The sequence below is a fragment of the Heteronotia binoei genome, chromosome 13, assembly GCF_032191835.1.
Source record: "Heteronotia binoei isolate CCM8104 ecotype False Entrance Well chromosome 13, APGP_CSIRO_Hbin_v1, whole genome shotgun sequence".
NCBI classification, from domain to species: domain Eukaryota; kingdom Metazoa; phylum Chordata; class Lepidosauria; order Squamata; family Gekkonidae; genus Heteronotia; species Heteronotia binoei.
The window spans coordinates 47,542,031-47,613,022 of NC_083235.1; the positions used below are offsets into that span (position 1 = coordinate 47,542,031).

The 70,992-nt window shown below is 43.3% G+C and overlaps 3 protein-coding genes across 6 annotated transcripts; 1 reads left to right on the top strand and 2 right to left on the bottom strand.

Annotated features, from left to right (window-relative positions):
- Window positions 1–635: 635 nt before the first annotated feature.
- Window positions 636–20,686, bottom strand: NACA (nascent polypeptide associated complex subunit alpha). Of its 3 annotated transcripts, XM_060253438.1 has the most exons (9): window positions 20,455–20,628; window positions 18,046–18,117; window positions 14,850–14,981; window positions 6,614–6,699; window positions 5,193–5,270; window positions 4,206–4,352; window positions 3,740–3,868; window positions 2,447–2,569; window positions 636–756 (listed from the first exon to the last, which is right to left on the bottom strand). In XM_060253438.1, exons 2-9 carry the CDS (start codon window positions 18,113–18,115, stop codon window positions 742–744), a joined length of 780 nt encoding a protein of 259 aa, XP_060109421.1. In that variant the 5' UTR covers window positions 18,116–18,117; window positions 20,455–20,628; the 3' UTR covers window positions 636–741. The 3 variants fall into 3 exon arrangements, with proteins under 3 accessions (XP_060109421.1, XP_060109422.1, XP_060109419.1); XM_060253439.1 differs by lacking the exon at window positions 14,850–14,981 and having other exon boundaries at window positions 20,455–20,686; XM_060253436.1 differs by lacking the exons at window positions 14,850–14,981; window positions 18,046–18,117; window positions 20,455–20,628 and adding an exon at window positions 8,741–11,381.
- Window positions 20,687–25,769: 5,083 nt separating this feature from the next.
- On the bottom strand, window positions 25,770–44,416 carry PRIM1 (DNA primase subunit 1). Its single transcript, XM_060253444.1, has 13 exons — window positions 44,297–44,416; window positions 43,930–44,087; window positions 42,713–42,819; window positions 42,263–42,336; window positions 40,518–40,654; window positions 39,078–39,136; window positions 38,441–38,550; window positions 37,341–37,447; window positions 36,444–36,540; window positions 34,889–34,958; window positions 30,487–30,578; window positions 28,885–28,983; window positions 25,770–26,741 (listed from the first exon to the last, which is right to left on the bottom strand). The coding sequence occupies exons 1-13, from the start codon at window positions 44,397–44,399 to the stop codon at window positions 26,722–26,724; spliced, it is 1,233 nt and encodes a 410-aa protein (XP_060109427.1). The 5' UTR covers window positions 44,400–44,416; the 3' UTR covers window positions 25,770–26,721.
- Window positions 44,417–48,044: 3,628 nt separating this feature from the next.
- HSD17B6 (hydroxysteroid 17-beta dehydrogenase 6) lies at window positions 48,045–61,649 on the top strand. Of its 2 annotated transcripts, none has more exons than XM_060253441.1 (5): window positions 48,045–48,189; window positions 52,915–53,232; window positions 54,203–54,461; window positions 60,125–60,288; window positions 61,116–61,649. In XM_060253441.1, exons 2-5 carry the CDS (start codon window positions 52,920–52,922, stop codon window positions 61,334–61,336), a joined length of 957 nt encoding a protein of 318 aa, XP_060109424.1. In that variant the 5' UTR covers window positions 48,045–48,189; window positions 52,915–52,919; the 3' UTR covers window positions 61,337–61,649. The 2 variants fall into 2 exon arrangements, with proteins under 2 accessions (XP_060109424.1, XP_060109425.1); XM_060253442.1 differs by having other exon boundaries at window positions 48,091–48,189; window positions 54,248–54,461.
- The last annotated feature ends 9,343 nt before the right edge of the window (window positions 61,650–70,992 follow it).

Below are 70,992 nucleotides of genomic sequence, written 5' to 3' on the forward strand. Positions count from 1 at the left end.
ATGTTTCTTTCAGTGTCTTTTCCATTAAAAATTACCACACTCAGCTGCTTTCCTCTATAAATATTTTAGGTCTCTCCATCAGATAATTCTGTACATTAGATTTAAAAGAAAACAGACAAAATGTACACTGTAGTGCGAAGCTGTTAGTTACGGAATTCTGTCTATAAATTCTGAATGTATACTAATATCAATGATGAGAAGCAACAGCAGGAGTCCAAATATGAGGTAGCTCTAGTGAAAGGGATTTATGCCAACCAAACCTTCTGAACCAGTAGCAAACATTACTGGCTAATTTAAACTGAAGGACAAATTGTTCCTCATAAAGCACTACCAAATTTATGTGTGTATGTGCGTGTAAGAGAGAGAGAAAGAGAGAGCATTTCTGTACTACAAGCACTAGCACTGAATCTACAACAGCTTTAGCTTTTCAGAGTGAGAAACAAAACTGCCATAGACACATTGCCTATAAAAAAGCAGGTTAACAGGCTTTCAACGAATTAACAGCAAGCTTTTTGGTAAACAGTCAAACGCACTGAAAGAATGTCACACCTGGAATAGCAACAAAAGTAAAACTTTTAGGTTATTGGTATCCAACTTCTTGTTGGGGGTGGGGGGGGAGGAGAAAGCTTGGACCCTTTTAAACCACAACTTTTATTAATTGATAGAAATAGTACAAATTTTGAATTTAACAGCAATTTAACTTTCATCTGAAACACCAAAAAGGTTCCCTTTCCTGTGTGGTTACATCGTCAATTCCTGGAAAGAAAGAAAAAAAGAAGTGTTAGAAAGGTTCCCTGTTTGTCCCTATGTAGTTGTTAGGATCTGAAAGTTCACAGGGCTTTTCCAGTGTGCAGCCTGTTTACCTATCCAGCACAGGCAAATGACCTTGAGGGCTACTGTTATGTCTCCTTGTGATTTCAGAAGAAAGCAAAAAGATAGCGCCTTGTTTCCAAGTTGTCTAGGATACAAGATTGAGCATGGATACAGTGATGGATACAGCCCAAAGGAAATAAAAGAAGTTTGAAACAGTTAAACTATCACAAATCTTCCTGTCCCCAAGGACCCCAGGAACTGTAGTTCTGTAGGGAGACTTACAAAAGACAGTAGTGCTAGAAGTTGACAGCAGCAGGAAAAGAGGAAGACCCACCATGAGATGGGTTGACTCAACAAAAGAAGTCATGGCCCTCAGTTTTCAAGTCCTGAGAATGGCTGTTAATGATAGAACATTTGTTCATAGGGTTGCTATAACTCAGAAGTGACTTGACAGCACTTAACACACAAGGAGACTTGCTATCTCCAGCAAGACATCTCACAGCTTCTTTGCAAATCAAAGTCATGGGGAGTTAAAACTGCAGAACACACATGGCCTTGACCTCATTTTGCCTTACCTTCTAGAACAATGTTGAGCACCTCTACCAGAAGCCTTAAGTGCATATTTACTGATGTTGCATCTTTTAACCCCCATCCCCCAAACACCATACACAAACACCACTGGAAAAGACAACATGCCTGTCTAAAAGTGAATGAATCTGGCAAAAAGGCAAGGCTTAGTTAGCCAAAACAATGTTCTGGCACTGAATCAGTGCAATTATGCTTTTTAAGCAATATTTTCCCATGTATTAAAATGTAATGCTGGAAACAGTACATTTTCTTTTCTTTTGGTATTTGTATATTTTGTGTGTGTGCGCGCGCGCACCTGGAAGTCATGTTGGCCTCTGGCGACTGACCCCTATTGGGAGTCTGGAGGATATTCAAAGAGGCAGCTGAATAGAGCCTGCCCTGTCTTCTCAACTGGGTATTCTAAAGGAGGTTTGCCATCCAAGTACTAACCACAGTCAACCCTGCTTAGCTTTCAAGATCTGACAAGATCAGGCTTGCCTGGTCTATCCAGGTCAGGGTGAAGCTGCACATGTAAGTGTTCAGAAGTAGTTAAGTGACTTAACTAGCTTATTTTCTCTTCTGTCTTCCTTGTCACAATATTGCGGCTTTCCATGTTTAAGGAAAAGGAAAGGAAAGGTCCCCTGTGCAAGCACCAGTCGTTTCCGACTCTGGGGTGACGTTGCTTTCACGTTTTCACGGCAGACTTTTTATGGGGTGGTTTGCCATTGCCTTCCCCAGTCTTTTACACTTTCCCCCCAGCAAGCTGGGTACTCATTTTACCGACCTCGGAAGGATGGAAGGCTGAGTCAACTTTGGACTGGCTACCTGAATGCAGCTTCCACCGGAATTGAACTCAGGTCATGAGCAGAGAGTTCAGACCACAGTACTGCAGTACTGCTGCTTTACCACTCTGCACCACGAGACAAATGGAAGACAAAATAAGTATTTTCCAAGGAGCTGATTATTGTTTGAAATGATCAAGTAAAATGCCCCTTCTGCATGTATTCGCTGGATCCAGGTATACTGGTTGAGAAAAAACACCACCACCACTTAATTGGGAACTTACCATAATAGCATTTACGATATCATTACTGTTATTCTTCAGGGCGCGGACAGCTTTTGCTCGGGAAACATTTGCTTGCGACATAACTAACTCTATGTCCTTCACCTCAACACCAGTCTCGTCAACCTGGATGAGAAGAGAATGATTATTTCTCAGGTCAGCTGTTCAAAGAAGTGGCATGGACTTAAATTCTCATTCAACCTGCAGATTTCCCGTAGGTGTAATGAATGGTCAAGGAAACCAAGATTATTGCTCTACACAAATTGATAAACTTGGAAAGGTCTCCTGCTGTCATTCAGTCCTCTATTTGCTAAGACAAAAATCACAGCAGCACTTTGTGACCTTACTGTAACACTTTTTTTTTTGGTGGGGGAGAGATAAGCTGGAGCAGTGGTGTGTAGTATTAAATAAGAGGCATAAGCAGAAATCAGAGGAATATTTCACTAATATTTGAAAACTACAGCTACAGATATAGCTGAATAAAAGTGCTCCAGCAATAAATAGATATTCCCTTACGCTTCACAATAAATTTTGCATTAGCAGATATGCATGCTCTGCAGCTTGAGCTGTTTTACATTCCTAAAAGTTGCAGGACAGCACGCATACTTTCTTTACATGCTCAAAGTTCAAATACAACACCTTGGCTTGGCCTCTACAGATACTGGGGGCTGCTTATTCCTATTTACCAGAATGACAAAGAAATGGCCTGTCTACAGTGAAATGTACAAAGTTACCTGTAAAATGCAAACTTGGAATGGTTACTTCTGACAGTTGTTCCCTTCTATTAGCCTGCTGTATGCAAGTTCATTCCACAGAGGATAAGATTTTCCAAGCCCCAGTACAATCACACGACACTAAATAATGCGTTTTGCGACTGGATTTTTGCTATTCTTACACAGTAAAAACCCAGTTGCAAAATGCATGATTTAGTTAGTGTGAATACATCCACAGTCACTAGTATTTTGTCAGGCATGTATGGCTAGTAATGAAATGGATCCCTGTACTGAAAATACACCCACTGAATGTCTCACTTCCCCTTCATTCTGTGCATAACACGAGACAACAGCTGGCTCCCTTATTTCTAACACACACAGCACTCTGTACAATGATTCGGGAGTGACTGAGGGTGTTCACCTGGGACCATCCATACTTCCCCCCAATTCCAATTGAAAAGACCAAACAGCTGCAAGGACCAGCAGGACACTGAACATTCAAACAGGACACTGGGACACTGACAAGAAAGACTGTCAGTTGCAAGCATGGATTAAGAGATCACAGACAAGGTGTGCAGCATACCTCCTCTTCTTCACTCTCCTCTTGTACAGTGGGGGTCTGTGTATTTTCCTGAATGTTTGAAACAGCTTCTCCTTGCACTTTGAATTTCTCAGCAGCAGCCAGTTGTGCTTGCTGTGACAGATCTTCAATCTGATAGGGCCAGATGAGAAGAGACATGAGAGGCTGCATAGCTAACCTTTACACCATGAGAAGTAATGAACAAGGCAAACAGAGAGAAGTGTCCATTAGAAATACTACAACTGCAGCTATTTCAGCAAGATAACCTCCAGCCATCAGTAAAGTTTCAGAATCCAGTCACTTGCCCATCCCTTATATCATATACCTCCTTGCAGCAAGAAAGCAGCCTTAGTGCAGTTGTTGTCTTTCTCAAGCAGCAACCAAAGGTTTGGCTGGAAAGCAAAGCTACCCTGTTGCTGCAAAAAGACAGCTAAGGTTATCTTGCCAGGCCTCCCTGGCCTCAGCTCACCTTTGCTTCACCAAAGACTATATAGGTATCTGATGCAGGACTTTTGTATACATCTGGCTTGGTGATGACAAACAGGATGTTCTTGGATTTCCGGATCGTAACTCTGGTTACACCTGTGACCTGACGAAGGCCAAGCTTGGACATTGCCTTTAAAAACAAAAGGAAGAAGATACACCACTAAATTCAGTTCTCAAGAGTGCATGCAAGGTATTACTCCTGGATGTAAGCAAACCTCCAGGCAAAACCAGCATTTTTTGTACTTGACTAATGCAGAGGCCTTTCCTGAGAGGGAAGCAGCAATGAGTCTGCTTCTAGGTAGGTTACTGACACTGGGTTCATAACACTTTAGCTTCTCCAGTAAAATTAAGATGCTTGTGTAGAACCAAACTATTAGTTTTGCTGGAACCTTATACATTAATGTATGATCTTTGCCATCTTTTAAATGATTTTAAGCAATTTGTTCTGATAATTTATTTTTAATGGTTTTGTAAAATCTCCTGTAAAACCTGCCCTGAGCCCATTTATGGGGAGAGCAAGATATAAATCAATCAAACAAACAAAGCACAGTCTGACTTGTCTGACTTTAGCCAACAAACATTTTCAATGATCATAAATTTATCTTGTTTTGTATTTTTATGACACAGATTTGGAAAGCTTCCCTGTTGTCTCCAACTTTTTTTGAGGAAAAAAAGGGGGGGAGACTGCAGATTGAGTCCTGGCTTTGCCAAGGACACTTGGTTATTCCTTTAATTGCTTCTGTAAAATGAAGATGCTGTTTCAAAAAGAATAAACAGACATAGGACCTCTGATCCATCTTCAAAAAGTCTTGCTGACTGAATATATAGGAACAAGCCTTCCGAACCTGATGAAAGTTTCTTTGTGCAACATGCCTGAAAGAGTTAAAACTAAGAATGTCTGAGAACAAATGGCTTGAGTAGCCACAGCCAGCAGGGATCCTGTTGATTGGCCTCTTCCATTAACCCTTACCTTCCTGGCTTTCTTTTCACTCCGGCTCTGTTTTGCTTTGCTAACTGGTTCTTCATCTATTTCAGCTGCTGCTGCAAGCTGCCGGAAGAGAAACACAATGGAATTAAAGGAAAGCATAACTGAAAGGAACAACAAATACATCTCCATCTGTGAAGATGTCCTATGTCTCTCAAGTAGAAATGAGAGGACAGATTTATATTTGAAGGCTTAGGAGTACACATGTGTGGAGCACTCCAGATCCAAGCTACTTCTAGACCCAAACAGGGAAAACAGCATTTGAAGAGATCGCTCCAGTCTGTGTTCCAGCACAACCTCAAGGATCCATTGAGAACATTCTGGAAGTATATTATTTATTCTCCAGGCTAGGTCTGTAAGAATATGCACAGACAAGTGTGGCTCTCTAACTTTGGAATTAGCTTCCTTTGGCAACTTCCCAAGCCTAAAGCCTTCTGGAAGCAATGTAAAGTGTTTTTAAAAAGTATTTTTATTGAAACTAATTGGTGGTCAGGGGGAGGATATTTATCATAATTTAATCTACCTAAGCCTTCTGAATGAATGGATTAATATAACTGTCCCAAGTGCATCTCATTCTAGTCTTGTATTTCCATTCCCTGGTGTCTTCACCAACAACCTTTCTGTAAATTGGCAATATAAAATCGCAATTCCTCCCAATCCTGTGTAATTAAATGTTAATGAAAACAAGCACAAATGTAACAATCATTCAGTTTGTTCTTTGTAACCCTACACTTGGGATTTTCAGATCTCTACTTACCTACCTAGCTACTGTCAGTACACAGAGATCCTAGGAATTTGTGTGTCAATGTACACGTTCCCCAGAAAGTACTTCAATCGGAATGCAAAATCTGTTATCGAACCCCAGGCCAAGGGAGGCAAGACTTAAAACAACTCATGAAAGAGCCTTCTCAGTCGCCACCCCTTATTGGTGGAACCAACTCCCAGAGGATATCAGAGCTTTGCAGGACCTTGCCCAGTTCCGCAAAGCCTATAAAACCACACTATTCCAGCTTGTGTTTGGCAGATAAGTATTAACTAGAATCAACTGAAATGACTGCCATCGCCAAAGGCATTAGATCTGAATAGGTGTTTTTACGAACACTGAATACCACCTATGTATTTATTTAAAATCGTTCACTGTATTGAAATTAGCACCCGATTGTTATTTTAACTTAATGTTTTAATGTTGTTTATTATGTACTGTGAGCCGCCCTGCTTCGGTGGAGAGGGCAGGATATAAATTGAATAAACCTAACCTTAACAATATTCATATGCAAATGGTAAAAATCCCACAGAGTATGAAACATCCTAGCAGAGATTATTTGGAACTGGTTAAGTCTGTTCCAAGATCCCAGTGCCCATTATACACTGCAATTTGCTTTCTGTCTTGTCCCCAAGCCTTTCACCTGTGCCTGCTGTGTTGTGGCCTGTGTGGAGTCTTGTTCTTCAAGTTCCGGCACTGATTCATCGCTGTCAGATTCTGTCCCAGATCCTACAGAAAAAAACATGCATAATTTTTTTCCAACTTGGTTTTTGTCAGGAGTGGCAGGCAGGTCCAGGCAAAACATGCAGGGCTTCATCACACTTGGTCACATAGTATTTTTTGCTCCTTTTCTATAGCAGCGCATGTTAAAAACTGGTATCAAACCACACTACTAAAGAACTTTAATTTTTCCAAGATAGGTAATAAAGCAACACATAAACACACAAAAAAGAACACAACCTACACACAAGCAAGGAGCTCTGGTGTTGCAGGGCTTCTTAAAATGGTGGCTATTTGAAAAAAAAAAAACAAGGGAAAGTCTGGTGACCTGTGCTTATTCAGCTCGGTCTGCTAAAATGTGTTATATATCCCAAGATTGAGACCAATGAAATCAGATCACTATTTCTCTGAGGCTGTCAAACTGACAGACACAGCCTGAACATCATTAGACATGTGATGGTGGGCTAAGAGAAGGGCATAGGCAGAAGTGAAGAATTTCAAAGCAGCCTTTTTGTTGCATTTGTTTTGAGTTCCAGTTAACTAGCCCAGTGGGAAGGTGGTCATGTTACGGAAGACTAATGCGTAGGAGTATAGCACTGGGGGACAAAGTTTATAAACACCCAGGAAGAGAAAGCCTTGCACTCACAAGATTAAGACTTCGCCTCTGCACTGAACAGGCAGTTCAGCAATAAAAAGAGTGGCAACTATACTCCAGCTCAATGCAGATCACTGCCAGAGATCTAAACCATGGCCTGGCAAGCAGTAACAGAAGATTGTGCATCCTTGTTTTGCTTCCCCCTCCACAGTGGTTTGCAATATCCCTGATTTCCCATGCTATACAAATAGGGCAAACTATGGGTAGCACTAATCCGGACTCCCTCCAAATCAGGTTTTGCACAGTCATTTAGAGATAACTGTGATTAACATGTGATAGCTCCATTTCAAGTTCCTAGAGCTAAGTACATACCTGAGTTTTTTCAGAGAGAACCCTCCAAGACCAACCCTCCCACTTGCTCATTACAGGGCTAGCATCTCTGGATGCAGCCTATATCAACCTATTTCTTGCTGGCTTACTACTGGTTTTTTATTTACTGTAATGTCAAGCTATTGTTATGAAGGTGAGAGAACACGCACACATGACTAACTACAAAGAGATGAAAATAAAGGAGGTGACAGAGGACAAACTACATTCCTGGGAAAAGTGCAGTCGACTGTTTTCTTTCATTTGCAAAAAAAAAAAAAGCCCCTACATTTCCCAACAGTTGTATGTGTGTCAGACTATTTTACCAGGGGACTGGTGACTCAACAAACAAACAAACCCCAAAACACAAACTTGTTTCTGATCTTTGGTGGATGCCCAAGCACAATACTCAGCATGCATTCTGTTCAATGTGAATTTAACAAAAAAGCTCCCACTGAGGTCAAGAGACACTCCTGAATCTCAAGTGCAATTACAGACAAAGCTAAGACTGGAAGAGGGATGTTAATGTTCAATAGCAATCTATTATCCCAGCACCAGAGCAAAGTGTTACATCATAAACGCAGAAGGCTAAATGGCACGGCATGCTATGTCTACAAACATTACACTCCAAACAGCCAAGAAACAGAATCTACTGGCTATCCAATCACAAAACAAGCACAAGGATTGGAGAGAGGCGGCCAAGAAGACAGCAGGTGCCACAGAGGATTGTGATTAGTTTCTAGGTTAGCACTATTCCAGTCAAGGTAATGCTGACATCATATTCTCTAGAAGACACTTACACCACGATCAGTCTACGTATGTATCGACTTTCTCATTTGTGGCACACACTCCAAATTCATAAATATCATCCCCTGAGCACAAAGCAGCCTTGAACTAGCTTTGCTCATGACTGGTTAGAGCTCAGCCAGGACCTCTGTGGGTTACTTTTACTTCTATGCACTACTTTTCTAGGCTAACAAAGCAGAGGACATGAGAGGGGACTCAAAGCCCCCTTCCCACACAGAGAGGTTAGTATTCAGTGAGCAATCTGTGATATCCATGCACACAGCAAATGGAGGAGGCAAATACCCTTGTCATTCTTCAGGGCAGGCTGTTTGGCAGGAGGAGGAGAAGGAGCAGCAGTAGTAGTAGTAGTAGCAGCAGCAGCAGCTGGGGCCTCAGCAAGGGCCACAGCTGGCTTGGGAGAGAAATCCACCAGGACGGGCTGCAGAGGTGGCTCCCCAGCAGGTGCCTCTGGAGGGATCAAAGGTGGTAGATCGTCGTCTTCGATGACAGAAGAGGCAGGGGTGGAGGGTTTGTCTGGCACTTCAGGTGCTAGACCAGATGGGGGTGAAACTGGTGGTGATTTAGGAAGTGCAGAGGACAGTGTTAGCTTTTTCACAGGGAAAACAGGTGCAGGTGAAGCAGGCTGGGGGAGATTATTTGCTGCTGGGGCAGAAACAGGGATGTCAGCAGATGCAGGAGTTTTCTGTGGGTGCACCACACTCCCAACAGAGGAAGCAGGAGAAGCCTGGGACACATCTGAGGCTGAAGCAGCAGAGCTGGCAGGGATAGCTTGTGGTTTGGTAGCAGAGACAGGTTCAGGAGTCACTGGAATAAGAGGAGGAGGAGTAGATGGGCCAGCAGATGATGCAGTGGGGATCACAGGGGGAGCTTTGGCCACAGGGGTAAGAGGAGAGGTAACAGGTGAGGACACCAGGCCAGCAGCTGAGATAACAGGTGGGGATGAAGGAGGGGCAGGGGTTGCAGAAGAAGCCACAGAAACAGGAGCCCTTGGGCCAGCAGCAGAAGCTGCAGGGGCCACAGGATCAGATATCATAGAGGGCACAGTACCACTACTAGCAGGCACTACTGGGACCACCCGTGCAGATGTCAGAGAGTCAGCGGTGGGTACCAGAGGAGGAGACACAGTGAGAGAAGTTGGTGTAACAGGAGTAACTGAAGAGATTACAGGCTGAGAAGCAGGAGGGGCCACAGGACCTGAAGCAGGTGCCAAAGGAGAAGATGGCTTAGGAATAGGCCCAGATGGGGCCACAGGGTCACAAGCTGCAACCACAGAACTGTAACTCGGTGCTGCTTTTGCTTCAGGGCCAGAAATAGGTGACATGAGAGAAGTAAGTTTCACTTCAGGGGCTGGTGGGGTAATAGCAGACCCTGCTGGGGCCAGAGGTCCAGAAAAAGGTACCAAAGGAGATGCAGGATTTATAGGTGGCACAGCAGGGGCTAGTGGTTTAGGAGCAAGCTCAGAGGTGGCCACAGGGCTAAAAGGTACCACAGGAGTAGAAGCAGGCACTGTTTTTGCCAGGGGAGAAGTAGGCTTCACAGGAGGCACTGCAGATGCTGGTGGTACAGGAGCAGGTCCTGCTAGAGCTGCTGGGGCAGAAGTTGCCAAGGGAGAAGCAGGCTTCACCAATGACACTGAAGGTGCCACTAGTGCAGAATCAGGTCCTGCAGCAACTTCAGAAGGAGTTACAGGGTCAGGAGCCACTGCCATAGGCTGGGAAGTTGGTGCCACAGGCCTAGAAGGAAGCACTACTGGTGGGGCTACCTGGCCAGATGTAGCTGTCAAAGTTCTAGAAGCAGGTCCTGCTGGGGCCAAAGGAGCAGTTACAGGGCCAGAAATAGTTGCTATAGGTGAGGAAACAGGTGACAGAGGACCAGAAAGAAGCACTGCTGGAGCTGCAATGCCAGACACAGGGACTGAAGGAGCAGGGCCAGCCAATGACAGAGGGCAGGGAGCAGGTGGTATTGGTTGGGAAGAAGATAGCATGGTGGTAACCACTGGGCAAGATGTCACAGGGGACACGCCAACTGCCACTGGTTTGGATGCAGACACTCCTGGGACCACAGTAGGTGCTTCGGAAGCAGCAGAGGCCAATGGAGGAGCACCAAGTTGGAAAACAGGTGCCACAGAACTAGAAGAGGGCACTACCATAGCTACGGGGTCAGAAGTAGTTGCTGGAGGAGAAGCAAGTTTCATAGGTGTCGATAGTTTCACAGCAGGATGCACTTCTGAGGCCAAGGGGCAGGATGCAGGTACCACAGGCAGCTGTATAGGTGCTACAGGGTTGGAAGTGGTCACTGCAAGGGGAAGAGTAGAAATAAATGAGCTAGCAGAACTCATGGGTGTGGCTGCAGAAGCATCTGAAAGGGTCAAAGGAAAAACAGGTTGTCGCTTTTGGTTTTGAGATGTAGCATCCTGGGGAACAGGAAAAGACACGCTAAGTGAAACAGGAGCCACTGGGCCAGGAATGGTTGCTGCTGGAGCAACTGAAGATGGAGAAGGGCTTTCAGGGCCAATAACAGAAAGTGCTGTTGCAGGTGAAGAAACAGGAACAATTGGGGGAAGAGATGGCACTGTGACTGGGACCACAGAATGAGAAGCTGGAGCAGAAGATAGACCAGGAGTGACATGAGAACTGATAGGGACTTTGGCAGGAGGAGCAGGAAAAGGATTTAGAGTGACAGGGAGAACAGCGGGAGCCAAAGGAGGAGAAACGGGAGCCACTGGGAGAATGAAAGGAGCTGCAACAGGAGAATGTGCTGATGTCTGAGAAACTGGTGCAGCAGAAGGCATCTGGTTAATCAGAGACGGAGTCTTGGGAGGATCTAGAGTTGTGGATGGAGTGGGTGGGGTTGTAGGAAGGGCAGTGGAAGAAGCAACAGCTGCTGAAGAAGGGAAGGAGGCTGTCATTACAGGGCTTACAGGGGAGGTTAGATAAGCTGAGCCAGGAGCTTCAGGCTGAATGTCTGCAGAAGAAGCCAGAGGCCCCAGTGATGCAGAAATAGCTAGATCTGTAGTATTCAAGGAAGCAGAGGGAGCTGGATCACCAGGTGGTAAGGAAGGGCCATGAATATCTGGCACTGGGGAGGCAGAGGAAGGAGTAGCTGCTAAGGAGAAAAACTTTCCAGGTGAGGCAGGTGTCAGTGGAGTATTGAAAGGGCAGATCCCAGTAAGGGGAGGGTTAGCTTCATGGGATGAAGAGGAAGGGTGAGAAGGACTAGAAATGGAGGAGCTGGAAACAGCAGCAGCTAAAGGAGAGAAAAAGTGAATCAATGATGAAAAGAAAAACATGGGGAAGAAAAAATGAGTTATCTAGAGCTACCTACATGGAAACACAATTCAGTGACCTGTGGGGTACCAAATGCTGCGCCTGCTGCCAAAAACTCCCTCATCCACACTCTTCAGACACTGCCAATATTTCACAAAAGATATGTGTAGGATCAAGCCATTTGAAGCATGTCATTGGCTTGTAACCCCTTTCAGGTATAACCCTACTCCAGCTGGATCTATTGGTATAAACTCAATCGACTTATCCAGTTTAACATGTACTATCAATATATGCATTGATTACAGTTCAAGAAACAAATTACAGCTTCTAGGCTGGTGGCATTTAACCTGTCATCTTGTTTCTAAGTGCAAGTGGTTTTGACAAGTTCTTACATAAGTTTGATTTGGGAGAAAAAAAAACAAGAGTTTGAAAACATGGACTGACATTCCTGTTGGAAGAACATCCATATACCTCTAATTTAGATATGGTCTAACTCAGATATGTAACCCAATACATATCAGGTGGGACTCAATTCTCATCAAGTTTTGCCATGTCAAGGCTTAGATCTTGGATTCTCACAAGTCTCACACATTTCCACAAGGGATATGGGAGCACTGATTCCCTAAAACTTGGGAAATTCATCTTCGGGAGCACAAAATGCCACCACCCTGGAAAAGCAGTGCAAGGTATCATAAGATTCTTTCTCCGTAGCCTAGAACAAACATTTGCAACACAAAGGCCAACCTATCCATATTGCTTTTCCTATATTAACAAATGCTGTCCTTGCCATTCTCTTTTGTTTCAAAGTTTTTTTATTTTAAGTAACACAGAAATAAAGAAAATAGTAAATAAGAAATAGATCTCTCTTTCTCTCTCTCTATATATACACACACATACATACACATCTCCCCCTCTACAATTACAATTTCAAAGCAGCTCATACCTAAAACTAACTTCACTTATTATCATAATATTACAGATCAAGTCCAGTCTATTAATTAAGTCCATTAATTTCTCTTAAACACCATTATTTCCTTGATTCTATTATCATTATAATAATTTTTTCTGCCATTACATCAATGGCTGACCTTGCCATTCTCAAGGAGAAGTTATTATTCTGCAGAGTAATTTGCATTATGGAAAGTCTGACTTTTTAAAAATCTACCAATGTCCACCCCACCCTTCTGAACCTTATGGTTAATGTAACTGTATTAACATACCACAGCAAAATATTGTTAGTGTCACACACACTGAGGCAAATACCTGGTGCTTGAATGGGAGGCTGAGAAAAACAGGCTGTGAGTGCTTCAGAAGCACCAGCAGAAAGGGAGGGAACAGCAGGGACTAAATGATCAAGAGCAATACATTAGAGCAGACCAACGGTACAAGGAATAGTACATCTCGAAGGACCTATTCTTTTGGCTTGATCAAAGCAACAAGTTAGGTCTACTGAAAGCTGCAGGTGCTGAATTAATCACATCTAAATGGGACCTGAATTAAAATAAAGTTGCTAAGGGAAGATACAATCTATACTATGGATTTCCTACTGCAAAAACAGATGGTCTGAGGCTTGGCAATGAGCAACTGGCATGCGAGTGCTCACCAAAACTTATGATCGAAGTAGAACAAAGTCTGAATTCAGAGGCACCTTTAAGACCAACAAAGTTTAATTCTGGGTATAAGCTTTTGTGTGCATCACTTCCCTATAATGCTCTGTCAAAGCCTTAAAAGGCATCTTTATCAGTCATAAATAAAAGAGACAGCGAGTGAGAAGAGATGCACTTTGGAATGTCTGCAATCTGCTCCAACGAACATCAACATTAAAATAAAACCAGAGGCACGCTACTCTACACAGGCTCATACGACAAAGAGCCAAGTACTTGTCTCACTGATTTTGGATGCTTAGGACAAGAAGCTTCCTATCACATGCAGTTAAAACAGGGTGAAATCTTGGAACCTTGCTTTTTGAAATTATAACAATGTTGAGAGTCACACTTTACTTTGTGATTGCCTTTGTAAGTTGGCAGAAAACTTTTCTGTAAGATGAGGTTTCCAGACCAACATGAGAAAAAAAAAATCAGAGGGGACTGAACATCCTACAGTTCTGTTTATCTGAAATAACAGCTGAGTGAAGGCTCTTGCTAGCCTCAACAAGTGCACTACTTCACTGCAGGACTGGGCCAACCTCCAGAAACTTGGAAGCTAAGCAGGCTCGGCTCTGGTTAGTATTTGGATGGGAAACCAAAGAATACCAGGGTCACTACGCAGAGGTGGGCAATGGCAAACCACCTCTGCACGTCTGCCTTGAAAACCCTCAAGGTCAGCATAAGACATTTGTGAACTGAGAGCAAAAAGAAACTGAAGAAAGATAATGTAAGTACTAAAGTGAACAAATGTTCAGACTGCACTAATCTCGTTTGCCTTAGGGAAAAACAAGGGCACCCTGCAATCTATGAAAAAAAAACCCATATCTATTCCATCTCGAAATATCATTTTGTTCTTCAAACTGTCCAGCAGGAATTCTGGATGGTTTCAAAAATAATTTTATAGTCAGATGATTAGCTTCTCATCATGATTGACCCATTTATGAATATACCACTGAACAGCTCATCCTTATGGATTCTGCCTATTTCCACTGAGCAGACTAGGACTATCTGAGTGGAGTGGCTGCATAGAAATGTTTTAAAGAAAATATGATTAAAGAAATGAAAAATACTTATGCTGCAAATCCAGCAAAGAATATTCAGTCTTTGGACCAGCTGTGCTTAGTTATCCATGTTTTGTACATATCCATCTCATTTTTACCCACCCTTCCTCCAGAGTGGTCAGGACAGCACAAACTCTCCCCTTCATTTTAGCCTCCCAAACTTATGAGTGACTGCCCCAAGATCACTTTAACAAACTTCATGAATATGTGGAGGTTTGCTGGGTTTCTCTGGTTCTAATCACTTTAGCCACACTGGTTCTTGTGACTTTTTTTCCAGAGACCTTCCATCTATCAAGACCTCACTTTAGGCTGAGCTGGTATTTTGGGTGTGTTCAATCATTCTAAACCTTATATATTTCATTTTAAAATAGAATACAGTGATTCCAAATTCAGCCTGCTATTTTCACGTGAAACCTACCTGATGGCTCCAGAGTCGTCTCAGACTGAGAACCCTTACCTGCCACCTCATGATTCTTGGTGGCAACTTGTCTGGACTCCTCAGTTGCCAGCTTCACTTCCACGCGAGTTCCAGGAACTGGGAGTGGAGTTACTGCAATAGTGCCAACTGTTCAAATACCACCCAGCAGTCCTAACAGTTCTTACATGCTCATGAGTTGGCTAGAAATCCAAGAAAAGCAACAATCCAACAAAGAGGAAAGGTGTGAGTTATCCTCAGTAGCCCAGGTACAATGGCACCAGGCCTAACAAAGTAATCCCTCATATGCAAAGCATAAGAACGTTCTTCTATTCTGGATGGAATATGACAACATGAGTTATCTTGTTTAGTGACCACTGTGAAGTGGTATCATGCTAACAGCCAGACTTTAATAACACATTTGCCTAAGGGCCTGTTCTCATATGTTTCAGCCTCTGGCACTCAGATACATGTGATGCTGTCACATTACATAAAGCAAACTTACCAGGGGATAGCACAGCTGGAAGTAGAACCGAAGCCACCCCAGGACATGTAGCTTGTCATGTTAGGCACTGGTACCCCTGGGACAGAAACCTATGCCTATGGCAAGAGAGGAAGACTCACACCCTACGTTAAATATCAGATTATGGCAAACATGACAAGGTGCAAATGCACTCAGCAGTCTGTATTAGAAGACAGTGTACTAGTGCAATTCTCCTCCTCCATATAATGCCCAGGCTTTGTCTGTGTGGCTCTAGCAGAGCTGCTGTGCCCTGCCTTTGTCTCTTCTTCTGTTTAAGAAAGAGGCAGAGGGAATGTTGAACTGGGGCAAAGCAAGTCTATTCACTGTGGCCTACTAATCTCACTGCACGTTCATTGTAATGCACCAACAGATAGTGCAGGGATGCCTACATAGGCACTTGCTGTTACCACTCCTCATCAAGACAACAGAAGTATTGGAACAATGCCCTGAGATAACATTTTACCAGAGCAGTAGAAAAATAAAAACCAGTTCAGACTTTCCTTATATTTGAAATGCCAGACAGGATCTTGCTGTCCTCAATATGAATAAGCAGACATTGTTGCTTGTCTGAAGGAATCCCTGAAATGCTCTATGCAATGCCACTTCAACAACCAACAAAGATCTGTAAGTTCTCTCTGTCTCTGAGTCTAACTCACATTTTCCTTGGCAAGAAATCAGTACATTTAGTAGACATGCAGCGAGCAGCATCCCCATTTACAACTGTATGTAAGAAACACCCAGTAACAGTCATGCAACATTCCCCCAAGCCACAATGTAGAAGTGTAGCAAGCAGGGAGGCTGGGTCTTCTGTTATCTGCACTGCATCATCCATGTTCTCTTCAAGACAGACATTTGGGAAACATAATATATACAACATTTGAGAGTTAATGCCCCATGTAAAAGCATGCATGTGAACACAACAAAATGTTTCTAAAGCTACACCAGCTCACAATTCTAAATCATTACAAATGCCACTTATAGGAGCAGCATATTGATCAGCTGTGAGTTATGGCTAAGTGCAGGCTGCTTGGTGAAGGCCAGCTCACGTAGCACTGGAGTCATGTGGTTAGATGCTCGTTAGAGAAAAAACACTGCTTGAAATTTAATCAGTTTCAAAGAAGCTGATTAAATGAAAGCTCCAGGTCTGGGATATGACTAATCTGCAACTTTGTGTGTGGCTTCAGAGATAAGACAACAGAAAAACTGGTTAACTAGAGCAGCACATCCTCTCTTAAACAGTGGCCAAGAGCAACAAAGTAATTATGGATGTTGTATTCTAGACCAGAATTCCACAATATGATGCCTGTGGGAGCCATGGAGCCTACCAAACAGCACTATGTACTGTCGTGGGCAAGCCCAGGTGGAGCTTTTGCTCAGCAAGCTTCTGATCAACCACTGGAGTTCTGATGGTGCAGATTTTTCAAAAGTTGCTTGTGCTGCCACCATAACACAAGGATCTTCACTGGATAACTGAAGATGAGTTGTGTGTATGCAAGAAAATTTTAAACAAAATATTCATTTTAAAATGCATCTGGTTAAATGGTGGTTTTGCCTGAACTGTTGAAGAGTTATTCATAGAACTGTGCATGACCTCACTCCCTGAGATTTTGTAACTGGCTCCACCTTTTGTGGCAACTATTTTATAGCTGGCTCTGCCTCTTTGTTGCAGTCATTTTACAGCTGCTGACACCATCTGGTGTCAGAATTCCAAAGGTGCATACAGGCTCAAAAAGGCTGAGGACTTCTCTTCCAAATGCCTGCAATTCCTGGTTGCCAAACAGATTTTTACACATCACAACATCATATCCTTTGATTCTTATCAAACCCTTTCTCTCTCCTCACTTGAGTAATTCTCACAGACACTATAAAGGAGAAAAGGTAGACAGAAAATGCTTCTAAAAACCATTGACCTTACTTGCAGCAACCTATCACATCACTGAAATCGTATTTAGAGGTATTCCTGAACAAGCGGCAACTTTTAAAAGTCAACAGCACAGATAATTTCAACTTCTTTCCCATTACTTATCAAACCACGTTAATAATTTTCACACTCTGAACATTTAACTACTAGTAACATGGGGAAATGATTGCAAGAACTTGTGTGGACATGCTTTAAGACAAAAACAGCTCCATCCCCCAAAAATCCTCTAAAGCTGTTAAACTAGTATCTAGCACTTTACTTGGGTTACAGCACTCAAGACCCACATTCTGATATTTTGTTAATCACAGCAAATCAGCACACTCATAAGAAACAGTGTAATCAGTACTTAAGCATAGGATGCTCTAAAATCTATACAACAAAGCTGGCTAGCAGCATTCAGTCAACTTGTGATTCACTCTAAGCATGTTCCAGAGACCCTGCAACTCATCCAACATCACATATATCATTTAGTAATATTTACAACTGCCCTATGAGGCAGATCGATATTCCAGATGAAATGCCAAAAGCATGAGCGTGACATTCCTAATGCCACTTAGGAAGTTCACCAACAAGAGATGGAATCTAAATCAGGGACATCCTAGTTCGCATAATAGCATCTCAGCCATGGCAGCTCTCATTAGTCGCATGTTCTAACGCCCTCCACCTCCACAAATGCTTTTATCTGTTTAGTTCATCTGGCTGACAGGACAAGTTTCAGGATCCTGTCTGAAAAGGCATAACTCCAAAATACTAACCTGTCTCAGCCTGAGGTTGGGGCAGCTCCTGTTCTGTTGCTGGGACGGTTTCCGTGGCTTCACCAGGCATTTCTGGGAGACAAACAGGGGGGGAGATCAGTCACTTTCATATAGTGTGGTCAGTGTAGAAAGACATGCCCTGGGTATCTGACAAAAATATCTTCTTTACAATCAAAATATCAGGCATATTACAAGAGTTTAATGACTTCCTACAGCATGCTTTTTCTAACTTCCAGGCATAATTTGCTTAAAGCAGCCAATCTGAAATAATCTTTATATGCACGCTCAACTGGAAATTTTATACATTGAGAAGTTGTCAGCTGTATTAAGTTTTCAAGCCTCTGCTAAACTGACAGAATAGTGCTATTGTGGTAACCATGATGGATTAGAACTGGGGAGGCCCAAGTTCAAAACCCCATTTGCCATGATACTGGATGCCAATCATCCTTTTTCAGCCTAACCTAGTGCACAGAGTTTGTTATGAGGACAAAATGGACAGAGGAAACACCCTGTAAACTGCACTAAACGAAAGACATTTAACACTGACGTAACAGCAAAAGTGATCTGATTGCAAATGGGGCACTATATGTAAGCAGCATGAATTGGATTATCACTCAAAACAAGAAAAAACTCAAGGCATGTCTCAGAGAGGAACGATTTATTAACTGCTATTAGCCATTCTAGATGGAAAACAATAAGAAAGGAATGCTGTCTTTCCATGGTGCTCCTAAGCATTTCCAGAAGTATCTGGAGGGCTACTTTTGAAACAAAGTAAAACAGGTTGTCATTTTGTACTTAATATAACTTAGCACAAGCTTCCATGGCAGAGCTGACTTCATCAGAGTGTACATCCATGTACATGTTACAAAAGCAGACCAAATTAAAACAAGATCTATTAGAACAGGGGTGGCCAACGGTAGCTCTCCAGATGTTTTTTGCCTACAACTCCCATCAGCCCCAGCCAGCATGGCCGATGGCTGGGGCTGATGGGAGTTGCAGGCAAAAAAAATCTGGAGAGCTACCGTTGGCCACCCCTGTATTAGAAGACTAAGTAGTTCAGTGACAGTAAAGGAAAACCATTCTGCATTGTTGACAGCCAGTGCAAATCAATACAGAATGGCTAGATTTGAGTTAAGTAGCAACCTCAGAGACCAACAAGATCAGACAAAAGGAGCTTTGAATCTTTAAAGTTTATACCAAAACTATCCTGTGGGTCACAAATCTAGCTGTTTTACTGCTGACCAATATGGCTACCCTCTAAAACTGGAAGCACAATGTTGGCATGGTTGGACCCAACTGCAATACAGCAATATTCTTCTCATATTCATCTACTGCAACATAGCCACAATGCTATCTATTTACCCAAAGCTATGACACACCAGAAAGAAATTTCCCACATACTCTCATAGATCTCAACTTATCCATTCCTGGAAAGGACAAACTTTTACTTCATGCTACTCTAATAGTGGGGCAGGATACACAGCAAAAACTTTTGACCCCATCTTTCTAAGCACCATTTTACAATACAGCCATCATTGCCACCCTCTCTCTTCCTTTACAAACCCAGACTACTTAGAATTCTGGTCATCAAATACATTTCACATAAGGCAACTTTGAGAGCACAGGGACTCGTAGAAGACACTTCCAACAACTTGACAAGTTAGGCTGCCTAACAAGCCACCTTCATGTTCCATCTTTTGTCATATTAACAATTATGGGGAAAGGACAACAACCTGCGCAGTGGGCTGGATATGGCCCAGGGATTCCCAGGTGCTAACTCCTCCATATGGTTGCCAACTCCAAATTAGGAGTCTGGGGAGGATGGTGTTTGGGGTGGGACAGAACCTCAGCAGGGTATAATGCCAGTGTCCAACTAGGCCAACATTCTGTATCCCCTCCAAAGCAGCCATTTTTCCAGGAAGACTCGGTACCTGTAGCCTGGTGAGCAGTTTCAATTCTGGGAGATCTCCATGCCCATCGGGAACTCTACCCCTAAACTAGAAGTAAGGAAGTAGACGCCCTTCTACACGCTACAAGGGCGCTCACGCTTACACAATCCAATCTGGAGAGTCACTTAGGAGCAGACATCCCCTCCGTTTTCTCTACTGCGTTCCGAAACGAACACCTCCCCCCCCCCAATCCCAGCGCCCCGCCCACTCCCACACTCTTGTCGTTATCCCACTTGAACCAACGGCTTCTTTCTCGAAGGCCCCACCACCCCAAGGCTGGTGATTCGTGCGGCCTACCATAGGAGCTGTCACAGGCTCCCGAGGCCCCGCCTCAACCCCTCCCGCCCACGACGCATCCCCGCGAAAGGCCCAAACCCTCCCCAGCTTCGGCGGCTTTCTAGTGGGTTGGTAGGACCACGTCCCGAAGCAGATGACAGCGGATAGAAACTGCAACACTCACTGAAGAAGACGAGCCGGGCGCAAGATGGCGGCAGAAAGAGAGCGAGAAAGGCAGGGAGGGCAACTTCCGGGCCAAGCCAGGAGGGCTTCCGGGTTCAACGCGCAACACTTGCAACCGGCTTTCCTGGCCGAGATAGTTCCGGCGTCTTTTTCTCCTGTTTTCTGAACGCAAGTCATTCTCTGCCGGTAGGTTCCCCCTCCCCCGAGCAACAGGACAAGCAATTGCCAGTGCCGAATCAGGTGTCGTAAGGGGGAAGAATAAATACGAGGACCCAGAAGAAGTAAAGCATTGCTGGTAGCCAGGGCGACCGTTTAGAAAATATCATCATCAGAACCTGGTAAACATCTTGAGCAAGTGTTGGATTCGCACAGCACTGTTCTTAAGTAACCTAACCACCACCACCCCAGACCCACAATATATGTAAAGCGTCATGTACAATATAACAATAAAGTGGGGAAGAAGAAAAATAATTAGGGCTTGGAATTACTACTAAACGACACAAGAACGTAAAGAGGTGCTTTGCTGGATCAGACCAGTGGCCCTTCTCGTACAGCGGGATGGTGTAAAAGCCAGAACAAGTATTAAAATTATTAATAATAACGCAAGAAGCGGTGGGATGCGTTAAAGAAAACAATACATTAAGGACACATGAGAACAGTCTTTTAGATATGAAAATACTGAAAGGTCATGCTTTTAGTAACCCTTTCCCAGCCAAAATTGCTATGGAATAGCCTGGAGTGGGCGATAACAATACTGCAAAAACAAACAAAAAAAAAACAGTGGGATGTGTTAGAAGTTTGAGAACAATATTTGAGAAATGAAAACTTTTAAGTGTTATGCTTTTATTAAGCCTTACCCAACCAAGGTAATGTGCATGGTGAACAAGACAGTTCCACACACACCGCCTCATAGAAAAACAAACTGAAATTGCAAAATTTCTAAACAAAGTACAGAAAGGGGAGGGGCATGGTATTCTAATACAAGAATTTTCTTTCCCAGTGGAAGTGTGTCAGCAGATGCTGGCACTGAGAATCCAACTAAACATACCTCCCACCTGCCCGCTGCATCTATGATTTGTGTATATCATAATCAGATGTTTTAAATTGCCTTTTGGATTGCATGGATAATAGAATCATGGAACTGTGATGCCATTCATTCTGCTTATCCTATATTTTTGGTTATATTTTTACTGTCCGAAAAAGGCAACGCAACACATTTTTTGAGCATTTAAGGCTTATTGTGTCACTTATTAATTTTTGGAACTTTGCACAGCCAAGAATTCAAAATTTACCTTAAAAATACTGCTTGCAGTGGACAGTACAACATGAAATAGCAGCACTGTAATTCTGAGGGCAGCCTGGGCAGGCATGCCAGCATAATCAGAGCCCCACTAGCCTGTTCCCTATGAATATTTCATAGGAAGAAACAACAAGGCACCCCTGTCAGGTGCAGATGGCATAGGAACCACAGCACAGTGGCGTTGAGCACCCCAGCAATGGGACAACAGGAACACTGGAACGCCTGCAAGCTGGGGGAGGGGGGTCTGCTTCTCTGTGGCTGTCGGGCAAAGGGCTGATAGGTGCTGGTCCGCGGCAACGCTGGCTCTCCTTGGTCATGTGGGTCCCAGGCTCTGATTTCTATTTCTGAGTTTAATTAAAGGTGCTAGTTATTACCTTTTGTGAGGGGGAGGAGGGAGAAATTTGGGCTTTGCTGTTTTATTTTTGGTTTCAACTGAAAATGTTTTAAACTATTTAAGCTGCCTTGAACTACAAGGAAAGGCATGATATAAATGTTTTAATAAATATAAAATAAAGACTTGTGTAGCCCTGATATAGGGCAAGTAAAACCCCACCCCATCTGGCAGTTTCAGGCCAGGAAAGAGGTGCACAGATAGAAAGCAGAATCTGAATCAGGCCTCTGTGATGCTTGGAAACTTAGCTCTCAGCAGCTGTCATCTGACTCATGCAACCCAAAAAACAAAAGCAGAAACAAGTATGAAATCAGCAAAACAACTGTGTACACAAATATTTGTGGTATCATTGGTCAAATGAATCCCATCTCCCATTTTAGAAACAAAGATGAAGTGATACCTCATAGGGTCTTTTAATCAGTCCTTCCTGGTGTCTTGCATTTGTGATTTTCTGGAAGTGTGCAGATGGCCAAGGGGTGTTTGATAACATATTCTTGCTAGAGAAAAGGGCTTTGTGATATGCAATGTGCTTAGTAAGGAATTAGATGCTAATTCACACATGTTAAGGCAGGTTCCATGACTAGAGTTAGTGCAAATCTATATGGCACTTTGTGCATGTTCTAGTGCAAATCTGAATCTACATTCTACAGAAGCCCAAAGACCAAGAAAGTTAAAAGATGGCAGAGGGCAGAGCAAAAATGAATCTCAGTAGGATTCACTCTCAGCTGGCAGCCATTAATGATAAAATAATGAGGCAAGAACAGGAGTATGGGACAACTGATTCCTCCACTGAGAAAAATGTTCCCCATGCTAGTTCAAGCACTTTTATTGTGCTGATTCAAACTCACAGGAAACAACAAACACCCTGTCAGTTTAAAAAAATGGTGCCACAACTGTTTTCAATAGCCTAACAGATTCTGTAGAATTCATTCCACTGAATCCTGCTGTTCTGGTTTGTGACCCACCATGTTTATTAATAGTCACCACAAAAGAGGACACCTAAATTGTTCCAGTGGCCATCTGTGACTGAATTTCAGCAGAGGTATGCATGCATGCATGGGGAGGGGGGACTATACATGCACTCAAGATTCTGTGGTTAAAAAACCATTGCTCTAGCATACTCCCAATCAACTTGTGCTTTGCTGAGCCAAATGCATTGCATGAACTAGGTCCCCTGCCAAGGGCTTTGTAGCTGCCTTGCTTCTGCAATCCCTGACAAATAGCAAAACCATGTCCAGCAAGCCACTGGTGGACTATGTTTGGCTTCATGGGTCATGTGTCCTGCAGAACCACTCCAGATGATTTCTGTGTACTAAAAATGCTAGAATGGCTTGTGTAGATTTAGAATTTATTCCCAGTGGGAATTAATTCCAAGTACGCAGGCTTACTCTATTAACTCCGGCCTTCCTCAAAAAAAATTTTTGCCACTGTGTGACACAGAGTGTTGGACTGGATGGGCCATTGGCCTGATCTAACATGGCTTCTCTTATGTTCTTATGTAGCACTCAACAGCTGTGTAAACAAATGAACCCACTGAGCCCTGGAACTCATTCTTGGGTGCTCCAAACAAGAGCTCTCAAGTATTAAAACACAAGAGATATTTTCCAGTACGTGTTATCTGAGGAAATTTGTATTTTTTTTTTTTAGAGAAGTTTATACTTCTGTGCCGTTACTCACTTTTTACCTACAGATCTTACTCCATTTTACCATATTGTCATGAAAACTGCCAGAAGCCTGGAGGGTGCTGCTTCACAAGAACAGCTTGTGCCATATGCAGCCGCTCCCCTTGTTAGGTTTCCCAAGAGCTGCTCTGCCACTTATTGCATCTATGACTGGGCCTTGATTTTCTTATGCTGGGCCAATCCTATAACCAGCAGATCACCCCTGGTGACTAGTGGCTGCATTTTTGCAACAAATCAAGTGAGCTTTTGTAAACTAGCTTCCTGACTTCCTGCCCCAACTGCACATATGCTGGGTTTTAGCCAGACTAAACTAGCTTGTCCCACTGATTCCTCTTCTCTACTGAAGATGCCCCTCATGTTGTTCCTCAGGGCCACCTATCCACCAGGATCTTGTGGAGATCGGAGGGCTGGGGGGGGGGGGGAGTTCCATTCTGTTGACAGGAAATCCAATTTGAATCCAACTCAGTACTCACTGTCATGATCCGCCCTCTGACACGCCCAGTAACTATGTTTCAGAGTCCTCAGAAAGAGACTGAGGAGGGACAGAGGGCCTAGCGCTGCCGAGCTGTCTGCTGACAATGTTCGGACCACAGCACAGGCTGCCCTGTCAGAGGCTGCAACTTCTGAAAAAGCCACCAGGCCTCCACTGGGCAGGCTGTGAACCCAGGTCCATAGTCTCCAGGGGCTGCTCCCTCTCTGTAGGAATGGTGGTGGCTGAAGACCTGGGCCAGGATGACCCAAAGGAGGCCAAGGGCTTGACTGGTTACATACAACCCCATCCCAGAGCCAGTGAGCAATACTTCTTCACACAATCCTGGCCAAAGCACAGCACAGCCATAGGAACTCTGGGAGCTGAGTTCAATCACCTGGATCAATCAGTCCACTAGGTGCAAGCCCTGAACTCCAGCTCCTTGCCTCTTGGGTCCAGTCTATGTTCTTAAGTTGCACGATTGAGGCCTGAAAGTACCACTCCAGAGGAGACCTGCCCAGATCTTCCTGCAGAGTGCAGGATACTCACATTGATGAATGGATAAGCAGGCCAGTAACTCTTGTGGACCTTGTGACGGAACCGGCCCGATTCTGCCTTCAGACCCGGTCCCGCCAACTCCCTCTTGAGTTGCCAACTCCTGGAGGGAGCTATTTCTCCTCCGGCCACTTGGGCTCGCTGCCACCACCTGCTCAGTCTAGGGGTTCAGATTGAGAGGAACAGGACTCCCAATCCCCCTCTCCAGCTATGAGGCCAGGCCTCAAGGTCCTCTGCCACCCTGTACTTGGGTATCACAGAGACCACAGCACTTATTCGGGGAACCCCTGGAGGATTGGCACCTTATCCAACTGCATGCCTTCCCCCTTCTCCAGGGCCCCCTTCATAAAGCAGCGTGGTCTAAGCGGTTGGGGATCTATGTGGTACAGAGTTTGACTGCCAGCATTCAAAACAGTAAAAATGTTTAATAAGAAGAGAAAGAAAAAAAATAAAAACAAAAACAGTTACATGTAAAAGTTTAGCACAGCACCTGAACAGCAACAAGAAGGACAAATAAAAGGTGGATTTAAACGCATCCTCTCATCCCTGGTGTAAACTTGCCCTACCTTGTGAATTACTGCCTGGGGGCCACTCCGCCTCTCCCACAGACTGGCAACCTCTCTCCTTGAGCGCCAGCCAAGAACTGCCCTTTTCCCGCCTGACTCAAATAAAAAGAACAAAAGAACTTCCTGCCCCTCTAGGAGGCTTTCCCCCTAGAGTTGCTGGTTTAACTCCAGAAGGGAGGAGGGAATGAGGGGAAGGCTAAAGAACTTCCTGCCCCTCTAGGAGGCTTTCCCCCTAGAGGCGTTGGTTTAACTCTGGAAGGGAGGGGGGGGATGAAGGGAAGGCTAGGCCCCAAAGCCTGCTTTAGTAGTTTCATGTTCCCCTCCAACCAAGCACCAACATTAACTCAGATGGTGTTTCTCCACAGACCTTTAATTATGAAATGTGTTTTTACAAAGAATCTTTGAAGATTGATAGTTTAAATAAAAACAAAAATGAATTCAATTCCTACTTGGAATAGTAAGAAATATGTTTAAGAGAACCAGTGCCAAAAGTATCAATTAACCAAATTCTAAGCAGAAAATAGCAGAGATACAGATAGGCCAAGATGGGTATGTGACAATTGTCTCAGATGTTAATAGATATATGGGCTGGATCTGGACTAAACTTTCTGCTAATGGAAGGGGTACTGTAATTCCTGCCAATTTCCCCTTCCTGCTGCAGACTCCTGATTTGACCCTTGTGCCATTCCTGAGGGTCTCCAGTCACCCAGAAGCAGCAGTTTTGGACAGCAGTGGCCTGCCAGGGGGTGCAGGGAGGAAAGTTCTGCTTACAGAAATGCCTTCCATTAGTGGAAAATTTGGTCTGGGTCCCACCTATCATTTTATATTTTACAAACAGATGAGTGGGATTTGAACCCATGGCTCCATAACCTTAATTAACTATTAGCATAATTTTCAGTTATGTTGAATTCCTGATCCCTTAATCACTTGTGCATCTTTACAGAGCATCTTTCCATATATGAACAAGAGAAGCTCACTGATGGAGAAAAACCCATTCATCTCTCAAAACAGTATGTGGTTAAAGCCGTTTGCTACCGAATGAGACACCCCCCACCCCCCGTCATGGATAATCAAAAAACATATTTGGATGTTTTGGCTTTAATTTTGCAAGAAATTTCAAGTAAAATTTATATATTTTTTCTCTTGTTCCAACTAAGATTTGAGCTGCCAAAGCTTCTTTTACCTTCCCTTCGCCCCTTAGTAAAAAGTTAAGAGACAGAGAGAGAGAGAGAAAGAGAGAGAAAGATGGGTTTTCTGGATACAGACAGTATGGCAGGATCACTGCACATCTACATGTTCAAAACTTCAGAAATCCATCTGTACATCTGGAAAAAAAAAAAGAAACAGATGGAATCTATTTGAACTTTTTTGCAACAACTGACATTATTGCCATTGGAGGAGGAAATAGGGGAAATTTCAGCATTTGAAAAAGCCAGATTATATCACCTAGAGCAGCTAGCAATAAATGGTGTTTTTTTCCATATGGCCCAGGCTACCCTGATCTTATCAGATCTTCAAAGCTAAGTAGGATCAGCCATGGCTAATATTTGGATGGTAGACCTCCAAGGAATATCACAGTCATTACGTAGAGGCAGGAAATGGCAAACCATCTCCAAATGCTCTTTGAGTCAGCTATGACTTGATGACATGTCCACCACCAGGTGATCAGCAGCTCTGAAAGAATCTACTTCTAGCTCTCATATTTTCTAGACTCTGCATCTTCTGGCCACATTTATTCATTTACTGTGCAATCCTTCAGCAGTTACACCTTTGTAAACCCACTGAAGTTCTCATCTATAAGGCTACAATACAAAGAGAGAAGTCACAAAGAGTTAAAGACAAAAGCTGACCAAATGGTTACTGATACTCAAACTACTATAATGCAAATTTAATAATAATAATAATAATAATAATAAAATTTTATTTATACCCCGCCCTCCCCACCGAGGTAGGCTCAGGGCGGCTTACAGAATGTGGCAAAAGCCATGTTAAACAATAAAACAATTATACATTCAGTACCATTTAAAATTACCATTAAATTTACATAATATAAAAATCTAAAATCAATCTAAAATAATCTAACTCAATTGTTGATGTTAGTGATGGCATGGTGTTCATTTCAGGTTTCATCTTGGCAGGCTAGCCGGAAGAGGGTGGTTTTGCACGCCCTACAGAATTGGCTAATGTCCCGTAGGGCCCGCACCTCTTCCGGCAGCTGGTTCCACCATTGGGGTGCTTTTATAGAGAAGGCCTGTTCTCTGGTTATTTTTAGTTTGGCCTCCTTTGGCCCAGGTACTTCCAGAAGGTTTTGTGAGCTGGATCGCAGTGCTCTCTGGGGAACATATGGAGAGAGGCGGTCCCTAAGGTAATAGCGCTAGATCAGACAGGCATACATTTAGAAATCACTAGATCAGACAGATATACTTTTAGAAAACCACATGTTACTTCAATAATGATGTCCAAAATCAAAATTCACAGTAGACAGTCCACTTCCATTGATTCCATGAAATCATAACATGCAATATTTTGCATTATTTTTACGAAAAATTGTAATTCATAGTAATTTGAGTCACAGTAACCTTTTGGTCAGCGTTTGTCCCTATAAGGCAACACTGGCTGATCTCATACATGTGGCTGGACCCAAGCTGCTTAGAATTTTAAAAATCAAAACCTGCACTTTGAATTGAGCCCAGAAACAAATGGGGAACTGGTACATTTAGTACAGCATTGACATTTTTATTTTCAGAAAAAACCCATCAATACTTTAGATGCCACATTTTGTTTCCACTGAAAATTCTAGACAGTCTTCCAAGGGTGACTCCATGCAGAGCTCTTTACAGTAGTACAGCCTGGATGATACTAAGGGATGTGCGTCATTGAGCAGGTCTGCCTGCTCTGTATTTTGTTTTTGAGCTAAAGTTTCCCCAGCAGTTACATCTTCCTAAACCCACTGAAGTCTTTTGTTTACTCATCAGAATCCCTAGGAATCTGATGAGAATGACGGTATACAGTATATTGGCCACTGCCAAATATTAACAGCAGTGTCATACCTCCCCACCCCCGACTTGTTCTACAGCTTCCCTGTGCATTTCCTCACCCTGTGTGATCGACTGGTGCTGATGGGGGCAGCCTAACAGACACAACAGAAATTGTATTACATGTTGTACAGGGAGAAATAGAACTTAAGGTTGCTATTTTTGATAGCATTTCTTAGCATTCACAGAATAATAAGCCAAGCTCCATCAATGGATGTTAGAATAACTAGGTCAGGTTTTAAATATCAGGGGCACTATGGAGTTAAGAAGTGTCTCTGATCGATAAAATGAGGTTCTGTTCCTTTTACAGGAGGCTGCTTGTGGGAACCCTGTTAGAATGATTCCACACAGGGATCTGCAACTTGGGCACCATCATAGGCAGCACAGAGGCAGAAAGTACAGTCCAATGCATTTCTTCTAGCATAACCCTTACCACTAGCTTTAGGACTTTCCTCTTTCTGAGATCTATCCATCTCCTCCAGGAAGCATTCAAAAACTTTCACATATGGAGTCAAACTGGTTTTCTTGCAGTCTATAAGAAAAAAAAATTTTCAGGAGGGAAAAATTAACAAGTCAGTCCAGTGTAGAATGAAGAACCTGAATCGTTTAAACAATAATAAAGTCCCTTATATAACCCACATGGACAGCACTAGAGGGAGATATCTTTAAACAACTCGGTAACAAAAATGAGAAACACATACTGGATGAAGGACCGACTTCTAGGTAACTGTGTGTGTGAACAAGGCCTTGGGCTACAAGTGGACTTTAAGTTAAAAGGCTAATGAGGTCTTGGGCTGTGTCAACAGAGGCAGAACATCCCAATCGCAAGACATCATAGTCCCACAGTACACTACATTGGTATTGTGTGCAGTTCTAGAGACCTCACTTCAAAATGGATGTGAGTAGAATGGAGCAGGTGCCGAGGAGAACAAAGATGCTCAGGGGCCTGGAGACCAAGCCCTACAAGCAAGCCTGAGGGACTGGAAATGTTCAGTTTGGAGAAGAGAAGGTTAAGAGAGGACATGATTGTTCCCTAAGTATTTGAAAGGCTGTCACTTAAGAGAGGACAGGGAGCTGTTCCTGTTGGCAGCAGAGGATAGGACTCGCAATATTGGGTTTAAATTATGGGTGGAGATACCAGCTGGCTATTAGGGGAATATAGTAACAGTAGTTCAGCAGTGAAATAAGCTGCCTAGGGGAGGTGGTGATCTCCCCCTCACTGGCAGTCCTCAAGCAGCAGCTGGATGAACACTTGTAAGGGATGCTTTAGGCAAATCCTGCATTTAGTTGCGGGGGGTGGGGGTGGGGCTAGACTAGATAGCCTCTATGACTCTTCCAACTCTATAATTCCATGATTCCTAACCCTCAGGTGAATTTTCATTCTGCTGAGATTTGACGAAAGATCCTGAGTTCCTCAGAAAACTCAATAGAAAACTGTATATGAAGCAGGTGGCCCTGGCAATATTGTATGTGTGAGCAATCCAAAATGGCAGCCAAGGTCTAGGCAACCCAAAATGGCAGCCAAGATCTTACAAGGTAGCCTTTCAAGATCTTAGTCAGCATTCTGTGTTTTTAAAAAGCTTTACATTGTGTGGTTTTGGATCCCTCAAGATTTTCTGCAAAAACTCTGCTCCAGTTCTGAGCGCTCCTCCCCCCAGATGTTTTAAAATCTGCACTGGAGGAGGAAACATCTATGGGGAGGGGATGTCTATGGCTATTTGATCTATGAGAGATGGAAAGGAGTATTTAAACTTCATGGACAACTTTTGCCTATTTCTCAGAAACCCCAAATAAGCTATTCATTGGTCAGATGGTAGTTTTGATGCCCTGTCCTCATCCCTCTCCATGACTAGCAGCACTGGCATAAATTACACAAAGAAAACATCTTTTGTAATTTGTAGAAGGAACAAACATTTGAATTTTCCAGATGCAGAAACTGCTACTTAATTTAGTATTTAATACACACATCCCTAAGAACAATAAAAGAAAATCACAACAATCAAGCTGAAGATTTCTCAGAGCCTTCTGCACCTACCTCTGTTCCTTCGAGGGCTTTCTAGCTTCTCTTGGTTTTGCTCTTCATCTCCCTGATCGTTGCCATTTCTATCCAGTTCATGACACAGCTGGCTGAAAACACCGAAAGACCAAAATCACAAAGTTGGCTTAAGGTCATTAATTGTCGTTGTAAGATGACATTCAATGTACCTCTGTCCAATGCAGTGATGAAAATTCCATGTTATCCATGGGAGCAGCATATGAGCATTCTACTGCTGAGGAACCTACAGTTAAGAATTATCCCTTTTTGTAAAAAAAAACCCCAAACTGCCCAGATTCAGAAGAAGATGATATTGGATTTATATCCCGTCCTCCACGCCAAAGAGTCTCAGAGCAGCTCACAATCTCCTTTACCTTCCTCCCCCACAACAGACACCCTGTGAGGTGGGTGGGGCTGGAGAGGGCTCTCACAGCAGCTGCCCTTTCAAGGACAACCTCTGCCAGAGCTATGGCTGACCCAAGGCCATTCTAGGAGGTGCAAGTGGAGGAGTTGGGAATCAAACCCGGTTCTCCCAGATAAGAGTCTGCACACTTAACCACTACACCAAACTGGCTTCACCACAGATGGCATGCTTTCCCATCAGACAGCACATGCAACACAGACAATTTTGGGCAGGACGGCTGCACATTGCCTCTGCATTGACACTGCTGTTGAGATGGAAGCATTGTACTGAAGTTCTGTGCCAAGAACCTGCAAGCTTTCAGGAGCAACTTGTATGCCAGACGTATGCAACATCCTGTGCGATGCCGTTCTTTGTTCTGAAAGTCTGACAAACTATTCAAGTCATCCTTACTCAGATAAAGATCTCAAGAACAAATTGCAGGTAGGGCTGAAGATGTAAGCTATTACATAGAATAGAACCTATCACATAAAATACTTTTTAGAACACATTTTCATTAATATAATTTACAGTATTCAAACAGTGTTTGGATTTTACTTGTACACAGGGTATAAGCTACGTCAGGTTTGAGAGACCTCAGTGTTACCCCAAAAGTGTATTTATTATGCTAACACTAAAATTTAATATTTCAAAAATATTTAAACCATAGCTTAATTACCTTGCGCTAGCCCTAAACTACAGCTTAATTAGCTTGTGCTAATCCAGTTCTGATCCACCTAAAAGCTGTAGTTTCACTGACTATATGATGGAGAGCAGACAGGTTTGCAGCAGCTGCTCAGAAACTAAGGCCAACTTTGTGAATTGTAAAGCTGTAATATAAAACATCTGTTTTATGATGTCCTTTCATTAATTCACATCAGAAAGCATCCTGATAAGAATTTTCAGAATTCCACTAACTTTTATTCTTATTTTTATTGTGCACTATTAAGTAATTAATAATGGAAGATATAAATACAGCCTAAGTAGGACAAGGGCTGTGGCTCACTGGCAGATCATCTGCTTTGCATGCAGAAGTTCCCAAGTTCCATTCCAGCATCTTCACTTTAAAGGCTTAGGCCCCAGGTGATGTAAAAGATCCCTCCTGAGACCATGGAGAGCTGCTACCAGCCTGACTACATTGTACTTTCCTTGATAAAACCAGTGATCTCACTCAGAATAAGGTGGAGTCATGAGTTCATGTCTGTGTTCAAACAGTGAGTTCAGGAACACAGAATTCAATTAATTTCTTTAACATCAGTGGCCCACATAACTGTGCTACCTACAGGAAGGTCCTCATACTTCTTTATCTGTTTGGGTTGCTGAACCTCACAGTCAAATTTCATCTCATTTCTTGTTTTCTCTCTCTCAGCAATCCATTTTGGTTCTCTCCATTTTCTCTCTATTTTGGGGGGGGGGGGGCATATCTTTTCCGCGCACCCTTCCCCTTTCTTGTTTTTACTGCTCCCCTTTACTGCGTCCCAGGCACAGGCTGGCCATGCATAAATTATGGCAGAAAGGGGTGGGGGACAGCAGAACCCCACTGCAGACCCATGAATCCAGTAGGCAGGTGTTCTGAAGGGCCTATGGAGGGTTCTGATTTCCCACCAAAGAGGTGAGGAAACCCTTGTCTTGTGCAGGCCTGCATTAGCCATGTGTCTGTGTAGCTACTGTCCTTTAAAAGGCAGTGACCACCTGTCAGGGTTGATTCTGCCTTGGTGCAGTAACATAACCAGACTTAGGCCTGGGAAGATTCAGGTCGCTCCCCAGTTAACTCACAGGAGAACAAAGCAAAGAAATTCAAGAAACGTTATTAAAAGCAAAGCACATAGTCAGTACGGTCATAAATGCCCACAAATTAACAAAGCTAGCTGACTGTGCTACTTATTTATCCTAAGGGCAGCAATACTGGTTGTTACAACTGTTCTAGATCTTACAGAGTATCTTCAGGCAGCAAAGGCAGTGGATGGAGGAAAGATGATAAAGAAAGAGGGGGAATGTTCTCTCTACTATAGTCTATGATATAGACATTCTTGGCCATGATGTCCTGACCTTCCCAACCAATCGCAGGACTGCCTCTATGGAGCTTTTTGGGGTGTGAGCTCCCCCCTTCCATACCAGATTCACAACTTAACTGTGTGAACTAATTAACAGAGTCTCAAGATGACCTTGGTGAGTAAATGTCAGGGGAAGAATTAGTTGGCATCTGGTTTTAGCTGGAATTTTCCTCTAAGATAGCTTCTCTCTTGATACCAGCCTATTATTACTTTCAGGGGGGCGGGTTTGTAGAAAAAGCCCAGTAGGAACTCATTTGCATATTAGGCCACTCCCCTTGACACCAAGTCAGCTGGAGCTGCGTTCCTGCTCAAAAAAGCCCTGATTACTCTTGTGTTACAGACTGTAGCTGAGTTCAAAGCATGACACTAGCTTGGTGGTTCTATCCTGCCTTGCAAGGTTGTTGTGTAGTTATAAAGATGCAGTCCACATCAAGCACCAAAGAAAAATTCAGTAGTTAAAACAGCTTTTCAACAAAAATGTCCAATATATTTTGTTTCATTTTGCTATGCAAATTTTAAAAGGGGAGATCCATTTGCAATTCAGAACTTAAATATGTTGACATTTCACAACTGAAAATACTAACATTCAGAACTGCAACAGCTGATGACAAATTTTGAACTTTCAGTGCAGGGCTTTCAGGATATTGTTGTGCTTCATGTACGCTATCAGTAATTCCTAGAATTCAAAGAAGGGCAATTTCCTTGAAGGAGGAAAATATGGTATCATATCAGAAAGAGATGTGCCACGACAAACAGATGGCACTTGCAACAAGCATCGGCTGTATGTGCACAGGGCAGAGTGTTTAGAACACTCCTTTGTGTGCATGGTACATCCATGGCACGCCCCAGCTGTTCAGACAGCCCAGAAATGTGCCATGGAAGTGCTTCAGCGATTCACCTCTAGGAAGTACTGGCAGCTATTTAACACAGTGGTGAGCCAGTATGGCTCAGGGGACAGATGCTCCTGTAAAATCTGGAGGTGGGGGTGGCTATGGTGGGGCAAAACTCCCGTCTGATCACACCCACTGTTCTCTCTAAACCACTTCCATTACTTTGGATAGGGAAAGGAACAGAACTAATGGTTAAACTGACTCCTAGAAGGGGACAAATATTTTAAAAACATGGATTTAAATATGGCCACTTCTGTATAATGACTGGGCAATACAAAGTATCAAAACTGGATAATAAAGAAAATTACAGCAAAAAGTGTGGTGATGGGGCAGGGGAGACAACAAGCGTCAGCTTGAAATCAGGACCAGTAAACATGAGCTGTTCTTGTTTTCCTAAACCACAATTCTTCTGGGGTCCATGATTCTCCTTTTTTTTTTAAAGCTGGAGTTTTCACATTGAGGGCCTTACCAGATGTGTGCAGAGTGTTCCTGTGTTTAGAGTTCCCAGGGGCACACTTTGGATAGGGACTAGAGGTTATTAAGTTTTAAGATCCCTTCCCCCCGATTTCCCAATTGGAAACAACACCAAGAAGCTGCTTGCTAGACAAGGGATAGTAGTATTCAGGTGGGGGAGGGAGAAGAGCCCCACCCCACTCCACAATTCCAACTGGGCTCCCATGCACTTGAAAAGTATGTTTAAAAAACCACACCTGGAACTATGAACTCCCAGCACATGACTTGCAAGGTCCAGATCTGATAAGGTCAACTAAGACTTTAATTATGTGATGGAAACAAACAACTTGCTCTGGATTCATGCTGAGCCAGTGTAGCGTTGTGGTCAGAATTTTGCTCCGCAGCCATGAACCTCATTATGTGAATTTAGGCCAGCTGTTCTTTCTCAGCCCAGCCCTACCTCTTGCAGGGCTGGTGTGCAGATAAAGTGAAAGAGGGAGAATCATATATGCTACCCTGAGTTTCATGGAAGAAGGGTGGGATAAAATAGAAAATAAAGAACATATAAGAGGCAGCATAGACTCCCAAAGGTAAATGTTCCATACCTTATAGTGGGAACAGCAAATGGATCAAAACTATCCAGTTTCTGCAGGTCAATTGGAACTGAAATTCGACCTGGAAGAGGCAAAGCAGAATCATTCTCTTGACTTTCCTTGCTGGCAGCCATTAGCACTGCAGTTTTGTTAGATGAAGGACATTCTGTAGTGTATCCAACTGTCATTTTCTGCCTTTGGAAGAGCATTTTTCTCAGTGAAGGTGATTTAACAAATACCCTCCCTCTCCCTGTGAAACTGCACTTTGCCCCCATCCCCAATGCTTTTTCTGATCCCCAGAAATAGAACTTCAGGAGGGTGGGAAGACCCATTCTACAAACTTTGCTTTGCTCACAGTCTGTTGGAAGCAACCCACTGTTTTGGCTCAGTGGCAGAGCATCTACTTTGCATGCAGAAGATCCCCTGTACAACCACCAACATCTCCAGTTATAAGGATCAGGTAATAAGTGATGCAGAAAACCTCTACATCAGACCCTGGACAGCTGCTGTCAGTCCAAGTAGACAACACTGACCTTGATAGACCAACAATCTGGCTCTGTATAAGGTTCAGAAAAATTAAATCCCATCCCAAACCGGAACAGCTAATAATCTCATGTTCTTTTTACATCTTCTGACATTTTCATTCCACTTAAGTCAATTTTTAAAATTTTCTTTATTTCCTATCACAGTAGCAAGGTCAAAATGCCTTCAAAAAGATAGAAGTTTGACTTCTGCCCCACTAATTGATGATTCTCTTGACAAAAAAAAAATTGCCATCAACTGCAGTGCAGCTCTATGCAGAATTACTTCAGTTTAAGCCTATTGAATCAATAACCTCAAATTAGAATAACAGTCCATTAGATTACTGTCAATCAACTCAATCCTAAAGTATTAAAAATTTGCAGTCCTATTATTTACTAAATTTGCAGTCCTATTATTTAGCTTTACTAAAACTAATAGTACATAACATGATTTCAGCATTTTCTGCCCAAATCTGAAGACACTGGTGATTGCATTATAAATAATCTTAAAAGCCATTTATTCTGCACTTCAACCACTAACATGTTGCTTGCTTGCCCTGGCATGGGTGCTTTCTGAAAGCCATGTTAACTGTATGAAGGTTCTTATGAAGCTTCTTGCCATTTGTCAGTTTTGTCTCCGATTTAAAACAAAAGGAGATATACAAACACTGTTTTTGTTACCAGTAGATAAAGTTCCATGTTTTTGAAAAAAAACTGCGTTATTAATCAAAATTTGTATTCTACCTCTATTCTAAGGAGATCAGAGCAATGTGTATGGAATTATCCCATTTTATCCTGACAACAGTTTTGTGAGGCAGATCAGAGTCACTGGATCAATGTTATCCACTGAGCTTCATGGCTCAGTTTGGTATGTAATAGTGCAACCTAATGCAGTTACCCCAGCCTAAACCCATCTCTTTAAATGAACTTAGATTGGAGTAACTCTGCATACAATTACACTGTAAACTCCCTCACCCAAGTTTTGCACTACTCTACATTAAATAGCTTATCTTTGCTAAAGAAAGTTGTAGCATCATGAAACTGACCTGTTTTGGGGTGAACACTGAAGGGGCTCTTCAATAAATGGTTGATTCCTTTGCTAACATTAATATCCAGTCGGGGAAAGCAGTACTGCAACATGATCTCATCACACTGTGCTTTCTTGGAGAGGAAAGATTGCAATCAGATCACCTTTTGGAGGTACGCATCTACATATTTACTAGGAGGTTAATCATTATGCAGCTGTGCAATATTACTATTCAAGAAGAAATTCTGTGACTGCAAAACCAAAAGAAACAGTTTTACAGAAGACTTTCAGAACTTCAGTGGGTAGTGCTGAGAAGATCCACTTGTGTAGAGATGGTCAAAGTGGACTTTGGTCCAGGGGCTGCATTCTGGAATGTGGTTCTAGGTAGCATGTTGGGCCCTTATTAGGAAAGCTGCTTGCTCCTGCAACATTAACCTAGTCCCTACACTTGAATGGCTAGCCCCCATCCACACCCACCTCAGCACACTCCTAGCCTTTTCAAGTAGGAAGCAAAGCTGGCTCCAGAAGATGGAGAGGGAAGGCCCCAGTGCCTGTCTCAAAATCGATTCCATTTTCATACAGGACCCAGAGGAAGAGTGGTTTGCAAACCCAACCTTCTTCTGGGCTAAAGACTGCCTTGCCCAAAAAACCCCAAATCCTAATTGCCTATATTTATCCTGGGAGCTACAATTCTCCTTCTGTGAAGAGTGAACAGTCTTACAATAAGCTTGCTGCTAACACTTATTGCTCCACAGGCTACAGAAACTAATCATCCAGTGAACCACCACTCAGAACCCAGCTGTCAATCTCTACACCAGGAACTGAAACTTTTTACTTCCCATTATGCTGCCCTGTCCCTGTCACCCAGTGCTAGCACATCCACCACAAGGTTCCTGAGAGACACAACCTCCCCCACCACCCCATTACTTACATTGAACTTTTCTGTCTTGTTTTTCAAAAGTTCCCAGCGCTGGACTGAACTGCGCTTTTTACAGAATTCCTTCTGCAATGTCTCTCGAACTGGTAGCCAAGTTGTTAAGGAGTTTGAAGGCTGGCTTAAGATATTTTGTATCTGAGGCTGAAAGCCAAATAGCATCCTCATTTTTTAAAAGCTACTTGCCATCTTAAGTTCTATCCTACTGTTATTTCTAAGCTAATACAATTAAATAACACAACTTTTCTGTACGTGCAATTTGTCTTTGATCTGTGTTGAGTTTAATCACAACAGGAGGTGGGTTTAGGGGGAGAGGTTGATGGTATATTATTCACTCTTACATACAATAATGTTTTTCAAGTAGCATACATTTTTTAATATAGTCCCAACAAAAGATTTTTTTCCCAGATTGTGTTGGGGATTTTTACAGTACACATTTAACAAAAAGCAAATTTCTTAAGAAGTTTTACTCTTTTTTTGCTTTGCCATTTTCTCTGGTGTTTGATGTACCCTCCCCTTTCTATTGCAAACCACTCCCCCCACACCAACATAACATGAGAATCAGCTCACTTTCATTTCAGAGAAGCTAGGACAGGAGAATTCTTTAGTCTCCCAGATACTAGCCAGACATTCTAAATTCTATTCCACATCAGCAGCTACCTGACTGCATGTGGTACATTAGTTACAATCTTTGGACACTTCCCTATGTAAAATTTCCCCTGCAAATAAAAAATTAGCACACAAAAGGAATAGGCTGGGCAGCAACCTCACAGATATATTAGTTTGGGGCTTTTTAAACCTTTCCTGGAGTGTTTTTTTTTTTAAAGATTATCATAGCGGTACATTCCACTCTACTGCCTCACACTTTGAGAAACCTTGAGTCTCAATCAAAGCTTAAGCGTTTACAAGGTTTCCTAAGAACCATGCAGAAGCATCTTCCTGGCGTGCGTACCAACTCAGGTGCCTGTCACAATTTTTTAAAGGTGTCTTATTTATGAGCACGATACCGGTAACTCAGTCAAAACCATTCTCCCTAGTGAATCCCATGCCCCCCTGCCTTTCAGAGTACTCCCATAGGATATGTTCTGGGACCAAAGCCAACACTTTATCATAGCTCTCTTTATTTCCAAGTATGTCCTGACCCACAAGGGCATATTCTTCAAAGTATTCCTTCACCACATTTAGTGACTCCCTAAAAAGAAGAGGGAGAACATCAGTGGCACACCCGGGACTCCCAAACTTTAAACTCTTTGCAGAAGAGGGAAACTTGCTAGTCATACAATGGTGAGACAAGCTGCACTCATTGGCATTTCATTTGCTCAGAAGTCTAAATTGAAGTAAAGAGGTGTTCTTTTAGTTGACCTATTTCAACATTGTGAGACTGTGGAAAGTTTCTAATACTTAATTACTGCAAGGCTTTTTCTCACCTGCGAATCAGAATCAGAACAATACTCAAGGGTACACAAAGTACAGGTGTCCTTTTGGGCTACCAGGACAAGCTAATGAGTTCCATCAGTCTTCTCCCTAGAAAGCTGAGGCTGTTATCAAAGACAGCCTCCCTTTGACATGCATGGTGCCAACTTGCATTCTCTTCGCCATCAGATACCCACAATGCATCATAGCCCTTCTCAAGCATAATTTAAAGAGGCACATAAGAACTGAGGATGCATTCCTGAGCTCACACATGCCCCACTGTCTTCCACTGTCTCATTAACTGACCTGATGAATGGGTGAATGGGGTCAGAGAGGATCACCTTCTTGATGGTCTCCTCGCCACCCTATGGGAAGATTAAAGAATGAACAAAAGTTAACCTAGTATTCTATGCCCACTTTTCTATTCAGAACCAGAAGTATCCTGGCAGTAGAATACTGAATCCCAAAGGGTCAGTGTGGCGCACTAGATCCTCTGTTCTTCTGCCTGGTTTGCAGCTTCCCCATTCTTTTCAGTACTCCTCTTTCTGGAGCATCCAAACCTTAAATCAACATCAAAGCTGAATGGCCTCTTTCCCATTTACTCAGTGAAATAAGGAACTAAGCTATCACAACAGCTACAACCAAAGTCAAGGTCAGGCAATGGTAATAATTTCCATTATGTTGTCCTTGGATATTTACTGATGATTTGGGTTGTGTCCAAAGCATTGCATGAAAATAAATTCAAAGTCATCAAGATGTAGCATTATTTAACACAAAGTCTCCAGTTCCCAACACAGCTCAAGATCTTTATCAGAGGAAGTTGTTCTAATAGCGTAGCTAACACTTTCACATCCTATATAAACACATTTGGAGATTCAGCCCCTCAACAGGAGATGCAGCTGTACAAATAGGGATACTTTAGGCTGATCCTGCATTGAGCAGGGGGTAGGACTAGATGGCCTCTATGGCCCCTTCCAACTCATATGGTTCTATGCTTTTACGAATTCTCCCCTCCCTTCTTTTTGACTGCTGAAGCATAGGACAGCTGGATGCAAAAGTGGACAGAGCTCCCATAGAAGAGAAATTTTAAAAAAAACTGACCCATGTACTTTCCAAAATTCTTTCTTCTATAGGACTATTAAAAGCACAAGACCCCTGCCTATTATAGTATGTGAGCACCTTAATATGAAATGTTGCATTCACAACTGACCAAACAATGCCAATTGCTTGGAAACTGAATGAACCCTTTCATTTGTATTTGGTTATGACAGCTACAAAGCAAATGGTATAAACTCTTTGTTTTATATGCAAAGGACAAAGAAGATTCCTACACAGCTGAGGTTTTTTTTACAGTACTTTCTATAGTAAAATGCAGTGCTACCTTCCATGTTGCAAACAGGTATGAGGTGGGCTCAAGCCACAACTGTGCTAGTTCAGTGAATTAATCCATATAGCATGTGGATTTGGAATAACACAGACAGCCTTGTAGGTCTTCTCTACACTTCTTTAAAAATTTAGCCTGCTTTTAAATAAGATTATAGTTCTATTGTTGACTTTTAGTCATTATAGCAGAATGGCACCTTCAGACTGAAAATGTCTGATCTGTTTCACTTACAACAGTGTGCTCTGCCCAGCTTCATTTCTAATGTACCTTTGGATATGACCAATCAGCACTGCAAATGGTGGAACATTAATATCCACCTGCCCAGTCATATTCCAGCTCCCTCCTTCCCAAAAGTACCACACCTTAACAAGACTTAGATATTCCACTGCTGCAGAGCGGAGAGTTGTGGACCACTTCCTGACGGACTCATCACACACCCAGCAATGAACACCTCTGCGTCCCGAGTACACCCAGAGGCGGTGTTTGATTCCGAAGTCCTCTGCAAGAGGGAAAGAGCAGAAAGCACAAACTGAGCATGTACTTTACCATTTACAGTAGTGCTTGAGATATCTTCACTGCACTTCACATACATTTTCTCAATAATCCTCATAACAACCTTGTAAGGTAGGTTAGCATTATTGATCCCATAACTGAAGATGAAGGGGGCCCAGGCTGAAAGAATAATGACTTACCAAAGGCCACCAAGAGGGCTCATAGCTAAGAGGAAGTAGCACCTACAACATCTTGGATCTCAATTCTCACTCATTGCCCCTTCTTCATTGGCATTAATAATATGCATACAAATACCAGTATCAACAACTAAATACTAAAAAGCTTAGCAACATAAAATACACAAATATTTCACCATGTGGTATTAACTGCTACAAAATAGACTCAGGGGATAGAGGGAAGAAACCATGCAACTGTTTACAAATTTGCAGATAAGAGACTGCAATCTGCAGCTATTCATTTTTATTGCATCCTTCTCCCAAGTAGCTCAAGACAAAATACATGACTCCTCTTCCTTTTTATCCCTACAATACACTCAACCTGTCAGGTAGGTCAGGTTGAGTGTGTGTGACTGATCCAAGGTCATCCAGCAATCCTTACGACAATTTTTTTTAACCCAGGTTGTAGTGTAACATGCTAACCACTACACAGTTAGAACCACTTTGGTCTGCAGAAAAAGGTTTAGGCCTAATCAGAGTACCAAAGCAGAAACAGATACATAAGGGAGACAAGGGAGGCCATAAAATAGAGGGAAAGGTTATAAATCTAATTGCTTGTAATCAGTTATTTATTAAGTGATAAAGCAGGCTGGATACACATCTATCCCAGATTAAGGGGCAGGCTGGATACACATCTATCCCAGATTAAGGGGCAGGCTGGATACACATCTATCCCAGATTAAGGGGCAGGCTGGATACACATCTATCCCAGATTAAGGGGCAGATGAGAGGGATGGGCTAGGTGCCCTTAAAGAAAACCATTCCAGTCCTGTGATCCAGCAACTATGCAAAATGAGTCTTCTACTTCCTTTTTCTATACACAGCTGCAAGTTTCCAGAACTACAAAAAGCAGCATCAGCATAGGGAAAAACAGTTGTCTGCAATCTCAGGCAAGGAAAGCAGCTTTTACTGCAACCTGGGACCCACTTTTAATTTTTTTTTACTGTCTATGTCCTTTTATGCCCCTTTTCTTTTCTCAACAACTTCCCTGTAAAGCATGACAACACATGGCTGGCACTGAATGAGTAACTATAATAACGAAAACACCCCCAAGCCCCACAGAGAAACAATATGGTTTAATGGTTAAGTGCTGGTTAAAGGTTTCATGCCCTCTTGATTATGAAGCTCTCTCAGTGACTCTAGCCCCATCATCCTCACTTTGACTCACCTAACTGACAAGGTTGTTGGGATGAGGAAAAAGAGGAGGAGGAGGAGGAACCATTAATGCTGCTCTGAGCTCCTTGGAGAAAATATGAGGTACAAATGTAGACAGAAAGATTCTGGAAGACACTTGAATTCTGGTTTTGGTACATCTCCATGGGAAGATTTACTGAGGCAAACAGTCCGAAAGCAGCCACTGAGTGCCCTAAGCCACTTACCCACAAGTGCCCGGTCAATAATGCGGATGGCTAGAGTCATGAGTGTCCAGCATTTGGAGCAGATCTCAGCAGACCTTGAGAGAGAGAGAGCAAGAAAGAAAACAGTTAAGTCCCTTACAAACTTGACTCCTACTTTGTTCTACATTCTTCCAAGCTGAAGGAAAATAAGCTCCCTGAACAACAAAGGATCCTTGAGCACCCTACCTGCCATATTATTATGTATCAGAAGCTACAAAATACAGGGCACAAATAAATAATAAAGATCAAACACAGGTTGCTACTTCTCAAGCACTGAAGGATAACCAAAACATAATAATGTCTTGTGAAGCCCAGAAAGTGAAGCTGAGAAGGAATGATCACACACGTCCCTTTTCAGCTTTCAGGACCACAACATCCTACCAAAGCAGGCTGCCTACCTCTACATCACTAACCCAGATAGGAGAACAATACCTGCAGCATTGTCTGACATCATCATAATCTGTCATGTCTATGTCAAACACAAGTTCCTTTTCCTGAGCCTGGAAGGCTCCCATGTGCACTGTGTTGTGTTGGATAGGCTGTAGGAAGGGAAATCAGAAAGAATATCACTTAATAAATAAATGATTACAAGCAATTAGATTTCAGTTTTGTTTATTCACAGAGTAACAACAAAGTTTGACCATTATTTGATAATATTTCACTGTATTTGGGCTGTCAATACTCCATTTTTTAAAAGTAATTTAAATGGACAACTCTTCATGAAGGAGCTTTTTGGAAGTTCCAGAAACTTGTCATTTTAGCCTGGAGATGCCAAAGAAAATCTCTCCAGTAACCAATGGCTGACAAAACTATTGTCAGACTCTATCTGTAAAATGGGTATAATAAATAATGTTGCAAGAAGGTACCTGCTAATGGCAGTATTATTCTCCACATCATATATCTAATTATGAAGAGGACCATAGAGTTTGGGTTAATAGATGTGCAATATGGAACTAGGGAAAAATGGGGAATTTCCTAGAAACCTGAAGGAGGTGCCTGGTTTACAGAAAAATCTGAAATCTAAAACAAACAAACATTGGAAGACTAAAACACCTCAAAACAACTTAAACAATGCTTGTAGCTTTAAGAAAAGAATGCCTATTTAGCTCTCAGTCGCCATATTGAAGTCATGGGGGGGGGGGGCAGAAGAACTTGCCACTCCAACTTGAAGGCTAAAACAACCTCAGAAAGGGTCTCAACCCCCATCATGTCCCCTAACGGAGGAAGACTTTCTGGGAACATGCCTGGCAGCAACCACTGAAGATTCACTACCCACACCAGTGATCACTACACAACCACACTCAGCTTTTCCAGGAGATAGGCTGCCCCTGGGCAGGAAGAAGAACACAGAGGGCAGATTAAGTCAGTGGGCAGGTGAGAAGAAAAGAAAGATGCTGGAAAAGAGGACTATGGAGGCAGCCAGGAAAGGGAAAAAATTAATTGAAGGGGAGTGGGATACAGGGGAAAGAGAGATGCCCCCCTCAGGACCTTACAAGTCCCCTACTTGTCATTATCTAAAGTCCAACATGAAATCCATACAGAATTGGTTTTAAAATTATGCTCATCTCACTTTTAAAAAAGGCGACTGAACAGATATATTTCCAATACTTTTCTAACTCTTTAAGTTCTGCTGCTCTAAAGCTCCGTACCCTGTGTGAATATACAGCCCCAATGTCAATTTTATAAGGACATATCTTCTGGATCTCTTTCTCCAGCTCCTGCGGGGAATTGAAAGACTGGTACCGGACGTAAATATCATCATGCAGTGTGAATGAGAACTCTCGCCGCTGAAAGTAATTCTTTGACACTGCAAAAAGAAACCAGATCACATCCTTAGCTACATTGTTCAGAGACATAATTGCGACTCAGGAAGCCCCAAGTTTCATGCTCACCTCTGCAATAAACTATCCAGCAGAGATAGGCAGACTTTGGCCCAAGTGCTCACTGGATGCATGCCTGTGATCTCTGAATTCTGTACACATACAGGACCCCAAATATTCCAGCCCCGCATCTTACCGTCACCATAGAGCAGCCACCGCCCGTAAGGCCCGAAGGGGAAGATGCGGCGATAATAGAGTGGCAGCAGGTGAGGCAAAGAATCAGGATCAAACTCCGCCATATTCCTCCCCCTCCGAAAAAAAACAGCAAAGAAAGCGCGGGAGAAATGAGTTTCCACTTGCCCACCGATAGCCAATTAAGAGAGGCCACGCCTTTCATAATGTCTAGGGCTCAGGGTTTATGGGAATTGTAGTTCTCATGAGGAAAAAGCATTGATTTCAGTGCTTCCTCTGACGCCCGCTAGTGGTTTGTTTCTGTTTTTTCAACTTAAAATATCACTTAAGTGCTTGCCAGCAGCAGAAGGCGGAGTGCGGTTGGAAAACTTTATACCCCGACCCTGCAGTAAGGGGAGGGAGGGTAAATCGTGTCGTTATTCAGTAGGGATTATAGGTGTGTGTAGTGCAGAAGGAAATCTGATTATTTTACTACACTTTTATCCAACCCTTCCTCCCAAGAACTCTTGATGACTTATATGGTTCTCCCTTCTATTTCATCCTCACAACAGGTAGGTTAGATGGAAAGAGAATTAACTAACCTAAGGTCTCCCAGTGCAGGGGGTATGGTGAGGATTTGAATCTGGGTCTTCAAGCTCCCTGCTTGCCACCTCTCCAACCTTTACGTGCATGATAATAAATGTTAATCTGCCTCAGTAGTAATAAATGAGAAACAGAAGCTAAAACTTCGTTTTTTATTTACTTTATAGCCTACCTTTCTCTCCAATGTTCTCTTCTCGACTTACATTGTTCTCTTCTCGATTTTATCCCTCACAACACAACTGTGAGGTAAACTAGGCCAAGGGAGTGTGACTGGCCCAAGGTCATCCAGTAAGCTTCCATAGCAAGAGTGAAGAGGCCAAACTAACTCTTCAATCACTACACAAGCATAGCTTCCATTGCCAATAACATGAGAGGGGCTATGGAGATAACCTGGGGCAGGCTATCATGCCTTTTCATGTTTGGCCCTGGAGCTCCCATGATCCCGTGAAGATGGTGGCCAATTTTGAGATTCCTAGTTTTAATTTCTGATGAATTATTATGCCCACCACAAATGATGGACATACAGATCCTTTTATTATTATAGATGCATGATAACAGCCAGCCAAGTGATTTGTGTTATTATGATGCTTGGTTTGAATAAGGGTCATATGGGAGGCGGGTAGATGGAGTCTTCGTCAGTGGTGGCTCTCAGCAGACCTGAGCATGCCTAACCAATGCTTTAAATTTCCCCTTGATTTCCTGGATCTTATGGAACAGATCTCTTGATCTTTTGTTGTTGTTGTTGTTCTCTTCCATTTCTTTCCAATGATTATTATTAATAGTTCTCTATGTCCTTGGAACACTGCATTTAGACTTCTGTTTCTGTCACCTTTTACTTTTGCTTCTCACCTATCTTTAACAATTTTAATCATTTAATAAGTCATCTATCAAGGCTTTTATTTTCTTCTGGCTACAGGAATAGTCTTTGAGCATTCTTCCTTGGTAATATCTCTGGTTTCAACCCATAATTCTTCCAGTTAACGTTCATTTGAACTTACTAATGCAAATCTATTCTTTACATGCTCTTTAAACGCTTCAGGAATGTTGTTTAGATAGATTATATTTTGGCACTACAAATTTTTTGGTGTTTTTCTTCAGCTAATTTCCTAGTCTTATTTTAGTAGATAGAATAGAGCTTCTCCATCTTCTGCTTCTGATTATATAACCTATTGGTAACCTATTTGATTAGGTAACCTATTTTATTTCTGTAGTAGCTCTCCAGTGATGTCCATGTATACAGGATTGAGTGCCGAGTTGCCGGAAATATGTGTTCACGATGAACCAATTATTATCTTCACAAAATTCTAGGTGAGTCACTCTCCTGCTTCATTTCATGCTCCTAGCCCAAATTTTCTGACAATATTCATTTTACTTTTGTATTCCAGTCATTGATGATTGCCAACAAATTTTGCTTTGGTGTGTTATCAGTTTCTTCCCGGACACTTCCATAAAAGCTTTTAGTTTCTTCCTCTTCAGCCATCTATAGTTGGGACATAAATTTGAATGATGGTTATGTTGACGGGGTTTCTGAAGCAGAGAAATAATGAGGTCTGCACAGACTTACTGGTTTGAAGCAAGGTTTACTTTATGGTACCATAAGCAGAACCCACTCGGCATAGGTCCCCAAAATGACTGAGTTACAGTCATTCTACATACAGACAGTTTTATTCACACAGAAAACAAGCAGGCAGGCACACAGGCTTATCTGATTTCAAAGGTCCCAGCTTCACAGAACTCCTTCTAGTAAATTTCCATGACAAAGTTTCCTTATCTATATACAGCAAGTCACCTGTAGGAGGCTGTTCCCTTATCTAATCTTACAGCTAGAGCTCACACTCACTGGGCGGTAAAGTCAGTTTCTAACAGCAGTTTTACAACACACCCCTTTGTTTGAAGACAAAGCATATTTTTACTCAATATGACAAATATTATTATTATTGGGGGTATTAATTAATTATTCAGGGACTCTCCTTCATTTCCATGAAGTCTGATTGATATTATTTGGTCAGACTTTGCATTGTAGCCCCTACTTGTGCTTAGAGTTGCCAGGTCTGTGTTGGAAAATACCTGGAGACTTTGGGGGTGGATCCAGGAGAGGGTGGGGTTTGGGGAGGGGAGGGGCCTCACCATAGTACAATTCCATAGAGTCCATCCTTCAGAGCAGTCACTTTTCCCAGGGCAGCTTATCTCTGCCAGCTGGAGATCAGTTGTAAAAGCAGGTGGTCTCTAGGCCCCACCTGGAGGCTGGCAACCCTACTTGTGCTACATCTCCCCTCAATATTAGTGCACACGGCTAATCACAAATTGGCTGTCACAGGGGTGGAGCAGATAATCAGATGTTGAAAATCTCCACGAAATGTGGCATATTCTAAACCAAGCATACTCCTATGAGGAGGGCAGTTAGTTCAGAATGGTCTCACTCTGTAGATGCAGAAGTCATACCTTCTGGGCACCTCCTGAAGCTGGGAAGTTACATACTGTCTCTCTTCTTACAAGCAAAGCCATTGCTCATTTTAAGTTTTATGTTTATTGTTGTGATTTTTTTAATTTATGAAATTACATAATAAAAATAAAATTAAAAAATAAAGATCAGTGGCTTTGGCTACAAAGTCAAAAGCAGCACTTAATAACCCCCTCCCCCAAACCAGAACTTTTCATTAATGATTCATTCAGGAATGCCATGGCTAGGTAGCTCTGAGAAAGTTCAATAGCTCTTTAATATTGCATTATCTGATGCTGTAGTTATGTTTTAACTTTTAGAAAACCATTGCAATCAGGTCTCTAGAAGAAAGGCATGGGGCAGGGAAGACACTGGAATGCAACAGGCTGGCAAAGTACTGTTCCTTACAGTTTCCCTTGTTGTCCCCCCCTCATCTTTCTTTGCTTCTCCTTTCAGTTGCCCGTGCATGCAATGAAATGCATTCTTGGGGGAGATATAGTGAGGGTATAATCCTAGTTATTTGAGAATAATAGGAGTGATTGCTCTGGGTGAGGGGCTCTGGTGATGATGCCAATGCCAAAATATTTCCATGGCTAAATACTGCCTTCTCAGGAGTGGGAGGTAAATTGTTGGGCTGAATCCAGGATGGCTGTTTATGCACAAATACAATCCAATACCTTGGACTTGGCACTTTACTTGGCTCATAGCCTAGTATTTCTCCAGCCTGTTCAGAACCTCTGTACAATTTCTGGAGTGGGAGGAACAGGAAAGCTTGTTTGCCAATCACATGCAATGAACTGGCTTCTCCTTCTGAATTTCACGGGGGCTGTCATTTCAAACTGATTGAACAGCCAACGTGTGAGCTGAAATCCGAGGTAAGCAGAGCCATTTTAAAATGTACACCTTTAACTTTCTATTTGGGTGAAAGTTGGTTTTAAAAGAAGATAGTAGCTCAAATCCTTGCCAACCTTTTCTCAAGAAAAATGGGTAAGAGCATTAAAATTTAAGAGTGTTATAACCACATCAGAATATTGATTGATGTATTGTCTACTCTGACTGGGAGAGGCTCTCCAAAATTAGTTTGTGTTCTCTGAGGGACTGAACACTGGACCTTCTGCATGCAAAGCATGTGCTCTATACCACTATAGTGGTGCTCTATACCACTAAGCTATAACCCCTCCCTGTTGGCAAAAACTATATGAAATTCAAAACAACATTGTTCATCAGTAGAGGTAACTTGTGGGTCCATGATGTAGCATAAAATAGACATAGACGTCTACTGGGACAGACATCCTACAGCTCCATAAAGGAGGATAATTAAGAGCTGGACGCTTGTGAGGTTTTGCTTGGCTTTGGAGAACATCAGCAAAGTTTGACGTTAGCAGAGAAAGGAGTCCAGAAACAGAGTAGAATGAAGAGGAGGTGAAATGTACCGTAGTCTAGAACTATGGGGAACAGATGTAGACAGAAAAACAGTTGAGGACAGAAATCATTTGGTAGGTGTAGCCTGTTAGGGAGGGATACAGAAATGCTCTAGCTTTTAACTGTCCCTTTGTGATCTAAAATACAGGACTCTATCCTCTTTTACATCTGACCGCCCTATCCGAAACAAAAATGAGGGTGCTTTGAGAAAACTATATATTGTGGCAGAAAGCATTGGTAAAATTGTTCCTAGTTCATGGAAGTCCTTGAAGTAAGACTTACATATGATTCTGTTTCTTCTACACCAGGTAGGGTTGCCAGCTCTAACTTGGGAAATTCCTGGAGATCTGATGGGGGTACCAGGACCGGGTGAAGTCTGAGGAGGGAAGGGAGCTCAGCAGGGATGTGATACCATAGAGCTTACCCTATGAAGCTCGTGTTTCCTCTAGGGGAACTGATAGCTGTAATCCAGAGAGGTGGCGACACTAACATCAGGTTTATCTGACTTGATTAGGCAGCTTGCATAGCACAGGACCTCAGGGTCTAATTAGATGAGACACTGGAAGATCCGTGATTGGTTTCTTCCAGAGTTTTTAAAAAAGCATATAGCAATAGTACATTCAATACAGACAGAGGCTAGGAAATTTTGTGCATGGATTTACGGATTGAAACCAACAAGTAGACACTACTATTAGCCTTGGAAAGAAAGGGTAGGGGAACAGGCACACTGTTCTTGGACTAAATAGCATGAAGCTGTGGTGGTGGTGTCAGCTTTGATTGGTGAAACCATGCAGGGATGGAAAAGTTAAATCCCTCACATGGGTCCAAACTGAATCAGGGCCTTCCACAACTATTGATGGGCTTTGGAAAATGCTGGAGAAACCATCTGTAGGTATCTGGGGCTTAGGGGGACGCTATTTGGTGAGCCAGTTTGGTGTAGTGGTTAAGTGTGCAGATTTTTATCTGGGAGAACTGGGTTTGATTCCCCACTCTTCCACTTGCACCTGCTGGAATGGCCTTGGGTCAGCCATAGCTTTCACAGGAGTTGTCCTTGAAAGGGCAGTTGCTGTGAGAGCTCTCTCAGCCCTGCCTACCTTACAGGGTGTCTGTTGAGTGTGGGGGGGAGGAAGGTAAAGGAGATTGTGACTGCTCTGAGACTCTTAAGATTCAGAGTATAGGGCAGGATATAAATCCAATATCATCATCATCTTCTATTTTTTGAGATAGAGGCACCACATTTTCACTATTTCCAGTGAAGGGAAGGCATTAAAAAGGAACACATTCCCCTTAAATAAGATTACCAGAACTCCCTTTGGAGTTCAGTTGTACTTGTCACAATCTTGCTCCCAGCTCCACCCCCAAAGTCCCCAAATATTTCCTGAGTTGACTCTGACAACCCTAGCTATAATACCATCTGACTGGGCAGTTTTCATGTGAGTATTATAATTAAATAATGTTTGTAAGGCACTTGGACTTTTCAGCACTATACATATGAACATATGAAGCTGCCTTATACTGAACCAGACCTTTTGGTCCATCAAAGTCAGTATCATCTTCTCAGACTGGCAGCGGCTCTCCAGGGTCTCAAGCTGAGGTTTTTCACACCTATTTGCCTGGACCCTTTTTTGGAGATGCCAGGTATTGAACCTGGGACCTTCTGCTTCCCAAGCAGATGCTCTATCACTGAGCCACCGTCCCTCCCCATAAAAATGCAAAAGATTGTTTATTATGAACAAACTTCTGGAAAGTGCTTGAAAATCCAATTAATTATATATGTAAACATAATTGTTCTCTGTAAGTTTTATAATTTTTATAAAGCCAACAGAGCACATGATAGTTTACAGAGTACATGATGATTTACAGGCCTCTGCTCTGGAGTAAAGTGTAAATGACTGGGAAAGGCAATGGCAAACCACCCTGTAAGTAAATCTGCCATGAAAATGTCTTGAAAGCAACATCACCCCAGAGTCGTAAACAACTGGTGCTCACACAGGGGACTACCTTTACCTTTTGCTCTGAGGTGTTTACCTTCTAAATTGTGAGGTGATAAAGGGAGAATAATGAAATAATGCTCAAGGATAAAGAGAGGGAAACATGAATTTATTTCAGTTTCATTATAGGCATAGTTTCCTGATGAGCAGAGGATAAGGGGATTGTGCCAGAGGCTTTGGAGAAAAGGCTGAGGAAAAAGTTGAAGTAAGGAAGCTGAGGAGGACTTCTGAAGATAAGGGTCAACAAAGGAGAGTGGGCCTACTGAGAGAGTAGGAGACCTTTGGACATCTGAGGTGGTAGAACTACAGCTATTAAGGTCATATGTGGCAATTTATTGGACTATGGGAGTGAAGAGATAAGGGATGGAAAAACACTGGAGAGTTTTGACCTTTGAAGTAAGGATGAGGAGCTTGTGTGTGATGGAGTAGCCAGGAAGTAAAGCATAAGAAGGATGACACCTGGTCAGGGTGGTAAGAGGGATGAATTATTTTGGTGGCAGAATGTTTATAGATGTGAGGGGAGAGGAGATGAAGGTACAACAAACAGAAGACCTGAGATGAGGAGTCTGTGGTAGTCAACACAAAAGACAGTTGGCACTTGAACCGTAGTTTTTTGCCAAGGTGGTGGAGAAGCAGCAACTTCTTTTTGCAACAAGAAATAAATAACTTGGTAACAGACTGAATATGAGAAGCACAAGAAGGGGAAAGTCTCAAAGACAAAACCAGGGCTTTGCTCCTCTTTGTAGACTGATGTGGAGAGTATACGAGCAGGAAGGGCATTGGAGACAAGTTGAGTTATTCATTCATAGACTTACTGAGTTTGAAATAGCAATCAGACATCCAAGTGGAGGGAGGGAGGCGAGAGAGTCAGGCAGGTAACTGCTAGATTGCTAGAGGGACAAAGTTCAGGGGTACAGAGGTAAAATTGGGCATTGTCAATTTATAGGTTGTGCTGAAAGCCATGGGATTTGTTGAAGTAATGCAACAGTAGCATGTTAAAGGAGAAAAGAAAGGGATTATCTCTGTTGGACCCCAATGGAGAAAGGAAAAGCAGAAGAATAGCTTCTTCCTGTGAAATCATTGCTCATTCAATGTAGGCAGGAAGAGGTTGCTGAGGTCAAAGTTATGGAAATCTAGGATATGAAGGCAGTGAAGCAAGAAAGAGTGTAAAGAGTGACAGGAAGTTCAAGAAGGATGAGAACTTAGTAGAAACCTGCAGTTGAAGGGTGTTACTGAGTTTTTTGGACATACCATAGTTCCATCATTCTCCAGATAAAGCGGTAGTTCTTAAGAAACTACAGTAGACATTAAGAAACAGCAGCAGAAAGGCACACTGACTGGGAATAGGTTTGAGAGTTACTGAGCTGGCTATCCATGTGCTAACAGCATTGATCTGGATCCACCCCTTCATCCATGGCATTAGCCCAAGGATGTTGGGGCGGGGGGAAGAGGTGGTCAATCACTTGCAGAGGGTGTGGGGCGGAGGGGATTAGCTGCAAAAAAAATAGGGGCAAGCTAGCTTCTGAAATACTTTGGCCTATTATTTTGCCATACTTGAAAATCTACTGTATATCCACTCTAAAAAGAAAAACTTTTTATGGGTGAATCACTATTACCTATTTATCAATAAAGTCAAACAGTTTTATTAAGTTTAACAAAGCACTGCTAGTGTAATGTAGCGGTGATGTAATGTAGTGCTAGTGTAGCGGGGAGGGACGGTGGCTCAGTGGTAGAGCATCTGCTTGGGAAGCAGAAGGTCCCAGGTTCAATCCCTGGCATCTCCAAAAAAGGGTCCAGGCAAATAGGTGTGAAAAACCTCAGCTTGAGACCCTGGAGAGCCGCTGCCAGTCTGAGAAGACAATACTGACTTTGATGGACCAAAGGTCTGGTTCAGTATAAGGCAGCTTCATATGTTCATATGTATTACCAGTATTACGACGTCATTGACCTCATTGTGTGAAGTGTCATTCACTCAAGAAAAGGTGCAGTGCACTACAGGATAATCATGGCTTTGTTAACATTTATCTAAGATTGTACATTGACCCAAAGTACTCCAAAGAGAAAATTGCTGTCTGATAATCAAAGAATGAGAAGAGAGGGAACAGATTAAACCCAGAATGCAGATTTTAAAAACACAAAAACCCCTCCCCACTGTTCTTTGTTTTTGTTTTTTCTTTTCATTCCCAGCAAGCATGTGGTTCTGCCTGGTAATCTCTCTGGCACTGTTCTTCCTGATCCGATGGTTCCTGGAGAGGCAGACTGTGGAGAGCCTGAGGGAGAAATATGTCTTCATCACTGGCTGTGATTCTGGCTTTGGAAACCAGCTTGCCCAGCAGCTGGATTTGCAGGGCATGCGGATCTTGGCGGGATGTCTTACCCAGAAAGGGGCTGAGGAACTGGAAAGGGTCACATCTGACCGGCTGAAAACCATCGTCCTGGATGTGACCAGCACAGAGAGTATTGCCATGGCAACTGAATGGGTGAAAGGACATGTGAAGGACAAAGGTACAGCAGCTGACTTCTTCCAGGTGTTTCCTATCAAACACTCTAACCCAGGGGTGTCGAACTCATTTCTTAGGAGGGCTGGCTCTGACACAAATAGGACTTTGTGGGGCTGGGCCACATGTGTAAAAAATGTAATGTGAGGTAGTGGCAATATAATCTTTATAAAGGGCATAGACAAACACAAATATATTATTTTTTACTTAAAATACACACATGCTTAAAACTCTTGCAATATTTTATTTAAAATGGAAAGGTGGGGGAATAGTGGGATTTCACAATGCAGTTTTTAAAATAAAACATCAAGAAAAAGCACAAGGTTCACAGCAGAAACTAAAAATATACAATGCTCTCAGCCTGGGAAAGGCATTGCGAGCTTCTCCCCACCCCCACCCCCGGGTCTCAGATTAGTAATGGCTCTCCAGAGTAATATCCCCCTTTGGCTGTGAGTTCCCAGGTTAGAGTACTCACTGAGCAGAGACAAGCTGGCTCAAAGCATCAATCCTTTATTTGCAAGGACACAACTCCAGGAACCATGAGCTTCAGCTGGCTATAGGAATACTGAACATACACTCATTTCCACTCCATTGAAACACATTGCAGCATGAAGTTACAAGGAAAATGTGGAATAGATTTTCTGAATATATGGACCCTATCTGTCTGGGCACGGAGACCTTAATGGAAAATCCATTCTACATTTCCTTTGCAGTTTTGCTTCCTGCTGCAGCCAGCAAAGACAAGGCAGAAAGAACAGGGAACTTTGCCAGCCTTGGAGCTTCAAAGGGCAAGAACAGGTGGGGGGGAGGGTGAAGAAAAGAGCCCCACTGACCTGCTTAAGGCTCTGAGCAGGCAAGTTCCAGCCGTGGGCTGGACATTTGACACCCCTACTCTAACCACTACAACACATTGAGTCATGTGTAGAGGTTAGAATACACTTTTCTATTTGTGTATTAATCTATGTTCTTCTCCACAGGCCTCTGGGGCTTAGTAAACAATGCTGGCATTGTGCATCCCTTAGCTCCCAACGAATGGCTGACCAAAAGTGACTTTGTGAAAGTGCTTGATGTCAACTTAGTTGGTCTGATTGATGTAACTCTACATATGTTGCCCCTGGTGAAGAAGGCCAAGGGAAGAGTGGTCAATGTAGCTAGCATCCTGGGTCGGCTGGCTTTCTTTGGAGGAGGCTACTGCCCATCTAAGTATGGGGTGGAGGCTTTTTCCGATTGCCTAAGGTAATTCTTTTCTAACAGCAGCATGATCATTTATCAGGTTACCCCTCAAGCATTTTGGGCTGTGTTAACTGGTTTTCTTTCTGCACGAGGAAACTAGTCAACTTTTTGAAATGAATGGAGGGAATCTTTAATTAGCTCTCTATCAAGCATTGTGGTAGATTCAATAGGCAACTTTGGCAATATATCCAGACATGTGTTACCACCTGTCAGTGGAGTGGCTTTCCTATAGGAGAAGATGTTTATCTAGTATGCGGATCCTTCAGCAGATCTTCAGCTGTCCTAGGCTTCCATTCTGAATACAAAGGGCTGCCCACTAGGTCAAAATGGCCCATACCATTCACATCCACGCTCATTATCTGTTACAGTTCTCCAACACTCCATGCACAGGGCTTTTTTTGAGCAGGAACACACAAGAATATAGTTCCAGCTGACTTGGCATCAGGAGGTGTGGCCTAATGTTCAAATGAGTTCCTGCTGGGCCTTTACTACTTAAAAGCCCTGTGTGAAACAATGGTGAAATCAGGGAGTGTAGTCTAATATGCAAATTAGTTCCTGCTGGGCTCTTTTTGTCCATACATATTAATTTAGGCTGCCACTTCCAAATTCAAAACTGAGGGCCTACTTTTGTGGACATTCCTCTGTATGATAGGGGGCGGGGAACCTTGCTTGCATTGACTCCTGGCTGTGTCTCCCCATGGCAATATATAGATATTGAAATCACATAATCAAAGCATAAAAGCAGAACACAGTCAAGTGTGCATTTTCCTGGTACTTTTGAAGCTAGAGGTCTCTTACTCTGTGATTTCTGTCAAATTCAGTAGCACTAAACTAGTATCTACGTTCCTAGTATGGCCTGAGAAGAGCAAGCAGGATATTTATTAGGGCCAATTTTGTAAAAAGTGCACAAGTGCTGTCTTTGGGGGTGCAACCACACTGAACAGAAATGCAGCAGCTGGTCAGTACAATAACAGAGGAACTGTTGCTAAATGTGTAGGATTTATATTTATCAGATGACTTTGTAAAAAAAAAATTAAAAATGTTTAAAAATAGTATTAGAATTAGAACACACTCTAGGATCCCAGCAGGAATATTTTGGTGAAACAATAAAATATTTCAAAAGAGACAGAGACTCCCCAGGTATGTACCTTATAGTCCAGCATTCTTATAAATGTAGTATTGTGGTTTGAGTGTCAGACTAGAACCGAGGAGACCTTGGGTTCAGATCTCCACTTTATCCTGAAACCGACTGGGTGACCCTAAGCCACTCATTCACTCAGAGTCTAACTACTTGATATATTGTCCTTGTGCCTGCCCTGGGTTGTGTCTAACAGGTATGCACTGGGTGTTGTCTCCTCAGAATTCTCAAGCATGTAGGAGTCTGGTATGGATCAGACTCCAACATTTGGGGAGAGGGAGCTTGAGCCCTACACTTACCTCTTTTTGACCTGAAACAACCCCAGGAAGCTGCTGTTTGCCCCACTGTGATGAAATCCAGTGATACAAACAGCAGCTCAGCAGAGCCTTTTGGGATTGGGGAAATAGTGTGTATGTGCATGTGTGTGTGGCCTTATGTCTCAGCATGTTAAAGTTCCAGTCCAAATTGGATCAGGTTCCTACATGCTTGGAAATTAAGTTCCAAGCATGACAGATCCCAGAGCAGACACAGGACAGGAGACAACGAGGACAACATTTTCTATCATTAGATTCTCAGCCTTAAATTTGTCACAGGTTTGCTGTAAGAATAAAATATAGGCGGGGGGAAACTTCTATGCCTTCCTGAGCTCCACAGAGAATAGGAAGGCTAAAAAATGTGTTATAGTTATTTAGTGGATGACCAGTCTGCTGGCTTGCTTTAAATAATTTCTTCCTGAAGGAAATCACTGTGGATTTATGGGGTCTTTGTGCTGGCTGTTTATTTACAACATATATGGTGAACACAGAGAAGCAGGCAAACATCCAAGCCACACCATGCAAGGCCATTCAACAGTATCAGTTTCCCTTCAAAAGCAAACATCAGCCACTGGCCCCTCCCCTAGAAAGGCTTCTTCTTCTAAACAGGTGTAGAACTCCAGGCCAAACTGCATATTTCATTTTACACAATTTCCCAATGGACACTGGCAGCCATCTTGCAATTGCAGTTCTCCAGTGGCACCCTGCATAAAAATGCCACATGGGCCTGATTCAGACTGGGGTCATGGCATGCGGGAAGGAGGCGTGCTTGACTCTTCCTGAGAGGTTTGAAAGAAACAAAACTTCCACTGTGCGTTTTAAAAACCTCCCCCCACAGCATAGAACTGGCCGGAGGAGGGGGAAGTCAGTTCATTGGCTTCTTAAACATATATCAGTTCACCTTCAAATGCTAATAGATCTAGCAGAAAAGATAATGGATGGGACAAGATCTTTCATCCTAGCAGGTAACAGAGTTGAAGGAATTAAATGCTAGAGGGACTCTAGGAAGGAAATGTCTTCGAGATCTTCAGGAAAAGCTTCTTTGACCTGGCAGGATCCAGTCAGTGGGTGAAGAAACAGATATGATAAAAATAAACTCCTTGCAGCAGGAAGGTGGCAGGGCCGTAGCTGGCAGGGGGCACAGGGGTAGTGCCCCCTATAGAACCTGCAGAATGTTCCCTTTCAGTGAAAAGAAAGATTGGGTAATATTGGGTGGGGGTGCTGCAGATTCTATAGGGCAAGGGTGGCCAAACTGTGACTCAAGAGCCACATGTGACTCTTTCACACATATCGTGTGGCTCTTTAAGCCCCTGCCACCCTGTTGGCTGGCTTGGAGAAAACATTTCTCTCTTTAAATCACTTCACAAGCCAAGCCAGCCTACAGCATGGAGAATGCATTTAAAGTTAAAGTTGTTTCTTTCTACTTCTCCCTTCCCATCTTCCTTCCTTCCTTCCTTCCCCATCTTCCTGCCTGCCTACCTGCTCTCAAACATCTGACATTCATGTCTTGTAGCTCTCAAAACATCTGATGTTTATTCTATGTGGTTCTTACGTTAAGCAAATCCCCCCCCCCGCTATAGGGGGCACCACCCCATGCCTCCCCCTCGCTGGCTACAGCCCAGAAGGTGGTCTCTTTTTCCTTGAGTGCTGTGTCTGTGAGAGTATACAGACCTCTCTTCACTGGCAAGACAGCCACTGACCATGGCTGGCTACTGTGATAGACCACCCTGTGGTGAACTTGTGTAAAATGTAACAAGCTTTCAGACTTGTTTTTCTTTCTTCTTCTTTTTTACTGGCTATATTAGTACCTCAGTAGCCAACCATGTGGGGAGGGACCATGGCTGAGTCCATGTCATCCCTAGTTTAAAGTATCACATTGTAGGTGATGTGAAAGACCTTTTCCTGAGATCCTGATGAGCCACTCTCAGTCAGAGTAGATGGTAATGAATCTGACAGACCAATGGTCTGACTGAATATAAGGTAGCTTCTTGTGTTAATGACAAAGAAATATTTTCTGCCATCGAAAGCCACTGAGGGAGTATCTTCAGCTAGCTCTAGAAACTTCAGTTGATCATTATTACTAGCAATCAAGTTTACTTAATCATTGGATATACCAGGGTTTCCCAAACTTTTCTTTCCCATGGCCCGGTTATTTTTACACTTTTCCTTCATGCCAACTAAAATTTGGGGGTGGAGCCAGGAGACTTAGGGGGTGGAGCCGGGAGACAGGAATTATGTCATTTCCTGTGGTGTCGAGGGCCATATGATGTGACTTCCAGGCACACTGAACCAAAACTCCACCTTTTCCTGTGATGTCACTTCCAGGGCACTCCCCAAACCTGTCTCTTCTTTGGAAGTAAATTCATTTTCAGAAAAATCTCTCTGAAACTCATGCTGAGCCAAAATGGGGGTGGAAAGTAGGCAGTCCTCTCTTTTCACCCCCACACCTGCATGCACCTATCTGTTTGTGTGTTCTTCTCCAGCTTGCAAGCACTCCTAATGCCCATGTTCAGTTGCCTGCACCACCTACACATCCCTTCCTCAACAGCACTGGCCAGTGTATGCAGTTGGGAGTGCTGTTGCCATTGCAATCAGGAATGCCAGCACTGTGTACCACCCACACTGGGCCCTGGCAGTTGCTCTACCTCAAAATATGCTGACACATTTAGTAAGCCCTTCCTTCAGCTGCTACTACTGGAACCCTGCCTTAAGCTACAACCAAGCTTGCTTGGTTTCAAGAAAATCTTTCAACAGCTATTTTTCATACTTTTCTTTGGTTGGGAAATTGTTGTGAAAGGTAGCAGAGAATTGTACTGCAAATAATGAATTAATTTCAAGTTATGTGAAGTTCATACAAGCTTTTCTGCAGTTATCCCAAAAAAGATATTTATTAGGGGTTTGCAGCTTTTTGCTGTCTGTGTTTCTCATGTGTTTTAAAGGCAGCCTGTTGTGCAGATACTTAGCCAGTGAACTTATTTCATCCTTTTTAATATCTACAGGAGGAGTTTAATTTTGGTGTCAGACAGCTGTTAAAAGCAGGACCAGTAAAATGGTGCCAAGTTCATAGTCCCATCACTTCCAGTGCTGTTGAGATATACCGCAGTAATCTCTAATAATCTCTTTCTGCCCCACACCTCTCACTCTCACTCACTCACACAGAAATCTGATAGAAGGCCAGCTGGCTACAGCTGGGGGTGCTAACTTTTCGTTGGCAGAGCTCCTATGTCTGCAACAACAGTATGATGAACAGAAAAGTTTCATCCAGTAAAAATGGAAGGAAAGAAAGAAAGAGAAAGGGAAAGAATGAAATGGAAGGAAAGGAAAGGAAAAGAAAAGAAAAGAAAAGAAAGACATGGAAAGAAAGAAAATAAACATAAGAGGAGCTATGTTGGATCAGGCCAGTGGACTATCCAGTCCAAAATTCCCCCATACAATGCCCAAAAAGCACTAGGATGTCCACCAGTGGGACCAGGGCACTAGAAGCCCTCCCACTGTTGCTTTCCCCGCCCCCAGCACCAATAATACAGACACAGCATCACTTGCAGGGAAAGAAAGAAAGAAGGGAGGGGGCAAAGGGGGAAAAAAGCCTTCCTCACCATCAGATGACCCCAGCCAGCAACAATTCTGCCATGGGGTCATTTTGTAAAAAAAAAAAATAGCTACTGGAATGTCCACTCCCCGCCCCTCCCAGCTGAAAAAAACACACACACCCTTCTTTGCCACCCAGGCCTCCCAGGGAAATCTCCCCAAAAGAACATACTGCAAGGCACATGAAAGCTCATACCTTGAAGAACACTTCATGGTCTAAAGTGCCAGTGGATGCCAGCTTTTCACTTAAATACTGGGAGCGGGGGAGATGGAAGGAGAGGCAGCCCAGCTCCTCTCTGCACAACACAGAGATGGGGCAGGGCTAGCTTTGCTGGGGGTGGGGCAGCTTTGGCTTTTCTTGTGACCCAGTAGTGAGGCTTCTGTGGCCCGGTACCAGGTCATGACCCTGCAAATGGGAAACATTGGGATTTAGCATAATAGCATTTCCATTACAATATTCTCTATTACTGAATATGAAAAGTGGAATCTCACATCAAAAAGGTACAATATCCAATACCTTTAAATACAGTCAGTAAAGAATACTGGTACCTATTCTGCAGAAGCACATCACAAAATAACTGTGTGCATTTCTTCACAGTTGTCTGTTATTCATTGTTCTTTTTTAGACGTGAGCTCCGCCCATTTGGGGTGAAAATAGCCATGGTAGAGCCAGGCTATTTCAGAACAGGCATGACAAACATTGAGTGGAACCTCAACGAACTGGAGCAGATTTGGACCAATGTTCCACAGGAAACCAAAAATAGCTATGGCCAAGCCTATTTTGACAACTGTAAGTCACTAACACTCTCAGTATGGGAACAATGTGATGGGTTGTTTGCCAGTGAATTGAATCTGGAGGTAACTATCCCCTGGTTCAGTCATTGTGATGAAGGATCTATACTTTTACCAGGCATTTCTAGGTATTTCAGTGAGCAAGGCCTTCCCAATCAAGAATGGGACATTTGTCCTTGAGGAGGAAATCAACCACCAGCATATCCATTTTTGGAGACCCAATAAATTGCTAATAAATGCATTAGGAGAAAAAGGCAGAATTAATACAGGCATTTGTGGGTCTAATAGCAACTTGTGTTTGTGTGCTGTAGGCATCTTTCAGGGAAAGACTGCAGGGTGGAAACTTAGACCCCTCCATAATCACAATCCTGTCTATTTCTCCCATGATTTTATTTCTGTTAAATTACAGTGAGAAATTACAGGGGCAGTGCCCCCTATAGAACCTGCAGAACTCCCACCCAATCTTACTCCGTTTTCTCTTTTAGTTAAAAGAAAGATTGGGTAAGATCTGGTAGGGGTGCTGCAGATTCTATAGGGCAAGGGTGGCCAAATTGTGATAGGTTAGGTTGGTCCTAACCTGAAAATAATGTTGAATTTTGACAAGAATTCAGTTGCACAGTCCCACTTACACATATATATTCCTTCACCTTAGGGAATGAGCAGGACTTTTCCAAATTCAGAGTGTCCCTTTCAAAAAGAGGTGCTTGAGGCAGCAACTGTTACTACTGATCTAAAACTGTTCAAAGATGCATGTCCTGTTCCGCATTGCTATTTTCTGTTCTATCAGCTATCATTACAAACTCCCTCTTTTTCCTTTCCCCGCAGATTACAAGATGTTCAAGGAGGGAATTGTAAACAAGTGCTCCACAGACCTATATCTGGTCACTGACTGCATGGAACATGCCTTGACATCCAAGCACCCCCGGACTCGCTATTCTGGGGGCTGGGATGCCCAGTTCCTCTACATCCCACTCTCTTACCTGCCCACAGTTTTGGCGGATTTTGTGCTGACATGGTCTTGGCCAAAAAGTGTTCGGGCTGCATAAAGAGGATAAAGCAGAAAAATAACATGAGGGCAAGAAAGGTGGTATGAGGAAAAGATTGCTCTCTCTTATAATGGATGTGTACCTTTAAATAACCAGATGCAGATATGTGTCTGATGTGAGAGGCAACAGTTTTACAAGCATTGTATTGCCGCTGCATTTTTATACTGCTTAATAACCACAGATATGGGTTATGATTGGCAACTTCCTCTCCCCCCCATTTTACTATACTATCAAGTTAAACAGATCTTGAATTTTCAATAATATTCGTAATTAAGTACTTTTAAATAAAATTATTAATTTTTACATTGTAAAAGTCTACTAGTTGACTGGAAAGGTCTGTTAATAATTGACATTTATTCCATTTTGTGCTATTCTGGGTCAGTGTGTTTCTTTTCTCGTGAAGTTTTTTGTGGCCACAGCAAGCCCTGCCACCCCAAAGAGGGGAGAGAAGAAGGGCATACAGGGCAGAAGGGCTAGCTGCCTGCTCCAACTACTAGTAATGCAGCGCCCTCCCAAGGGGCAGCAGGTGTAATCAGCTAACGACCTGGTGTGTGGCTGGAAGTGCAAAAGAGCAGCTAAGCAAGGGATTGCATAGCTTTTCCTAATTGCTCAATGAGGAATTCAAAACTAGTTTTATCTACTCAGCTTTAAGGACTGAATCCAGCCTAACTGCATGTATCAATGGTTTATTTTTTTAGTTGTTTTGTAAAAATTATGTTTTTATCAGATTTTCTAAATATAGCTTTCATGCTTTATTTACTATATATATATATATATATTCCCCATTTCTCTCAAATAGGGACCAACATCAGCTTACATTGTGTCACTCTTCTCTCTTTGATCCTCACAGCAACCAGGTGAAATAGATTGGGCCGAGAGTGTGTGACTGGCCCAAGGTCATCCAATGAGCTTTCATGGCAGAGCAGGGATTCAAACCTGGGCTTCCCAGAACCTAGTTCAACATTCTAACCACTACACCATACTGGCTTTCACATAATATTCCCTCAACAACCCATTAGCAGCAATATCCTAAACACATTATACCCTTCTAAGATCATTAGCTTCAACCTTGTCCTAAAGACTGGAACAAGAACCACTGAGAAGCAAGATTAACATTTATTTATCATGGGTTCTCTTTCTTTGTCTCAATGAACCAGGGCAGAGTTTTGAGAGAACAGAAAGGAATATTGACAGTTGGCTTACAGATATCTGCATAAATAGACCACAAAGGCTTATGGCAACTGTGAAGGAATGCATTTTTCCTTTGGAGGTTTGAAATTAGCAAAACCTTCATTTTGAGTTTTAAAATTTTTTTCCCTCTAGGCAGATAACAGGCAGGAAGGGGAAGGCAGTAGAATTGCTTTCCAGACTTACCTCAGCTCACCTTCACACAGATGCTAATAGGTCTTGACGATGGGATGGGCAAGCTCCCCCACCCTTTCAAGCAGAGAACAGAGATTTGGAGGTGTTAAATACTAGAGAGACTTCAGAAAAGACATTCTGGAGACTTCAGAAAAAGCTTCTTTGACCTGGCCTGACCTGGTCAGTGGGTGGGGGAAAAATAGGCAATAAAATTCCTAGAAGTAAAGAAGAAGCTGTTTTATGCTGAGTTCATTAGAGCAGACAGAACTCTTAGCTGAAGTCTGGAGCAGGTGGCCATTAACCACGTGCTGGCCTGAAGAGCCAGAGAAAGCTGCAAGCTAATTGTTACTTTGTAGAATTCTGTAACTATTTTAAAAGGAGCACCGGGAGAAGGCAGGCAGTTGACAAGTGGCTATTCCTCCAAGGGTGCACAAGACAGTAAATGGTCCCTGTGGTGACCAGACACTGGGCAGCAGGAAACACAGAGGCAAGGCCTCAGAACTTGGAAGGGAAGCTAGGCGTCCTGCCCCTCCCAGCAGGCAATTCCACACAAAGGTCAGATGGTGGCAATGGCTACCCAAGAGAATGAAAAACCCCTCCAGGGCTGCAATCATACTACAGGTTTGGTGCAATCTAACTGTGCCTCTAATTGCAGTTTTAATCAGACATCCCACCCTGAACCAGCTTCACTGTGCACTCATCCCATGGTCAATTGTTTGGATTGTTGTGGAATCCTTCTTTTCTCTTTCACCCATGCACATAAATGTGTATCCGAAGCTCCAGCTCCTTTTTTGACAGCTCTGCAAGGCCTATGCCAAATATTCCATCTCAGCCTCCTTCCCTTCGCCTCTCTTCTTTGAAATACATGGGGGGGGGAGGAAGTGCAGATTTACATGAGAGTAGTCCAGTTGACTTCACTAAGTCAACTGGCTAAAAAGGCAAATGCAATTTTGGGCTGTATCAACAGAAGTATAGTGTCCAGCTCATACCAGAAATGCAGGGTCGAAGTGCTGGCATCCATGAACCCTGGTCTTCCCTGCTGTTAACTCTGCTTCAAAGATGAGGCAGAACAGGGTGGTGACCACTGGGGCATGGAAGGCAGATGTAACTGATCATGCTTTTTAAATCCATGAGGGTACCACAATGACATCAGATCAAACTGCTCATGTGACCGCAGATCAGGTGTTAGGAAAAGCTTGGAGGGGAAGGTGGAATGGGACCTGCAGGCCAGAGCTGGCCTGTTCTGCCACAGCAACATTGAGCCAACTGTTCAGAAAACTGATTGGGTTGTTTCTTAAGGTAGGTGGGAGCTTGGAATGTTAAGTCTTAAATGTTCTGTATTTTCCCCTCACACAGGACTTTGGGGCTTGGTGAACAGTGCAAGTGTAGGTGAATCAGTCCTGATGAATAGCTTTAAAAGGATTACTTTGATCACAGAGCAATCTAAGTTCTCGTGATTAGTATTTTGAGTCCCTTGATGTATCCTGAATGTTCTCCTCAGGCAGGAGGCTGGGATTCCACTTGATGCACTGATGCCAACTAAATTGCAATCCTCAGGCACTAACTCCCCTTCTCCTTGTGTTTTATGTTGGCATCAGGATTAATGAGGTTCTGGAGTACAATACCAGAAAATGAATGGGGTCTATAAGTTTGCTCTCTGGGCAGAGCTGAGTGAGTTTTGTTGTATAATAAGCCATTGCTGTTCCTTGCTTCACTAGAAGCAGTGAAATGGGTTGTCTGGCAATCAGAGAAAGACTCACAGTGAATAGGGCTGAACATAGGCTAGAACACAGGGTCATGAGTAACTAGGGTTGCCAATCCCCAGGTGAAGGCAGGGGATCCCCCGGTTTGGAGGCCCTCCCCCTGCTTCAGGGTCATCAGAAAGCGGGGGGAGGGGAGGGAAATGTCTGCTGGGGACTCTGTTATTCCCTAGAGAGACTTATTCCCATAGAAAATAATGGAGAATTGATCCGCGGGTATTTGGGGCTCGGGGGGGGGGTGTTTTTTGAGGAAGAGGCACCAAACTTTCAGTACAGCATCTAGTGCCTCTCCCAAAAATACTTCCCAAGTTTCAAAACGATTTGACCAGGGGGTCCAATTCTATGAGTCCCAAAAGAAGGTGCCCCTATCCTTCATTATTTCCTACCGAAGGAAGGCATTGAAAAGGTGTGCCGTCCCTTTAAATGTGATGGCCAGAACTCCCTTTGGAGTTCAATTATGCTTGTCACAGCCTTGATCTTTGCTCCACCCCTAATGTCTCCTGGCTCCACCCCCAAAGTCCCCAGATATTTTTTAAATTGGACTTGGCAACCCTATGAGTAACTGTTCTGTGGCAGTGACTGCGGTGAAGCACAACTACTACCGTATCTATACAGAAATAAAGTGATAAATTCTGGAATGTCACCCAAGCAAATGATTAATTTAATAATTTAATTGAAATAATTAAATATTGATTACTAAGTATGGGCTAGGCTAGATTTAGCACACACCCAGGAAGTGAGAAGACTATGCTCTTGCATCCAAGTGAGGAAGACAAGATAATTTTCAGAATCATCCTTTTCACTGGGCTCCTATCCAAAACTGCCTTTGCAATCAATGCAGACCTACATCATCTTCCTTCCTCCCAGACACAGTTGTCTCGTTTTTGCCTCTTTCAAACTTGCATCAGGGTCAACTCCCACTGTCTCCTTCTGCAATTCATCTTCTACATTCCACATACCAGGGTTGAGGTTGTTTCCACAGCTAGGGTTGCCAGGTCTGGATTGGAAAATACCTGCAGACTTTGGGGGTGGATCCAGGAGAGGGCGGGGTTTGCAGAGGGGAGGGGCCTCAGCAGTGTACAATGCCATAGAGTCCCCCCTTCAAAGCAGCCATTTTCTCCATGGGAGCTGATCTCTTCCAGCTGGAGATCAGCTGTAAAAGTGGAAGATCTCCAGGCCCCACCTGGAGGCTGGCAACCCTACTCCACACAGCTGTTTTGATTGGACTTACCATGATTTATTAACACAGTTTTTACTGGTAATCCAGATTTCCTACCCCACACAAGGATTCTCAATTTCCCTAAAATCACCAGTGCAAACATACACTGACAGTGGAGTATTCACATGGACATTTTGTGAGCCCTTTTTTGCATCAGTGGCATGTTTCCTGTGTTTCCCTCCTGCAACACTGGAGGAGGTTTGAGGGTTATTTTAAAAATTGATAACGTTTTACTACATAAAAGAAAGTAAATCTCTAATCTTTTGTTACAGAACTCTGCACAAAAAGGGTTAGAGACTTTTAAAAATAAATACTAAGAATTCAAAGGAAGGGATAGAATATGGCAACAGACAGTTATGTTACTTTGCTATAGTCAGGGCTTTATTTTCTGCTGGAGCCCACAGGAGTGGAGCTCCACCTGGGCTGGCCAGGGCTCCAGCTGGCCCGACCTGCCCTGCAGCAGCCACGTGCTTCCTGGCCAGGCAATGTGGCCTAATATGCAAATGAGCTCATGCTGGGCTTTTTCTACAAAAAAGCCCTGTGCTAAACAATGGTGACATCAAGGGTGTGACCTAATATGCAAATAAATTCCTGCTGGGCTTTTTTCTATAAAAAAAGTCCTGGATGTCAAATATATGGCCAGGGGGCGAGAACTAGCCTGTTCAGGGCTTTTATCTGGCCTGTGAGCAACTGGTGCAAGGGAAGGAAGGCAGGATGTTGCTGAGGGGGTCAAATGGGCACACATAGTGATGAAATGTGTGTGGTTGAAGCTGTCAAAACATAAAAGGAAATGGCTAGGGGACAGGACTATGAGGCTGAGCTAAAATAGTGCCACATTGGGTCTTTAGAAGAGCCACAGGTGGCATGTCAAGGTGTGCGTGGGACTTCTGAGCCACTGAGTATGGCTGATCTAGTACTTGGAATGTAGACTTTGGGGTTTTCACAATGTCTTTTGAAGTTTTAAAGTTTGGGAAAGTTGGGCTGAACTGCTCAGGCAACCTGCTTACATCAAACTGGCCTTGTAACAACTAAATTACTGATGGTGTGGCGGAACCGGCCCGATTCTGCCTTCAGACCCGGTCCCGTCAGCTCCCTATGGAGTCGCCAACTCCTGGAGGGAGCTATTTCTCCTCCTGCCCCTTGGGCTCACTGCCACCACCTGCTCAGTCTAGGGGTTCCGATTGAGAGGAACAGGACTCCCAATCCCCCTCTCCAGCTGTGAGGCCAGGCCTCAAGGTCCTCTGCCACCCTGCACTTGGGTTTCACAGAGACCTCAGCGCTTCTTTGGGGCACCCCTGGAGGATTGGCACCTTATCCAACTGCATGCCTTCCCCCCTTCACCTGGGGCCCCCTTCTTAACACAGCGTGGTCTAAAGCGGTTTGGGGATCTATGTGGTACAGAGTTTGACTGCCAGCATTTAAACAGAAAAAAACATTTATTTAAAAGAGAAAAGGATAGGGAAAGAAAAACAAACCAAAAACAGTTGCATTTAAAAAAGTAGCACAGCACAGCACAGCACAGCAAACAGCATGACAAAGGAAAGGTGTTTATAAACGCTTTCTACTGTCCCTGGTCTACCCTTGTCCTGTCTTGAGAATTACTTACTTGGTCTGCCTGCCTGGGGCCCCCCCGGCAGGAGCCTCCATTGCTCACCACATGCTCGCTCGAGCGCTGGCTTCCAACCGCCCTTCTCTTCCTGCTAACACACATGCCAAGAACAAAAGCACTTCCTGCCTCTCTAGGAGATTTTCCCCCTAGCGTTGTTGGTTTGGCTCTGGAAGGGAGGGGGGGAGTGAGGGGAAGGCTACAAAGCCTGCTGAGGGATTTACTGACCCATGCCAAATGAAGCACCACCACTGACTAAAATGGCGTTTCTCCACAGATGGGTATACTGAAAGAACTCCACTGACTAACAGTTTGCTCCTGGCTGCCAGTTTGCTCCTGGAAGCAATTCAAAGTGCCATTTTGAAACTTTTAAGGATACATGAAAGACCATGTTTCTAGGGTTGCAACCTCTGGGGAGCTTTCAAGGATGGGGCTAGGTGGCACATGATCCCATGATGTTACTTCAGTTCACGTAGCTGAAAGGAACATTACATGTCACTGCAACATTCTAGAAATTCCCCAGTCTATGGCTTTACTGTAGAGATTTTGGGCATTGCTACAGCACTACAGTGTTTGACATCACTTCTGGTTACATGACAAGATGTAATGCCACAGTATTGTGTGATTACATGCCTGCACTTTCTCCAGGGGGATAGAGATCTCCCACATTAGTAGAGTCCTCCTACGCGTTTCCCTTAGTCCTGCCTCAGGCCGGGCTGTTTTAGTTTCTACTGTCTGAAGTGTGACAACTAGAGATGGGGCTTCTTCTGCAATGCTGCCTCATACACGGAGTACCTAGTTTATGGTATTTCAGGTGCTGCCACTTTTTGTTGGTTTTTATCATCCCTGATTCAACTGGAAAGTTTTTTTTATTTTTTTATTTTTTTATTATTTGGTTGATTTATATTCTGCCCTTTCCCATATGGGCTCAGGGCAGATCACAGTCATGGTAAAACAGTTAAAATACAACAATAAATTAACGATATATAAATAAAACATAACTCAAAAACTCAGAAATATACACAGGCAGGCACATATTTCAGATGAAAGCATAATTTTCTGGCTCATTGTAGCTTTTCAGCCCATTGTGGGGGAGGGCAATAGATGGTACAGACAGTAGATTGAGAGGACGTCCGTTTGCCTCAACCAAAGGCCTGGCGAAACAGCTATGTCTTGCAGGCCCTACAGAACAGAAGCAAATCCAGTAGGGCCTGGATCTCCACAGGGAGCTGATTCCAACAGGTCTGGCCCTGGTCGAGGCAAGCCAGACATCCCTTGGGACAGGGGTGGCCAGAAGGTGCTGATTGGCCTATCGCGGCAGTCTTCAGAGGAGAGGCAGTCCCGCAAGTATGTCGATCCCAAGCTGCGTAAGGCTTTAAATGTCAGTACTAAAACCTTGAAGCGGATTCGGTACTCAATTGGTAACCAGTGCAATTTGCACAGCATTGGCCGACTGCTTCATAGGCGTAAACTACATGGGGGCTGGCGGGCTTGAACCCCTCCCCCCAGATTTTCCCGGCAGGGGCTGAGCCCCCTCTGGGCAACCAATACAGGACTTGGGGGCTTCCAATTTAAATTTTCAAGGAGGAGAGATCATTATCTTCAAAGGTATTAATCGGGTGGTAGAGTCTGTGTGTGATTTTCCCCTTGGGCTGCAAAGAAGTTAGTGGTGTTAATTTACAACCTCAGCTTCTTAGAAATGCTAATTGAGCTAAAACAGAATAAAACTTTGTTTGTCTTAAAGGTGTTACTGGACTCAAACTTTGTTCAACTAGTTAATGATTGGAGAAGAAATTGGGGGGAGGAATAACACTGTATTGCTATGTTGCATACATATTGCTATAGAATTTGGGGGTTCTTTTGGCAGATAGATATTTTGTGTCTTCTTCAAGCCTGTTATTGTTTACATTCATTAAAGTGGAAGCTGAACCAGATCCTTTTGAAAATTAATGGCCCCAGCAAGCCTTTTGTTTCTTCTCAAAATGACTACTTGGTCAAGTAGGTGTGTATTGACAATTGTTCACCACCTAGGCATAGGGTTGCTAATCCCCAGTTGGGGGCAGGGGATTCCTCAGTTTGGAGGCCCTCCCCCTGCTTCAGGGTCATCAGAAAATAGCAGGGGGGAAGGGAAATGTCTGCTGGACACTCCATTATTCCCTATGGAGATTGATCTCCATAGAATATAATGGTGAATTGATCTGTGGGTATCTGGAGTGCAGGAGGGGCTGGGTTTTGAGATAGAGGCACCAAATTTTGAGCATAGCATCTGGTGCCTCTCTTCAAAACACCATCCAAGTTTCAAAAACGTTGGACCAGGGGATCCAATTCTATGAGCACATGATATGTATTATTTGTAGATTTTAAAGTGACTATTCTAAAAGTAAATTTCAAAAACCGGACACAACAAGAGACCTCTGTGATACCACTATAACCACTGGCCAGCTCCCACCTTTTCCTGGGTTTGGTCCGATCGATGGGCATTGTTGGGGGGGGGGCTCTCTAAATTTATGGGGAGGGGGCTTCTCCTTAAATTCATAGGTAGTGATAATGGAGGCCCCTCCCTGTGATGTCACTGGCTCCTCCCTATGATGTCACTGGATCAAATGCCTCTGGCTGGGCCCCAGCCCCCCCCCCCAGGAAATTGAAAAGTCTACACCCCTGGACTGCTTGCCTGTAGAGGCAATCCAGTTAACAGTCATGCTGCTGCATTTTGTACCAGTTGGAGTTTCCGGATAAGCCCCAAGGGCAAGCCTGCGTAGAGCGAGTTCCAGTAGTCCAACCTGGAAGTGACCGTTGCATGGATCACTGTAGCTAAGTCATGAGGGGTCAGATAGGGCGCTAGCTGTTTTAGCTGCTGAAGATGATGAAATGCAGATTGCACAACTGCTGTGACCTGGACCTCCATAGAAAAGGAGACATCCAGTGTAACGCCCAGGCTCCTCACTTTCTGGGATGGCACAAGAGGAGCACCATCCAGGGTGGGGAGGTGGATGTCCAATCTTAGCCCCCCTCCACTCAGGTACAGGACCTCCGTCTTAGTTGGATCAAGCTTCAGCCGGTTTAACTACAACCATCCAGCTACAGCTTCTAGCACCCTCGTCAGATGGTCTGGGGCGGCGTCTGTGAAGCAGAGAAATAACGAGGTCTGCACAGACTTACTAGTTTGAAGTGAGGTTTACTTTATGGTACCATAAGCAGAACCCAGTCGGGCATGGGCCCCCAAAATGACTGAGTTACAATCATTCTACATACAGACAGTTTTATTCACACAGAAAACAAGCAGGCAGGCACACAGGCTTATCTGATTTCAAAGGGTCCCGCCTCCACTAAATTCCACCTGGTAAAATTCCATGGCATGATGCCTCTACACTATCTCTTTACAGCAAGTTTTCTGTAGGAAGCTGCTCTCTTATCTAATCTTACAGTTGGAGCTCACACCCGCTAGGCGGTTTCTAATGGCAGTTTTACAACAGATCCCTTAGTTTGAATACAAAGCATATTTTTACTCAATATGACAAATATTATTATTATTGGGGGTATTAATTATTCAGGGGCTGCCCTTTCATCTGCATGGCCGTCCAACAACGGATAGAGCTGGGTGTCATCTGCATACTAGTGACAACCCAGCTCAAAACCTTGGGCAATCTGGGCAAGGGGGCGCATGTAGATGTTAAACATCATTGGCGAGATAATAGTTCCCCGCGGCATT

Excerpts from the sequence above, each read along its gene's own strand:
- NACA (XM_060253436.1), bottom strand. The coding sequence starts at position 11,366 with ATGACAGCCTCCTTCCCTTCTTCAGCAGCTGTTGCTTCTTCCACTGCC. Across the intron at positions 6,700-8,740 it reads TGCCCTGAAGAATGACAAGG|GATCTGGGACAGAATCTGAC; the intron begins GTATTTGCCTCC and ends TTTTTTCTGTAG. Across the intron at positions 3,869-4,205 it reads TAGTCTTTGGTGAAGCAAAG|ATTGAAGATCTGTCACAGCA; the intron begins GTGAGCTGAGGC and ends TGGCCCTATCAG.
- PRIM1 (XM_060253444.1), bottom strand. The coding sequence starts at position 44,399 with ATGGCGGAGTTTGATCCTGATTCTTTGCCTCACCTGCTGCCACTCTAT. Across the intron at positions 36,541-37,340 it reads TCAATGTAAGTAATGGGGTG|ATCATGTTGCAGTACTGCTT; the intron begins GTGGGGGAGGTT and ends CAGTGTGATGAG. Across the intron at positions 34,959-36,443 it reads CAGTGTTCACCCCAAAACAG|GTCGAATTTCAGTTCCAATT; the intron begins GTCAGTTTCATG and ends TGCCTCTTCCAG.
- HSD17B6 (XM_060253441.1), top strand. The coding sequence starts at position 52,920 with ATGTGGTTCTGCCTGGTAATCTCTCTGGCACTGTTCTTCCTGATCCGA. Across the intron at positions 53,233-54,202 it reads AGGACATGTGAAGGACAAAG|GCCTCTGGGGCTTAGTAAAC; the intron begins GTACAGCAGCTG and ends TCTTCTCCACAG. Across the intron at positions 54,462-60,124 it reads GCTTTTTCCGATTGCCTAAG|ACGTGAGCTCCGCCCATTTG; the intron begins GTAATTCTTTTC and ends GTTCTTTTTTAG.